Raw genomic sequence first — 72089 nt, forward strand, 5'->3', positions numbered from 1 at the left:
AAGGCGTGTACGATGCGGATCATTTGATTCCGGTGCAAAAATAATTGTGAAAAAGAGGAAGAAGAATGTGGCACGTAAACATTCAGCGTATATCAGCATTCGCGAGCGATAGTAATGCTATCCTCGTCCTATAGCGCGAAAAGCAACAGGCTCGGCTTTGGGGAAGCGTACTTCTGACTTGAATATTCAATATCCTAGCGCTATTACGAAGTCAGATCCAGTGCTGCGCTTTGCAGATAACGTGTTTTTCCGCAAGTGGTAATACCGACCGGATTGCTGACGGCTCTTCTTTCCCGAACGGTTGCGCTTCGGTAAAATTGCCTCAGAACCACCATTTTCGCATTATATAAGCATGCGGGTTGCCCATTAGTGGCCGGTTGTTAGCTATGATGGCGAGCAAGACAGCTGCTTTTTTTAAATGTAAATGCTGTTTCTCGGCTTAAGGGGGAAGAGAATAGAACCCCACCGCTATTGGCGCAAAGGCTCTGAAGCGGACCCAATATGCATTCAGAGCAGCAGTCTTGATAAAAAAAAAGATAATGCAGCACATGTAAAAAAGAATTCGGTGTTACTTTATCATTTATGCGCAGAAGCACTTTCGGGCGAAAGTTTTTTTGCGAGCCAATTTAACTTTCAAGTTATCTTTAATAAAAAAATGTTTACCTCGAGGCTTTTCCCTATTTCGCTTCTCCAATACATTCAAACGCATGTGCAAGGAAGGCCTCTACAATGGCTTGACCAGCGTAACGAAGGATTTCCGTATGTCCAGGGCAATTTCCTACCTATCGTATGTATTGTGAACGCGTCTACCGCGAAGATGACTACAACGAATTTGCCTATACAACGAAATAGGCTTAGGCGCCCCGACGGCTGATGTGCTGCTTTACAACGAACGGCACGTAGGTGTGCCACGACGGCTCTCTGCAGCCGGCACTCAAAATGCACGTTACGCCCTCTTGCGACGCATTCTAGCGCTTTTTAGGCGCACTCGAGGAGCGCACCGTTGGCAGCAAACGTTGCACTGCTGCTGCACTGCTGCTGCACTGCTGCTGCACAGGCTCCAGGCAGCGTTCAGGCTGCAGGCGCCGTTTATTGTGAGTCGCGCTTGAAAACGACGGCCTTGACCGAACTGATGACCTACGACGAAGTTGGGGAGCCATCATGGACAAGGAGGGGGCGAAGGTTGACGAATTCAGGGGTCATTGAGAGCCTGCAAGGCAAATGAAAATTTGACAATGGCACAAATAATGGCATTGAACACTTTCTGCCTTGCGCTGCGCCCAGACTTCGTCGAGGTGCGTGCCCTTCAGCCTAGATGCTGTAGCGTCCGTCGCACCCGCAGTTCTTGTTTCACAAAGTGGGAAGAAGGAAATATTGCTTTATTTCAGGTGGCATGGTGCGCGATCTTTACATCGAAGTAACCTGTGTAGCGAACTATGTTGAAGGTCCCGTGCGCTTCGTTGTAAAGCGTTATACTGTGATTCAGAAACGAAGAAATGCTCCGAGTTTTCATTTGAATTATGGAGTTCACACCATTTCAATTAATGTTCTTGAATTTGTTAGAGAAACCTCAATTCGGCCGAGTCTAAACAGCCAGTATTGCCGTTTAACGTCTGAAGTACTAAGAGAAATGCAGAAAAATTGGTCAGTTTAAAAAAAAAACATGAAGCTGAAGTTTACAAAATCCATACATGTTGAAGAAAAGCCAATGTCGCATTTGTATAAGCTGCATTTTTTTGAAATCGTGAAGCGAACAGATATGGTGTATGATTTCACAACTTGTACCAAATGATTGCAGTCTTTTTCACGGATTTGGAAAAGTCCTATTCACGAAATGTTCATCCTTTAATTATGCTAAATTATGATATATGCACGTCTTGCATAAAAATAAATCAAATAGAAATGACCCACTAGAAAAAAAGTACATTTGTTGCCTACAGTTGTTGCATTTTAACTTTCAGGTATAACTTTCACTTCATAAGATTGAAATCATTGAAACATCCACGTTGGTTCATTGGATGCCAAGCAAAATGATTTTTGATAATTTGTTTATAAGTCTGCGCCCATTAGAAAACGTTTGTCTTATGACGACACTTTTCTTGAGGTATTTTTTTCCTTCTTTTTTAGGGTGATGGTGTAGTGGTTGCATCAAAGTGTAGGATCGCGCAAGAAGACGCTTGTTTGACCTTCCCGCGATGTTTACAACTTACTTTACTGTCCCGAATTCGCGTAGTTTTTGTGCCGTGTCAACTTCGAGGCCGACCCGCTGTGGTTGCTTAGTGGATATATGGTATTGAGCTACTACGCATGAGGTTGCGGGATCGAATCCCGCCCACGGCAGCCTCATTTCGATGGGGCGAAATGAGAAAACACCCGTGTATTTAAATTTAGGAGCACGTTAAAGAAGTGCAGTATGTACAAATTTCCGGAGCCTCCCGCCACGGCGTGCCTCAAAATGATATCGTGGTTCTGGCGCGTAAAACCCCATAATTCAAAAACTTCGAAGCCAGCTTAAATGAGAATATGAATATGGAACGTAATCCGATTGATAACCTTTCTCACTGAGTCTTTTTCATTGTTCTCTTCGTGTTGCGGTTACAAAATTACTACGTTCTTGCTTCTGCAAGAAAATAAACCCTCCAATTTCGATACAATATGCATCACGAACGCTGCAATACTAGTAAGTTTCATTCTATATGTTTTGTGATTTCTTGTGAGGTCATGCTTAGCAGATATTTCCGTAACCGTCGTGATTGTGAGTTTTTCTTACCGACATGTCTAACAGGTTGTTTATGAACGCTATTATTAATTGAAGGGAGAAATAAGAATACTGCGAAATATGGAAGTTTAAAGATGCATCGTTGAAGAACATGTATAAGCTATTTTTTGACAATTACATGTTGGAGGTAGTCAATTTGTGCTACCAAAACAAAGCTTTTTATTTGCGCCATTTGCGCCACCATTCTGACAGCGGCATTTAGGATCCGTGTTATTCGACACAGAAGTAATATTTGTCAAGTAAAGAAGATTAAGTTACTAGTAGAATGCATACGTGCCATTAGCGCTTAATCGCGCATTTATACAAACTCAGTGAAAATTCTCCGCTGCTGGTGGTTTCTCACTAAGTGCTTATTTTTGCTAGCTTTTCTCAAGCTTCTGCTAACTTATCCGTATTTTTTTCCGTCCTGGAGTCGTTTTCATTGGGCGTGATGAAGTAGCTGGCCTGGAGATATGCGTTGCGTCCCCTAATGGTTTTCCGCCAGGCCTGCTAGGACAAAGAGCATGTCTGCGTGAAAATGAAGAATATTAAAGAACCGCGAAACAAATACACTAAAATTGAGCTGTTTTTTAGATTTTACCAAACATTTACAGCGCTAATCGTGAAAGACTTTTAGAAAAAGTAAGTAGGTTACTTAAGAGTGCGAGGGGTCGCATTTATAGTTAATTAATATTGTCTCGGCAACTGCTAGCAGTCGATAGGGAACTTCCTGTGATAACAGTCAGTCAGCGTAGTGTGCTGCAGTAAAGTATTCTTTTCCCAACCGTTCTTTATATTTACATCATTCACACTGCAGTATTTGTCGCAATACGCCGAGACGTTCTGCTAGAAACATATACTCAACGGGAAACGGAAATAAGGGAAAATATCACGCGGACACATGAACAAGACCAGGGTGCTCTCTCGGTTCACGTTGCACTGGGTGGAATCGATTTGTCTGCGCAGTAAATCACGCTAACTAGCTCACAAGGATGTGCTCAGTCCAGTTTTAGTAGACTTAAAGAAATACCCACAAAAAATAAAGAAACACAACCGAGTGACGTGACAGCTGTCTACATCGCTCAATTGGTATAGCGTATCGCACGCATCACGGGAAGGTCGCGGGTTCGTATAAGACAGGGGCGGAAAGCTGTCCTTTCGTTGCACTGCATTTTTCACTTTTCCTTGTGAATTCTGCATTTCCCCTTCACACGCAGTGAACTTCCGTTGTGCTCATACTTCGCGTCACTCTCTCTTCATATGGCTTCAATGGCTTCATATGGTCCTTATATAAGGTCAGGCCACTTCGTTGTGAATATCAACTATGCAGAAATCAACGAGGTGTACGACGAAGTTTTCTGAAATGGAAAAGAAGCTTTTCCGTATAACCTATCGCGGTAGTTCGGTGGCAATGCTGTTCCCCTGCTGAGCACGAAGATTCGCACCCACGTCATTCGCATTCCAGATGGAGCACAATGGAAACGCCCGTAGTGGGCCAACAATTCATTGAACGTTAAAGAACCCCGAACGACCACAATTTATCCGGAGGTCACCACTGGGGCGCCTGTGCGTCGCCGTTGTACATGTTGAGCGCAATACCTCAATTTATGAGTGATAGCTTCTAGAACTCCAGAAGAACTTCAGTTCACTGCATACTGTTCACTGCATATCATATAGACCGCAAATAAAGACGGGGACAGCGGAAGAGAACACAAAAACAACACGGGCGGTAACTTTCAACTGGTTTATTCATGGCAGCCTGTGGGCAAATACCATCTTGTTTTTTGTGTTCTTTCCGCTGTCCTCGTCTTTATTTGCGGTAAATATGTTATGTAGCTTGTAGAGTTGTTCTAGCTGGGTGACTGCGTTTAAACATTAAGCAGCGCCACTTGGCGAGTGAATTTCCAGGACGAAATTCGCCGTAACACGGTCGAGTTGTTCCCACACTGTGCGACTAACCCGGGCTTGGGCAGTGCATTTTCAAACATGGAAAATAGTAGCTGGGAAGTCCGAGTGAAAAAAGAAAAAAGTTCAAGTCATCGAAGCACGTACGGCAGATATGCTGGCAGAGATTTTCTTGTTCCTGATGTAGAGAATATGGAACCCAGGCGCAGAGCTACTGATTGAAGTCGCTACGACAACAAACGTGAGCTAAGAACGTAAATGGCGTGTTTCGAGAGATTCAGACTCGAACCACATGAAAAAAAATAAAGATATTGCGGGGTGATTTCCCGCCATTTTATGCCTTGACGTAGGCTGTGAACATAAAATGCAAAGTGGGAGCATTTTTTAGTATTGTTTTATGCGAGATTGATGTACTATTCAAGTGAATCGGTAAACTGAGTTCAATACAGAAGTCATTCTGTTCACTATTGATTTCTGTCTACTCCCTAGCATTGCTTCAGTACTTATCGATCAGCGCCGCTTAGAAGTTTCAAACTTATTTTTTTTCTTAGCGTGATGTTCACACTGCACGATAATCGACTGAACAAGACGCTACTTTGGCGAGAGATATTCTGAAATAAAAAAGCCAGGCCATCAATATTTGCTTCCTTGTATTTACGCCTTTCTTTTTTACTTACGTTGCTTATCGCTCTTGTTTATTGGTCATCTTCGCCATGGTTTACTTATTTTGTCATTTGGTTTGTAAATCAGACAGGTTTGCTTTATTCGTATTAAGTGCCACAGTGGTTGCAGGGGTTGCCAGCAGAGGAAACCCGAGTGTGTCTCTCTTCTTACCTTTTATTTATTTATTTATTTATTTGTTTATTGTTCATAGTCTCACTTGCACGTGCATTGCACAAGGGAGTCGGGTATACATGCATACAACCATAACAAAATTTTGGTGGTTTATATACTGCTGAGGATCCTTTGCGCTAAACATGTATGGCAAAACTTGATAGTCAAAAGGCAGAAGAAAAAAGACACGAACGAGCGAAAGCGAGAGAAAAAGAATAAGCGTTTTGGTTCGGCCACAAATACAGTGAGTAAAACTTGAAGTCACGTGCTATTGTAACAATTGATAAAATGGAAACTTTGACGAAAAAGTGCGCAGTACCTTAGTGTGAGGGTATAGCTATATAGAACATTGCGAGGCTGTATACAAGGCTGCGAATTTTAAGGCATTGTGTAAGGCCGCCCTTAAGGCATTCTATACGGGCGGCGCAACAGAGGAATGCTCGCTATTCAGTTCTTGTTGAACTTTGAACTAACCACACATGGTTCCCCTCATTTGAAAGATTTCGCACCATGACGAACCTTGGTCGGTACAGCTGCATCTTTACCTATGCTTACCGGCGTCTAACTGTCCAGGTTTTCCAGGTGCATGTTTCCAGCTGCACGTTTACCTGAACCTAAAGATTGGTTTATGCGCATTGCCGTAAGAACTGTTTCGGCTTGTAAGTAATTAACTTTGCACATTCAGCCGTGCTCAAGAGTCACTCGCTTCGTCGCGTGATAGCGCCGAGCATCTACCATGACTAAAAATTGTGTGCTCACTCGATGCGCTTCTACGCCGCAGTCACGTGTTAGGCATTATAGACAGTCCCATCTCCGCGACTGCATGTCGGTCACGTGGGTTCAGCTTCACTGCCGTTGCAATGTGGCGTACTCCATCTTTGAAACGAACAGCTTTCTTCGCGTCTTTCGCGCGTTTTAGTGGCTGTGGAAAGCCGGAGTTACTCAAGCAGCGCTGAGGCGCCAATGCCGAGGTCACGTGCTAAAGCGCAACGTAGCTTCGTAGCGAGTTCGCTACCGAAGTTCACCGCGCAACTCTTACGCGAGAGCTGCCATTTGGTACTGCCGGCGTATCGCAGCTTCACTCAGGCGAACTTCCACGCTGCTTGAGATCTGCATAATTTTAAAGGGAACGGTCGGAGGGAGCATCCAGCCTCCGTGACGAGCATGAGCGAAAAAGAAAGCGCAGGCGCGCAGCCTTTGTCTTCGCCGTCGTCGTCAGGCTGTCTGATTCCAATGGTCATGCCATCTTGATTATGCTGCTATCACTGCCGTGTCGTCATCTTCTGCATCGTCTTCATTTTATCGTCATCGTGCTTCGACGCCGCCGCCCCCAAATTATCACGCTATCGTGCCATCTACCAAGCTAGACGGACGGTAGTTTCTACCGCCGTCATCAAACAGTTAACGTTATCGACGTCAGCAGTAAGCTTCGGAATGAATTCCAAGTGCCTTCATTTACACTCTTCACTTCTGACGATCATAACTGGTGGTTTGTGCAACAACGTTTCTGGCTCTCCTATAAATAAAATTTTATTCCCCGAAGTTTTATGAGAATTTCTGAATTAAAAACTTGTCTATGTTACTAACTATGCCTCCGGGTGATATATCGTATTAAAAGATATACAAGTCTCAGATCCCATCGACTTCGTTAAATCTAGGCTTAGCTGTACCGCAGATGGCTTTACCTTTTCAAGACGGTGCAATGCAGATACAATTCGCTAATGTCGACAATATTGAACTCAGCAGCATAAGAAAAACGCACCGCTGTTCATGCTTTCTTCGTTCTGCTTGGTACCCATAGATTACGCAAACGATCTCGCAAGTCCTGGTACTAACGGAGAACGGTACGCCCTGCTCAGAGCTTCTTATAGTTCTTTTCTTCGTTATACTTAATAAGAACGAGGTCCGTACGTTCAAAGAAGTACTTATCTTAGAACTGTTCGTAATAGCGGATGTGAGCTAATTTCAATATTTAACATAGAATTATCGAAGGGGTTGGCAAGTAGCTAACTCCAGTTTAGAACGAAAAACTTTGTAAATGAAAGCCCTCAAGGGTATATTCCACGCTTCGATATATATGCTCTTGCAAGGGCAGTAAATCTGAGGAATACTCTTTATTTCAGGAGCTGCATTTTGCCCATAAAAAGGAGCGCGCAACAACGCCCCTATTCGTAAACGTAAAGCTGGCGAGGAATGTGCTATTTTTAGGCGCAATATGCTTAAAGTGCACGTAACTCTAACCCCCTGGAAGCAACAGCCACATATGTGCACACGACAAAATTCGTGACACAGAATGCTTTGGCATAACATTAGCCTAATGCATCCACGTCGCATCCTCAACAAGTCATCCACTTTGTTCTTTTCCTTTCAAGGTTGATGTTCTTGAAGAACAAAACCATGACATTGTATTAGCCTCCATTCAGTCCGTGTTTTCTTCAGCTGAACATCAAAGACGTACCATTTTCTTCACAGATTTTAAACAAAGCCTTTTACTGTATTGAGAATCCTTTATTTTACAAAAAAAAAGAGATTTTCGCATTCTGGAAGCAATCACTCTCGTGTGCCGAAAGCAAGTAGTCACTTCCATCGTGCGCGTGGTTATTGTCACAGCGAGGTGTTTTAGGAATCAGCTATTCCCTGCGACTTGATTCCTTCTACGAAAACTATGCGAAAACGCAGACTTGTTGAATAAAACAATACAATTTGATGGGATTTCTTCCCGCTCAGCCAAATTCACCCAAAAAGAAAATACGCAATTTTTCGTAGCGCCTCCCCGCGATGGCTTGTAGTGGGTATTCGGCAAGTAAGCGAAAATCCTGGCCTCTGTCTGCTTGCTGTCGAATAAAAGTACATTTCGAATGGTTACTTGCAACATCTTCCCGGCTTTTCGCAACTGTGAAGCAAGACATAAAGAATAATATTACCATTCACATTATTTTCTAAATAGAAGTAGCGAAACTGCGTCTGAAGTTAGAAACATTGAGCCTTGGGAATGTTAAACAACTACTTTTCACAAGGTTTCTATTAGTTAAAAATGTTGTTGTTGTATTTTTTCATTTTTTTTAGATGGCACAACAAGTGTTGACCTTTTTAGAGCTGTAGGAGGTGTTCAATAGCACTCCGCGCCTACAGATGCCTTTGCTTTTGTGAAACACTGACATAATTCTCAGCAGCGAGGATCTTTCTAGTTAACCTCGCTGGCATCTTCACATTCTCTCTTACGAATGGCCCGCTATGAATATGCATCACTGACCCCCTTGTGAACCGACCGTCACAACTTTCTGAAGCGCCGCAATTTCATTCATGTTTGCTACAGGCAAACATATATAACCACAACTGGTACACGGGCTTCTGTATCCTAAAGTACTTAAGCTTAAAGAAGCTGGAACTTGTTGCGTGCAAAGCAATGACGGGAAAGTTGCCTGTGTGCTGACGCACGGTTTTTATGACAGTAGTATTCACAAGCTCGCGAGTTCGAACACTGTCATTTTTTTCCCCATTGTAGCTACTGGACACGCTAAGTGTAGCACTTGAAAGGGTCACCACTGTCCTGCTAGGTGGCGAGTTGGACGTCACCAGGGACACTGCTGAGCCGAGTATACGTGCCTCGACTAACGTCGCATAAGTAAGGGCACAACCTCCGCAGAAAGTGTTTGTGAGATGGTCAAATGCATGGTATCCGGTCTATGTCCCCTATCGGGAATTCTTTATCGAGGAACTATAATGCTCTTGCTTAAAGATGGCACACGCAGTCGAGATTCGCTCGCGCGGCATTACATTGCGCTCAGCAGGACGTCTCAGTCATTAGGACTGCCCCGCGGTACATGAAGTTATTTCATGACCTGGAGCTACGGAGGGGCTTCACCACCACCAGCCTTCTTTAGCTGCAATCTAGAACAATATGCCTATCTCGGTTATCTCAAGTTACCGCTGTCATATTCCAGCCAACCTCGTGCTGTGTCTTCGAATTTCCTAATCTTATCTTGCTATTTAATACTAAGTGAAGGAAACATGAAAGTGGAGGGCCGGAAATGTAGAATTGCACAAAGCGGCAAAGTAGGAAACTAAATAGGAACTTAAAACATTTAGCACGGACACCACGCGTCTTGGCTGAAACTGAGAGAGAGAAAGAGAAAGAAAGAAAGGAAGCCCAACGAATCTAGAACAACCAAAGAAGTTACGTCTATAGCACAAGGCTAAACTAAAGAGGGCAATGTTCAACTCCACTTTACCCAACCGCTCAGTGCTCTTACAGGTTGGTGGGAGAGCGTGAACTTTATAAATGCGGCCAAGGAAATTAATTTTACAGCCAAGTCAATCCGAGCTCTGCGCTGAACACCGGTAGAAGCGGATTTCTGATGAGCGCTCACGTAAGGCAAAACGGCTCGTGTACGCGTCAACCAACTCGTGTGGATGTTCGCGTTGATAAGCAGAGGTGGTTAGAAATGCGCACCCGCTCACTGTTCCGGTGGGATGTATGCGCTTCCGGGCGGGCAGTACTGACGAGATAGGTCACACTTAAAAACCATTGAAGAGTGCTGTCCGCATTGCTTTCCGTAAATTTTCCGACCGCGAACGTTAATTTTAACTTTGTCGCTGCGTTTAAACGGGCCAATGCATCGCAATCGAGTTTTATACGCAGCAACGAATTTTTATACACAGCTGATATGTGTTGGCTGAAACATCATCGGCCAACAAGACTAAAGACAAATTTCTTGAAACTCGCGGTAAGCGCAGCATTTCCGCCCAATGGGTGTGACTTCCTCGCTGCTCATTTTCAATTCTTCGATTGGAATATGTACACTGTGGTGAAAAGTTAGAAGTTAATTAGGTCAAATTTGGTTTATGGACTAACATCTCGCCGCCATTTGCCATGCCAGTGGCCTGCGCTTCAATAAAGGTAGCCAGGCAGGCACCACATAAGTGGGCGATCAGCGACAAAGAATTTCGTATAGGTCTGCTTAAGCTAAAGAAAGGTCGACTGATAGGTATCGTTGATATCAATGCGTATGCATACACCAGCACGTGCGAACAAAGGGGCTTTGATTAAACCATACTTTGCTGCTATAATTTGTAGCCACTAAAGCAAACAGAAATTGCGACACAGATCGCGAGAAGTTCGCAGGGAAGCAATGAAACGGAAAGTGACGAATGCGTGTGGGATTGCATTTTTAGGAATATATAGTATTTGCTCTAAGTATCTCAAACAAGCAGCATATTTTGCCTGCAAACTCCCCCCTATCGGCAGAGTTCATAGAAGGTGCTATTATCCCAAGGTGCATAACAACAAGAACGTGTACACTTCGATGTGCAAACAAACTTGGCGCAACTCTACCAGCCGATTGTGGGCTTAGAACGCCAACGTTTCGCTGCTTCGTGAAATAAAAGGCATAAATGCTACTTGTCTTCGATAGTCTTTGTTCCTGACGACGGCAACAATGCAAGCCTTTTAACAAGCTCACCTTCTATTGTCTGGCTGGATAGCATTGTATGTGGACTTCGTTTGCAGAGGTGGTGAACGCGGGCGTTCTTCTATATCATTTCTTGCAAAGAAAACGAGCGGAACCACAAACAAATTCTGTCCCTACAGAGATTCGAAATACTGGGAATGGCACCAGGATGACCCGCTGGGGTTGCTTAGTGGCTGTGGTGTTGGGTTGCGAAGCACAATGTCGTGGGACCAAAGCCCGGCCACGGCGGCCGCGTTCGATGGAGGTCAAACGCAAAAACCCCCGTGTACTTAGATTTCGGTGCATGTTAAAAAGCCCCGTGTGGTCCAAATTTCCGGAGTCCCCCACTATGGCGTGCATCACAATTAGATCGCGGTTTTGGCACGTAAAATCCCATAGTCTAGTATCGCACCAGGATGACAATAAGGCATTCTTGAAGAATTTCAAAGGAGTGCTAACAGTCCAACAATGGCACTGAGTAGAGTTCGCGTGAGCCTAAAGCTAATGAGAACTCGGCTTCAGGAACAGAATGCTTCGAACGAGCTTTTTGCACTACAAACAGCACTTCGGAGAAAGAAACAGATGACCGTTATCTCAAGCGATAATTATTATTATTATCACAAGCGATAATAATTATCATTATTGAAACATGAGTCAACGCTTGTAATCAAGGTCACAAATACTATGTTTCACTCCTAGCAGTGATTGAGAGGTATGTGATAATTTTAACAAGAAAATATATAGAACATCTTTCAGATAAGAGCTGCTCTATTTCACTATTCCCCATGAGCGATATCGCTGTTGTCTCTCCGAGAAATAACATTTAGCTGCGTTTTTATGGCGAAAGGCTGGAGACAGAATATTACATAACATTGGGGCTTGTCTCGGGTAATGTTACGCAGCTTTGAGCTCTAGGAATACGTATAGATGGCTCGCTAATATGCATGCTAGCGTGCCGTGAAAAGCACTTTCACAAAACCATCACGGATCGCTATTTGTGCGGCATTCCGCCAAACCTGGCCATACTATCAATGTGCTGTCTTTGCGCGAAGAGTTGGGATATCTGTGCTACTATGTTGCCCGAGCTATTGCGTCCCGGGCAGACTGATTTCACGCATGGCCGAAACGGCCGCCACTTTCGTCATTCCTAGGGATCATCTGGAAACGAGAACCATGAGGTCCTCTCGTCATCGGGGGAGCGTTTGTCGCCAGTCACTAAAGACAGCTTTTGCTTTTGTTGTACCGAGAGCTGCATACAGAACTGATCCTCCATCGAAATTTCGTGGATTTACGGTAGCCTGCTATCATTTTCTTTTACTTCGTGTGGTTGTCCATATATGGTGCGCCAGAACGAGCAGTCAGCCGCGTGGCTTCGACGTTGGCCAACCGTAATAGCAAGTGGGATGATCATGAGTTGGGATGAGCGTCGACGAATGCCACTCTTCCGAGGATCTCGATGCCAGCTCGTTTGAACGCTCCACTAAGCAGGGTGGAAAACCCGACTGTCAGTGAACGTGGTGCGGCAGAGCAATGTGCGCAGGGGCGCTATAACGGGAAGCTATTCTAAACTTTTCTATTCCGATTCTGCAATCATCCCTCCGCCATTGGCCAACAACTTTTTTAACCACCCTCACTTCGCATGTCTGTCAGGTGGCGTCACGAAAACCGCGGTAACTCCCCGTCTGATATGATGTGAACACACTGATTATGCATGACTGCAAAGAACAAAAGAAAAATACTTATTTGTGATTCGACGCCTTTTCGCCATTAGACCTCGGCTATGGGTCAAAAGTTTTCGGGCTGAACCCACTTCACCTGCCTGTCACGCGACGTCACAAACCCGCCAGAACTCACCGCGTCAAAGTGACGTTTACGCGTTGAAGAAGCATTAATATGCGGAACAAAACTGAATGTTTCCCTGTATAGCCGAAGGCTGTCCCGTTCCGAAAGGAATAAAAGATGGCTGCCGCCGATCGCTCAGGCACTGACTACTGGCACCTGCCGAAGAGCATGGTTTTATTTGTGTAAAATAATACTTTTTTGCGTGGCTGTGTAACGTTTTCGAGCACTTTCGGTACGTTTACGCCCTCGCTCAGTCAACTTTACATTGCTGATGATCCTTTTCAGCGGCATTCTTAACCTTCCGTTGCATGCCGCCATGATTTTCGACGAGCCACCCCCAACCTAAGTAAGGGAAAGCGGACCAATCGCAGACGCGGCACCACCCTCTTCATCCGGTTATCGGTTTTCAGTGCACTGGCTCGGCCCCATCGAATCCCTCTCCACTTGAGCCGTGCTCCTCGCCTCGTATCAGCCGATTAGATAAGGCAATATTATTCGTTCTTAAAGCAAACAAAAGTGACCTCCTATAAACGAAAAAAGCATTTGATTGGCCTCTTTAAACAAAATTGCGTGTCACCGCCTGATGCTTGCGTCGGCGGTTACGCAAATTTGACGTCAGGAAATTGGAATAAAACATATTGGAATAGTTTTACGTTATAGGGCCCCAGTTATGTCACCGGAAAGAGCGACACTGAGCCTCCGGGTGTCTACATCGTGGAACGGTTAGTGAAGCCGTGAAAACGAGATAAATACCTATCTGGACTTATCTTGGCACCTGCTCTCACCTTGTTCTCGTTTTGTTCACCATCTCAAATTTTAATCTCCAGCCTTCCCTGTGTTTTCCCTGGATATCTGGGCTTAGGATGCAAACAGTCCTTTTTTAAAATTATAGATAATAGTAAGGAAATAAAAGCGTGCTCATTGCTTCTGCACTTAACACAGTCAGCGTATTTGACTGGTAGGGCTTAGAGCAGTGCTTGCTGTAAAAGACTAGCATAGAAAATGTATTCCATTCAGTTGAATAAGCTAGTCGCTCATACAATCAAAAGCAGGTCGAATAATATACAAGTAACGAAGAAATACTAAATCGCCTGTGCCATATGTAGTACGACCATGCTCCATCAGCTGGCTTACTTCAACAGCTGCACATTATTTGCACGATAAATCAGAACGTACATTTTATTAGTTACCTAGCATGTGGCATTTCACCTTTTAAACTAATCGCGTTACGGCTCATATTGCTACTTGGAGATGGGTCCGACATTTCTGCAAGGCATATCTGCATGCAACGAACTCTGCGAATTACACATGTTTCAAAATATGCGTTCTCAAAATGTACGGCGAAATGAATTAGCATTCCCCATGTTGTTGTTCTTCAATACATAAATAAATTCTGCAATCCTACGTGTCCAAACCATAATATGATTATACGGCGCGCCGTAGTGGGTGAGGGGCGCCAGATTGATTTCGATAATCTTGAGTACTTCAACGTGTACCTAGTCGACGGTACACGGGCGTTTTTGCATTTCGCCCCCATCGAAATGCGGCCAACGCGTTTGGGATTCGATTCCGCATCCTGGGGCAACGCTAAAACCACTATGCCACCGCGGCAGGTTCTTCATTGTATAACAAAAATGCTTTCGTTAAGAGAAGTGGTACAATGAACTTTTCGCGTAAGCTTCACGCAGCTTATATCAAACCTTGCACTAGTTTTGGAATTCCTTCTGTGTGGATGTGCCTAGAAAACTCGCTCCATTGAAATGCTAATGTGCAATATCTGTCCTAAAGTATTAAACTAAAAAACTGAATAGTAATGGTTTGTTGATTTCCAGTTATGCATTTGGATTTCTTCAGCGAAAATTTTTCACCTCATCAAATATTTACAGCTCCATGCGTTGATTCGCGTAATATGCTACAAACACAGAAAAAAAATTAACTGCAAAATATCACTGGCTACACAGGTTAAAAGGCCACTCGCGGACACTGGCGATGGACACATCGACGTACTTCGTAGACCACGAAGCTTATCAACATAGAAGGTAAACCTGGTCACACTGTCTAACTTATTTAGTTGGTACTCTGGCACTTTCGGACGCGCAGGCTAAAGAAAAAAAAAGAGGGAAAGTAAGGTAAGGTCGAAAACAAAGACGATGCACGCTAGTGTCCTGCTTGCACCATCCGAATTATCGTGGTACGCCGCATCACGACAAAAACCACATGCATGGTACCTAAAGAATTTTTTAAGTATAAATCAACGCACGAAACATGGAGAAAATAGCCCATGTCGCCAAATCACAGCCAAGTGGGCCATGTGAACTGTCGAGCGCCCTTGGCATGCCGGGCCGTACGAACATTAAGGTTAGCCAGAATTTTGGCCATCGAACTCCTCCCGAGCAGCCACTCCTTAGCAAAATCACGTCAGCGCCAACAATTTCTTGCTTTGTTTCACAAAAAGCAAAATTGTTTGTTTAAGTATATTTTGTATTTGCTGGATACGCTTCCTTGCTCACATTTCTTTCCCTATGTGCAGTAAACGAACGACTGAATATTTTTCGGGTAATAGACTGACAAGAAAGCCCCGGAACAAGAAAAAGCGAGGGAATGATTATGATTTAGTGAGACTGAAATTGTGAGCAGGCGCAAAAAAAATTGCACTCAAACGTTTGGAGGCTTTAAATATACAACAATAGACCTACACTCAACGTGCTTAAAAGCAAGGTTTGGTGTTTTGAATATATATATATATATATATATATATATATATATATATATATATATATATATATATATATATATATATATATATATATATATATATATATATATATATATATATATCATCATCATCAGCCTAGTTACGCTCACTGCAGGGCAAAGGCCTCTCCCATACTTCTCCAACTACCCCGGTCATGTACTAATTGTGGCCATGTTGTCCCTGCAAACGTCTTAATGTCATCCGCCCACCTAATTTTCTGCCGCCCCCTGCTACGCATCCCTTCCCTTGGAATCCAGTCCGTAACCCTTAGTGACCATCGGTTATCTTCCCTCCTCATTACATGTCCGGCCCATGCCCATTTCTTTTTCTTGATTTCAACTAAGATGTCGTTTACCCGCGTTTGTTGCCTCACGCAATCTGCTCTTTTCTTATCCCTTAACGTCACACCCATCATTCTTCTTTCCATAGCTCGTTGCGTCGTCCTCAATTTCTGCAGAACCCTTTTCGTAAGCCTCCAGGTTTCTGCCCCATATGTGAGTACTGGTAACACACAGCTGTTATACACTTTCCTTTTGAGGGATAGTGGCAACCTGCTGTTCATGATTTGAGAATGCCTGCCAAACGCACCCCAGCCCATTCTTATTCTTCTGGTTATTTCAGTCTCATGATCCGGATCCGTGGTCACTACCTGCCCTAAGTAGATGTATTCCCTTACCACTTCCAGTGCTTCGCTACCTATCGTAAACTGCTGTTCTCTTCCGAGACTGTTAAACAATACTTTAGTTTTCTGCAGATTAATTTTCAGACCCACCCTTCTGATTTGCCTCTCCAGGTCAGTGAGCATGCATTGCGATTGGTCTCCTGAGTCACTAAGCAAGGCAATATCATCAGCGAATCGCAAGTTGCTAAGGTATTCTCCATCAACTTTTATCCCCAATTCTTCCCACTCCAGGCCTCTGAATACCTCCTGTAAACATGCTGTGAATAGCATTGGAGCTATCGTATCTCCCTGTCTGACGCCTTTCTTTATAGGGATTTTGTTGCTTTCTTCGTGGAGGACTACGGTGGCTGTGGAGCCGCTATAGATATCTTCCAGTATCTTTACATATGGCTCATCTACACCCTGATTCCGTAATGCCTCCATGACTGCTCAGGTTTCGACTGAGTCGAACGCTTACTCGTAATCAATGAAAGCTATATATAAGGGTTGGTTATATTCGGCACATTTCTCTATCACTTGATTGATAGTGTGAATATGGTCTGTTGTTGAGTAGCCTTTACGGAATCCTGCCTGGTCCTTTGGTTGACAGAAGTCTAAGGTGTTCCTGATTCTATTTGCGATTACCTTAGTAAATACTTTGTAGGCAACGGACAGTAAGCTGATCGGTCTATAATTTTTCAAGTCTTTGGCGTCCCCTTTCTTATGGATTAGGATTATGTTAGCGTTCTTCCAAGATTGCGGTACGCTCGAGGTTATGAGGCAGTGCGTATACAGGGTGGCCAGTTTCTCTAGAACAATCTGACCACCATCCTTCAACAAATCTGCTGTTACCTGATCCTCCCCAGCTGCCTTCCCCCTTTGCATAGCTCCTAAGGCTTTTTTTTACTTCTTCTGGCGTTACCTGTGGGATTTCGAATTCCTGTAGGCTATTCTCTCTTCCACTATCGTCGTGGGTGCCACTGGTACTGTATAAATCTCTATAGAACTCCTCAGCCACTTGAACTATCTCATCCATATTAGTAACGATATTGCCGGCTTTGTCTCTTAACGCACACATCTGATTCTTGCCTATTCCTAGTTTCTTCTTCACTGTTTTTAGGCTTCCTCCGTTCCTGAGAGCCTGTTCAATTCTATCCATATTATAGTTCCCGATGTCCGCAGTCTTACGCTTGTTGATTAACTTAGAAAGTTCTGCCAGTTCTATTTTAGCTGTAGGGTTAGAGGCCTTCATACATTGGCGTTTCTTGATCAGATCTTTCGTCTCCTGCGATAGCTTACTGGTTTCCTGTCTAACGGCGTTACCACCGACTTCTATTGCGCACTCCTTAATGATGCCCATGAGATAGTCGTTCATTGCTTCAACACTAAGGTCCTCTTCCTGAGTTAAAGCCGAATACCTGTTCTGTAGCTTGATCCGGAATTCCTCTAGTTTCCCTCTTACCGCTAACTCATTGACTGGCTTCTTGTGTACCAGTTTCTTCCGTTCTCTCCTCAAGTCTAGGCTAATTCGAGTTCTTACCATCCTATGGTCACTGCAGCGTACCTTGCCGAGCACGTCTACATCTTGTATGATGCCAGGGTTCGCGCAGAGTATGAAGTCGATTTCATTTCTAGTCTCACCATTCGGGCTCCTCCACGTCCACTTTCGACTAACCCGCTTGCGGGAAAAGGTGTTCATTATCCGCATATTATTCTGTTCTGCAAACTCTACTAATAATTCTCCTCTGCTATTCCTAGAGCCTATGCCATATTCCCCCACTGACTAGTCTCCAGCCTGCTTCTTGCCTACCCTGGCATTGAAGTCGCCCATCAGTATGGTGTATTTTGTTTTGACTTTACCCATCGCCGATTCCACGTCTTCATAAAAGCTTTCGACTTCCTGGTCATCATGACTGCATGTAGGGGCATAGACTTGTACCACCTTCAATTTGTACCTCTTATTAAGTTTCACAACAAGACCTGCCACCCTCTCGTTAATGCTGTAGAATTCCTGTATGTTACCAGCTATTTCCTTGTTAATCAGGAATCCGACTCCTAGTTCTCGTCTCTCCGCTAAGCCCCGGTAACACAGTACATGCCCGCTTTTTAGCACTGTATATGCTTCTTTTGTCCTCCTAACCTCACTGAGCCCTATTATATCCCATTTAGTACCCTCTAATTCCTCCAATAACACTGCTAGACTCGCCTCACTAGATAGCGTTCTAACGTTAAACGTTGCCAGGTTCAGATTCCAGTGGCGGCCTGTCCGGAGCCAGGTATTCTTAGCACCCTCTGCAGCGTCACAGATCCGACCACCGCCGTGGTCAGTTGCTTCGCGGCTGCTGGGGACTGAGGGCCGGGGTTTGATTGTTGTATTCATATAGGAGGTTGTGGCCAAGTACTGCACCAGGGTGGCCAATCCTGCTCTGGGGAGAGAGTGCGTTACCGGTTCTGGTCACCGGGATCAGGCCGCACTCCAGGCCTGTTTCTGCAATTTTCTCCACACACGGTTTTTTTTTGTATTTTCCGGTGGAGAATTGCGCGGCACCGGGATTTGAATCACGGTCCTCTTGCACTGGAGACGGATACTCTACCGTCCCCGCAGGAGTTAAATTAAAAATTGAATTATGGGGTTTTGCGTGACAAAACCACTTTCTGATCATGCACGACGTAGTGGAGGACTCCGAAAATTTCGACCACCTGGGGTTCTTTAACGTGCACCTAATTCTAAGTACACGGGTGTTTTCGCATTTCGCCCCCATCGAAATGCGGCCGCCGTGGCCGGGGTCCGATCCCGCGACCTCGTGCTCAGCAGTCTAACACCATAACCACTGAGCAACCACGGCGGGTCCCGCAGGAGTTGTACGCCTCATTTAACCTACAGTGGTGCCCTATTTGATCAGTCAAGCTGGACCAATCTGAGCTCGGTTATAGCGCATGGATGGCACTCGGCTAGAGAACCTGGTATTTATGACCTGCACATGTGTGGCCGCACATAATTGAGGATATATAATTTTTTTTTTAGGAGGGTTTCCGTACAGTGATAAAATGACGGAAAATACACTAAAAAAAGAAAAAAAAGGAGGGAAAAAGGAACATATCATGTGATTTGAACTCGTGATCCTTCAATGTTGCCCGGAAAGCTAGCTCAGTCGGTTGGTTCGTCAAGCCAACGGTTACTTTAAAGCGCCATAGCTCCTGCTCCGAGCATCATACTTATGTGGAAAGTTACTGATATTGTCCGCGACAGTCGAGTTTTGGAAGGCATAATTTCCGCGACAGTCTGAGTGGTTGGAAGGCATAATTTCTTGGAAAAATGGCCGCCAGAGGAGCAGCGTGAACTCGAGCGGCTTTTGAGACTAGGAAAACTGCCTTACAATATTTAGACTTGAGGGGAAGCTTCGTTAACAAACTATAACACGGCAATCAGCACTCGAATATAATTATAACCCTAATAATAATTGTAAATATTCATCTCATCTATTAGGATCTACATATATATATATATATATATATATATATATATATATATATATATATATATATATATATATATATATTGTCGTGCTGAACACGTAGCCATGCTCATTATTCTACGCGATTTTTTTTTTCTACGCGGCTAGGAGACTCCAATAGACGAATTGTGATTGTAGCGCCCGGGTTGTCTGATCCTCTGTTTATTTCTGTTTCCTTTTTCATTGCGCTACAGTGTATTCACCAAGTACCAATGAACTCGCCCCAGAACAAGGTAGCTTTACCCCGCAACAAGATTAAAAGACGACACTTCATTTTATGTCCCCGTGTTGGACAACAGTAAGCTAAACGAATACCCAAAATACCAAAAAGAAATAACACCAGAGTGACATATTTTGCTAGCCTTGGGACCGCAGTAGGTTGGTTTCCTCAACCATTATTTCTTCCTATTACTTCTGAGTTCTAACCATGTGGTCAGCACATTTAGGGCACATTTCCAACAACCTAACCTTATTATGTCTTAAGGTCTCCCACTCCGTAGGGCTACGGCCACACTAATCCGAAGCTGTATCGCTTTCCTGCTGAGTCATAATCCACAGTAGCCGCTCAAAGCAACCGAATCTATAAAAGTGGCGATGGCAATAAACCTCTGACCTGGAGGTTAACATCGCGCAGGATTACAAGAGAGAACCAAGCCAAAATAGAACAAGGATGACCTACAATCTTGCACACCATAACCTAGGCTTAACGCGGAGGTGCTCAAGTGTTCATTTGCTTTGTTGTGTTTTTTCTTCGCACGCGAGTTGTTTGTGGACGCCTATGTGGCTTGACCCCATTAAGTGCACGTCGTGATTTCCAGACGACGCTAGCGTAGAAGCATGGCTAGGCTCTAGTTTACGATGAATTCCAGCACGGAATGGTCGCACGACCACATTTTAGTGTCTTATTCTGCAACTTCTGTAGTTAGGACGTAGTTAAGAAAATAAATAGGCGCTAAATAGCATAGATATCACATTAATTGTCTTGTAATGGCTGGCGAACCAAAACGATCGGTGCCCCAGATTTACGCACGGAAGTGTTTTCGTCGCGGATGTTTACAGTAACAACACGATCCCATTGAAGGCTAAAGGCATCGTCAAGCCTGGGTCCGGGCGGAAACGTGCGCATCCTATGAGGTCAGTCCAGCCGGAAATTAATCATCCGCATAAAGGTCACGGGAGGGACATCCTAAACAAACAAAAGAGCTTTCCTTCACTAGCGCATGAACGTGACGTAGATAAGTAAAAGGGACCACGTGATCAGTGCTGGGAAGAAAAACAAACGGAAGACTACATTCAGTATGGTAAGCAAAGAAAAATGTGAAGGTAGATTACGCGATACAGATGAAACTGGACCATTCTACAAAATGCAAAATTTAGATAAAGGGGACACAATGTTATACGAGGTCATAAAAAACGTTGATGCATGGAAGTTATTCTAATTTCTATGGTCCTTCATTTACACAATAATGTGAAATAATAAACGGTGTAACCTCCATGAGCGTTACCAGAGCCATTTGATATTTGTGATATTAGTGAAGCTTGATGTAAAATCATGTGCTAGTTATCGAGGGACAATACATTGTTCTTCAGAGTGTTAACGTATCAGGGTTCAATTAGCTCATATCAGAAACCGTCACGGACGCACGACGAGGTCACTGGCATGGACATTGCAGTCTGCACAGGCAAAAGTACGTCAGTGTGCAAGGAAAATACTTCTTGGTGATCCGATGGAATGTTGTCAGACGCCGGTCGTCGTAAATTGCTACCGAGCGAAATTTCACCAGTCCTGCAGTCTAACGTTGTTCCATGCTCCCGTAAAAATTAAATACCAAAAACTATGTCATGCGTGGCGTGCGCAGTGGAACTTCGGTTCGAAACGCCTTTCCGCCAACCGTTGTCGCAGCGGAATGTACTCCCACAGGAAATAACGTTTCACCTCCAACTCCGCGAAACGCGATGTTGCCGTCCCGAGCAAACGTCAATTTCGGTCCTAAACGATTCTTGAAGGAAAGACACATCACACACTGAGGCACCGGTACCTACCTAAAGCCAGCGCATTTACACCACCGACACAAACACACACTTTCTTCTTTAACATGGTGACCCGCGGATGTATTTGCAAAAGTGATCGTCCCGCGACCGCACCTCCATCGGTCGCGCCGACAGGTTTCCTGTTAGGGTGGCGTTAGCTGAGTGGTGACGCGGAGGTGGCGACCGGCGTATCCGAGGCTGCGACGGAGTCAGGCAGCGGTCAGACACGGGGGACTCTTTCCTTCGTACGTACGTGTATTATCGAAGGTGGCTGGCAAAAAGTTACAAATGCTTTCCAGGGCGCAGCTTGTTGAATGCGAGGCCGATGTGCGCGATCTCACTGAACACGTTGCCGGCGGCGGCGACAATAACTCGCGATGTGTCCCTGTGCCCTGCAGGTGTAGAACACAGGTGGGCTGCGATTCTCGTTGAACTTGGGCGCAGATATCCAAGACACACTGTAGACAGGAGACCCGCGCCATGCTTGTCGGCCCTGTCGATGTTCCAAACTCTTAGATTCTGGCTGAATTGTGGCACCCAGGACATGGGTGCCGTCGCAAACGGGGTGGTCGCTGTAAGCAGGTCGTGGTCAGGCTGCGGCTGTCTCCCCGCAACGTTCATCAACGGGACATTGGTGGCACACGCGGTTGGCATCTGCCCCTCGAAAATGAGCCAGTTCATCTCTGCTAACTCTCCGCACTAAAACGGCAAGGATGTTAGAGGCAGATACGTGCACGCTTGCTATAGTAGAGACGTTGTCCAGTCTACTGAACTTCGGAAGAATGCGACGACCGACCATTTGCTGTGTCGAAGAGAGGTAGAGCTCTGTCGACCAGTATGACGTACTCCACTGCCTGCCCCAAAATTGTAACGGATGGAATGGGTTTATTTACAACATGAACCGGTTAGCAGCATGGTTAGAGCAGCGCTAGGTACAGGACGCTTATGTAAAGTTTGGTACAGGACGCTTATGTAAGCTCCTCGTGCCCTCCACTACGTCATCTAACTTTGGCTCCGCCGTGCAGCCTGCAAACTTATTGAAAGGAATCATACGTGAGGTACAGTCACAATGCGAAACATTACCTGCAAATAAGAGATCTAATGAGCCCCGTCTTCTCAATATTAAGAGAATGGTTCTTTTGTTTGGATGTAGTTCTTTAGCTCCAATACAGAGAAGCAACTTTGAATTTATTAAGGACATACAACAGCTCTAACATAATTAATTCCATGTGTAGCGTAGTTTTTTGTAGTGTAACCTTAGTATAGGAGTTCTCATCGTGACGTAAAAAAAGTTATTGTATGTTCCGGGATAAATAACTCTGTCAATGCTCTGACGTGTTGTTGTCAACACAAAGCCTCTTGTTTCGACACGAACTGCCATCCCGGCAAACCATTGCCTAGTTTTGCTTAAACAGCCATATGCCGTGTTCAACAAATTTACAGATTCATGTGAGACGCTATGGTGTTTTCGACGCGGTGGTAACGCTAGGACACTGCACCGACATCCATAAGGGAGAGAGGGAAAGTGAAAGAGAGATCAAACTTTATTCGAGAAAAGTGTACCTGCTCTTTTGTAAGCTGCTAAGTGGCTTGGACGTTTGAGTGGCGACTTTTTGCACAGTCTTTTGAGGGCATTGCGTCGTAAGGGGGAGCGGGACGACGCGGCATCGTGCGTTTCGCTTGCTTTCTTTTCTCGCTTTACGTTTCCACATGATTTACACTGAACGTCAAGCTAAATTTTATGTTTCTTAGACAGTTCTGAAAGGACGCGCCCAGACAGAGCTAGTGCCAACATGCATCGCAATGCTATATATCAGCCTCCAGCAAAAAAAAATTCTTCTACTTTTCTGCGCGATCGCATTTAATAGCGACGTGACCATATTGCGCATTCTTCGTAACTGGCCAACTTCGGAATAGATTATCTCCTGGATTGGTCCACATTGATGTTGCACTATACCCTAAGCATTGAGCCCCCACTTTACTCGACCAGAAACCAATCGAGCAGACAAGCTAAGCGCAGGGAAGGAAAGCATAGGATGCTTCACTTCGTTGAAGAAGTATTGCTCTTGGAATCTTGTATTTATGAATGTAGGCTATTAAGGTACCGCTTGTTTTATTGCATGGAAGTCAGTCAGAGTAGTGATAGTACAGATAGGGTGTCATATATGCAGATTCGTTGTATGCGTGCTATGCATATTATATGTGCGTTACGTTGAAAGGCAGCAGCAGCAACAGTCAGAGAAATTCTTAATGGTTCACAAAGACCCTTCGCTTGGAAAAAAAGTTTTGCGCAGCCGATATCTTCCACAAAAGCCGGAATGCTGTTCTCATTAACCTGCATACATCTGCTTATTCTCGCTTCCATTGGTGTCATAAAGAAAACGTTCTGACATTTCTCGTATTCTGTAATATTGTCATTCGTCTTTTCAAAATGCAGTGGAGTTTTCAAAAACTAGTGGAGCTAGAGCACTGTGGGGTTCAGCTGAATGAAAACTAATAAAAACATTGTAATTGTGTGAGGACAAAGTATTGGCAGGAGAAAGTGACGTTGGTTAAAGGTCGCCCGCAGTCTTGTTTCCAGATTTTCCTCCGTACGTTAAGAAATATACTAGTTCATTTATTCAAGGAGTAGAGGTGTACAAAGAAGGGAAAACACAGCTGGTCATGGCAGGTACACTCGAGAATTAAAGAAACGCCTAATTTCAGCAATCCACCAATGAGGTGATAAACGAGGGCTGTCTGTAGAGGTAAATGATGAGGCAAAAATCCACGCGAAAGGCAACAGGAAAAGGGCGGTCAGACGCACACAGCCGATGAGATGACCTAGGGAAGATCAAAGAAGCTGGGATCTTCACTTGAAAAATGGGGAGCAACGGAAGCAATAACGGCGGGAAAGAGCCCAGGCGTTGCCACAAAAGGGCGGCCAAAATCGGGAGTCTGATATAGGCGGCACACACAATAATCACAGCGTATAGAGAAGGCGTGCATTCAAGTAGGGAAGATGAACGATCAATGCTGGCCATAAATGATGGGAATGGAGAGAAAGATTGATCGAAAACTCTGTGAGATAGTAAGCAACGGGATTCCTATAGTTAAGCTGGAGAATCTTGTGCTGTGTCCAGAGATAAAGAGGCCTCAAGAAAGAGAACCAAGTCGGGATGAAATTGTGTGAGCTGCGTTCTCGGGCTTGAATTGCAAGGTCCTCTTCTGGCCTGTGAGTGGAAAGCAGCTGGTTTACCGAGGCTAGAATAAATAAAGGCGAGGAGAAAGCGTGCGGACGTGATTCGTTTCTTCCACCGGTGTAAGCTATTCACCACCTTTCTTTCGGGTTATCCTCGAGACGCCGAGCTGTCAAGTTCGCTAACCTGGGATGCGGGGAAAAAATACGCATTTATCGTGTTCACGACTGCACGCTAACATGCCATTTTTGCAAAGTGACACAATTAAACTTACCTTGAATATTTTTATAGAACATTTGCGAATTTCTTTATACCGTTAATAGCAGTAAATATATTGCTATGGCACAGTTATGTCATTTACCAGCTGAGCAGGCCTATCGTGGTGGAATGGACGATGAGGACGACGGTATAATCCGGCATGGACTGTTCGTTCTTGGCAGGGCTACGAGCATATGCGCTCGTAAATGCTCGTGCGTGTGTATAATCATTCCCCTGCATCTTTATACGCAACATATTCGGTGGAGTTTCGCGGTCCCTGTCCTCACCACGGAGCTCCGCAGCGGACGCTCACTCGAGGTTATCACCATGGCATCCGGTCAATCGACCTCGACCACACCGGCTTCCCTACGTGTACCCCGTACGCCCCGTGATGCCATCACGCGTAGCGACCGCGCCTGTAAGTTTGCCCACGCTCGGCTTCCGGCATCACAAACCAGCCGGACACGTCGCTGCGATGCTTCGCACCGCGAAGTGACTGTCTCTCCTGGTGCGCTTGTGCTTCTCTGGTCTCTTTCCCGCCGTGCGGGCACCTCCGAAAAGCTTGTTTCCTTATATACACGGGATCATGCCGTGTTCGGCGCCAGCTGACACCTGTTACCTACGGGATGAATCCTGTTATTTCCAATTCGTCATCTCGCCTTCCGTCCAGTGGCATCGTTCTCGTATCAAGGCTCAAGATTGACCACTGTGGTTCCGACGACTCCATTTAGAGCTCCCGGAAGGGGGCTCTGCCGCCGGGGCTAATTTTATGGAACAGTTATGTCATTTACCAATGGAGCAGGCCTATGATGATTGATGGGACAATGAGAACAACGACGATGTAGGCTGGCACGGACTATTAGTTCTTGCCAAGGCTACCTACACATGCGGCCGTAAATATATCTGTAGATATTGAGCACGTGCTGCTGGCCGAGTCGATTATGCATGTTTACAGCGAAAGCGCCAAATAGAATAACGGACGATAGAAGACGACACGGGACAACCACGTAGGCATTTACGTTGTAGTCCCGTGTCGTATTTCTTCGTCCGTTATATTATTTGGCGCCTTTGTTGTAAACTTGGGAATAATCATTCCCGTGCGTCTTTATAGGTAGCATAGGGCGCTATAACGTAAAACTATTCCGAACTTTTCTATTCCAATTCTGCAATCAGCCCACCATGATTGGTCAGAACTTTTTGCACCATCCCCACTTAACCTGTCCGTCACGCGACGTCACGAAAACCGTGACAGTTCACCATCTGATATGACGTATGCACACTGATTATGCATGATTTGATCGAAAAAGAAAAGGAAAATAGCTATTTCTGATTCGATCCCTTTTCGCCATTAGCCCTTGGGTACTGGCCAAAGTTTTGTGGCTGCACCCACTTCACCGACCTCTCACGCGACGTAAAAAAACTGCAGAAGCTCACCGCGTTGAAGGGCTGTGGCAGGGGTAGGTTTTTTAACATAAGTGATTACAAGTCAATAAGGCACAGAAATACAAACATTACAGTAGCTTTCTTACAAATACGCCCAAAATGTTCCTCTTTGTTAAGATGGTTGCTATTGTAAATTAGGTAGATGAATGCGGGCAAGTTGCTGATTTAAATAAAATGATGTGGATGATGTGATACTGTACGGTAAAGTGTTCCGCAGTTTCGTGGAAATGTAAGAAAATGAATGTAATCCATAATTAATCTTTATGTAGGTCGTGCATAATCGAACAGTTCAGGTAGAAAGTAGTGATTATGTGTGTTTCTGATATGTTCACGTTATTGACGGGTATAGAACAACGTTATGTAAATGTTTGTAAGCAAGGAGTAAAACAGGATAATTGATACACTGTTTTGGGAGTTTACGTTTAGTAATCCATAAGAAACTCATATCAGTTGAACCATTTGTAGCATGCTGACTGCACGTAATAATCGGTGCCTTCACCATCATTCAAGAAATTTCTCTCGCGCATGCCATAAAGTGACCAAACATTCACTGTAGAACTTAGCAGGACTCTGGTGCGAGTTAGTGGGTCCATGATCTTGAAGCAAACTTTTAACAGCGCAATGAAATGGTGACGAAGGACAAGGAGCACGAAGAGACAGATGAAAACGCTCGTCTGTGTCTGTTCGTGTTCCTTGTCCTTCGTCTGGTTTCCTTCGCGCTCGTAAAAATCGTCTCGAGATTCACCGTATAGTGCCTGATAAATCACCGATGTGGTACAGAAAATTAGGCCAGTTGAATGGAAAGGAAGTGTAGTCAGATATGGCAGGTAACTATAGCTACTGTGAAAAAAAAAGAGGAAATCTGTAGGCATAGGATAGGGTCCGCTGTAACGATACCACATAAATAAATGGAGTTCGATGGGAGAGACCTCTGTCCTGTTGTGGACAGACGCATACTACTCCTACTACTTCTATTTTTACTACTAGTACTATTACTGCTACTTCTACTACTGCTACTTCTGCTACTACTACTGCTACTACTACTACTACTACTACTACTACTACTACTACTACTACTACTACTACTACTACTACTACTACTACTACTACCACTACCACTACTACTACCACAACCACAACTACCACAACTTCTTATGGTGATGGCGGCTGTGATCGAGCAGTCAGCGCATAATGGAGCAGGGAATTTCGTTCCTGCAGACCATCACACAGTACTGCGAGGACAGTTAAATGATACAAACTTACGATGCCCGGCCCATTCCTTAATTGCCGTGGTATTATTTTAAACTGGTCCGCAAGATTGCGGCGCAAACATGCCCAAGCGCTAACTCCGTCAAACGAATACGGATACCACCGGCTAAGGTCTAAACGAATAGATTTGTGGCGAATTTACGAAGGTGTCCTCGCCTTGCTCAAGTCCGAAACACGGACTCAGCGACACGATTTGCCTGTCGCGTGCGCATTGCTGGAAACTAATCTTCTGCTAATAAGTTTCTGTCACCGCGCGACCCAAGAGACTCCGTCCTTGGAAGTTAACCTCCTACTGCCGTCACTAAATCAAGCGGCTAACAATGCAGGCTGCTCGCGCGCGCCGCATGGCAACGGCACTCCTCTTATGGTTGTCGTCTGGACGCTGTGCGTTAACTTCCGCTATGTCCCAGAGACCTCGGAGAATCTCTCCAGACGACTGCTGCAATATCAGCGCACGTTTGGCTGCTACAATAACTCAGGGTACAGTAGATGTCCTAGTCGAGCAATCAGCATCGGAGTGTCTCCCAGTAGTCGCATTACTCGGCTTGTAAAATGATTCAGAACGCTCATTGCTTGAGCAATATTGAGTGCACTTTTGATGGCTCAAAAAGCCAGATGGGAGCAGGGAGGCTGCAACGCGCTCGCTTACTAAATAGAAACGCGAGAGGTCACAGCTTACTTCAAAGTCTATTGGCGTAATCGTGGTCCAGCCGAAGTCTTCCCTTTCCTGAACGCCTCTTTCGAGGATGTCAAGGAAGCTGTTCTTATGTGCTACATTTTTTTTTTCTTAAAGGTGTATAGTACCTACCATCAGGGCTGGTGGGCGTGAGTAATGCACAACCTTTTCTGCGTTGAAGTCTGAACTTGATTTCCTTCCTGAGTAGTCCTTCTCATTGGCTGTTTCTTGAAAGGCTAATCTGCATCTGCAATTCCTTTCTGCATGTGGTTTCCATCAATTTATTTGAGTTAGTGGTTGCCGAAACTTAAGCCCTAATTTTCTCATTCGTTCAACTGTGGCATAAAAGACGGCATTAACGAAGATGCGTTTGTCACCACAAGTCGCTGCACTTCCCTTGATGTAAATGATGATGTAAATAATGATCAGTGATGGGTCATCTTAACATACTGTGATTGTAAAAAAAAACTCGAAACGCATATTATCAAAAGTAAAATACCGACGACGCCTGATATATATATGCCCTGCGTAAACATGCGTGTCTGGAAAGTCGGTTCGACATTTCGTCGTTTCGATTACGTGATTGTATTTCAAATATGTTACTGCAATAACAGCAATATCATTTATGCATTATGCATGCACATTTTAAAAGGAACATCAAGTTTTTTTTAAACTTGAAAGTCTAACACTTCAACGATAAGTTTAATGCTTTGTGTACAACTATGATCACGTTGCCGACACACATACTAGTTTAGCGTTTTTCTTCGTTATCTATCAACGGTTATTTCTTTCACATTCATTTCTCGATAACCGCCCTTGCACTTTCCTTCGAGAACAAGCAGGCTATGCGAATCGCTCGCCGATGCTCAGAACGATGAGGCTGGTTGCTGTAAATACATTGCAGTCTACGGGCGAATGAGATTGGCGCTGTTTGTAATGGCTTAAAGCGGGCAGCACTTGTGATACAGGTGGCGGTAATGGCCGATTGTAATGCGATTGCAAATATCGGAATGCAGTATATCGCTGATCGTATGAGAACGTCCGTGATGGTGGTATGTTTTTCAGCATTTGTTTTTCCATTGAGCTTCGAGCTGATTGTTAACTGCAATCCTAATCCCCCATTTCATATCGCGAAGTATCTCCCAATCTTCAGAAGCTTTTCACGGTGAACGCGTTGTCTGGGCCGTCAAATGTTCATTAAATTCTTTTTGCCGTAGTCTGTACGTATGGCGAATACAGGTTTGCATACAGCCGATGAAAGAGACGTTCACAGGGCAAAAGTAACCTGAGATGCACACTAAATATCCTGAATCTGCAATAGTGCAAGTGATTGTGCCCTGCTATGCCAGCATATACGATAACAAGAGCACAATGTCTCGTTACTGTTTGGCTAAATGGTAATAAACATGCTCACAACACCCTCATGGAAGTATAACTGCATACGCGCAAATTGTATTTATATAGTTCTGGTCTAGCATGCACGGTTTATCTAGCATAATATTTTGCAAACCCATAGAGTCTCGAAGTACACGTTTTCCGGTGCGTGAAAGTTTCGCAAGACGAAACAAAATCGTCATCTATTCTGGTATTGAGACGAAAAGCCTGCAGAAAGCGTGAGCTCCCAACACTCATGTACCCCCCAAACCACGTTAGTTAACTAACTCATGAAAATGTGGGATTATTTATAATTTTCCATGTACGGCCACCACCCATGTAGGATTAGTGCCCAGAATTTAATGCTTTGTGAACAACTATAATCACTTTGCCGACACACACACTGGTTTTAGCGTTTTTCTTCGTTATCTCTCAACGGTTATTTGTTTCACATTTCTATAAGGAGTCATGTAACTTATCTTTGCTTTGGTAGGGGTGTAACCGTTTCCACCTTTTGACAGCTTTAGTCGAGGCGAAACTATTTTTCTTTTCCATTGCGCCGGTGGCAATTTAACGTTTTCACCGAGCTATGCAAGAGCCAATGGCAGAGACGTACACTACGCGCAAAACGTTCTAACACAGTCTCTGCAAGGAGCCCACTGCCGCCTCGATAGGCCATTCTATAATGCACAAGCGCGTTAGGCCTAACATATGATAGCAGAAATACGGGTGCAAATGTTCCCAAACTCCCGCATCACCACTTCGGAACTTCGCGCGTGTGCAGTTCTCACCAGCAGCGCAGAGAGGTCATCGCTGCAGAGTTGCCGAGGCAAAAAACCGCAAGCGAGCAACCGTGGATAATCTACGGAGACTTGGGTTTCCAATCCTGGTTGTTATGCAAGCCTCAGTCTAGGATATCTGGAGGGCGCAACCCGCAACTTTCCTCTCCTAGTCCCTCTTTGCGCACACATCTGGCTTGACCGATCGGCAAGACTTGGCTCGTGTTGGCCATTTCTTCGCGTCTCGCACCCGGTTTCATCATCCCCGATTTTTTTGTTCTCTATCAGAACTTTATTTTGCGCTTCAGCGCACGCCTCTCTGCGAGTCTCCACCTCATGGGAGATGATGAGAATGAAACTAAGCATCGAGACGCAGAGGTGCGGCTACATTGGCCGCCTTGCCTCTCTCACAGTTCGGTGCGACGACCCGGGAGCTCCTGCGGTGGTCAGTGGAATTGGAATGCCACGCGCCTAACTCGACATTGCAAGGACGGGGGGAGGGGGGGAGGGGGTTTCTCTTTGCGATTATATCGGTCCATTGGCGAGAGTTATACCACACGTCGGCAGAAGCGGGTAGTTTCGTAATCTATAACGATCCCTCGAATAACTTTTGTTTTCCTTTAGAGCAGTGATTCTTTCGTGCGGAATCGAGCCAGGCGCAAGTGAAGGAGCATGAAAGAATACTATTCGAAGTTGGAAATTAAGGCTTTGAAATAACGACAGCCCGTCTCGCGTTAGGACTTCTGTAACTAATACTAAGAAAGAGCAAATTTTTTTTACGGCCAGGTGGTTTTCAAAGCGAGGCTTTCTTTGCCTGCGCTCCTGGGTTTGGCGGGGCTGTCGAGTCGGCCGGTATGTTGGTGGTTGCGCTTTTGCATATGTATACGAAGATTGGATGTGTTCCGAATGCAGGAACAACCAAAGGGCCTTTCATGATACTAAAATAAATGACTGACTGGTTTATTGATTGATTGATTGATTGATTGATTGATTGATTGATTGATTGATTGATTGATTGATTGATTGATTGATATTTTATACTCTAACCGATAATGTAGAGGCAGTGCACGCACCAGCCGCCATCGGGGAAAGACAGAAAAATCCCGAGTAAAACAGCAGCACATATTGTCGGCTCACAGGCATCTCCAAAACACACCCACCTGCTGATGTAAAAGCGCAATACGCTACTCGGATTCTTTGAGTTACTTGATTTTTTTTCGCACCTTAGCCATTCAGCCCAGTGCCACTGCGTGGATGCCCAATGTTGGCCGGTACTCGAAACTGCGTACGTGTCACGCTGTGACAAAAGAAATAGAGAATGAATAAACTTGACTGCATTCCTGTGTATTCACCACGAGAACCACACAAGCTAACCTAAGTATTTTTGATTTAGTCACCAGTGGCTCTGTATGGATACGGGTGTGCATGTGTATACGCGAGTATGTGGGTTCATGAGAGGATATATATATATATATATATATATATATATATATATATATATATATATATATATATATATATATATATATATATGTGTGTGTGTGTGTGTGTGTGTGGTTGTGTGTGTGTGTGTGTGTGTGTTTGCATGTATGCTGTTGCCGAAAATTCTGTAGGGGGGGGCTGCGGGGCCTCGTTAAGCTGCATCTACTGGAGCCGCTTTTACTTGCAGGCTCCTCCATCAAGTAGATGGAAACAAAGCTATGCTATTCTATATATTCGCACTTCTGTCTGCGCATACCCGTAGTCGCCGTTGGTCCTTCGACTGTAACCAGCCGTATTACTCTCGTCCACGTGACCTTACCGCATTGACATCGGGCATTGCGCGTCCTCCTTGCTTGGTGGTTTCATTTCGGCCTATCTGGTGAGTGGTGCGGCGCATAAACATTAAAAATGACATGATAATAAGCATAGTCCTTTGTGTTAAATGAACTCAAACAAGGCGTCAGATTGCAGGTTGTGTGGAATGAAAGAAAATAAAGTTATAGGCATTGCCACTACATGTTAAGCATTTAATTACGCACTGCACTAATGCGTGACTTCACCAAAATGCTTACAAGCTCGTCGAATATGCATATTTTTAATCTTCTTGTTTCCTTTCAATATTTGCAATACATTGTTCTTTCTTCTTTTTTTCATTTTGAATACTCAGCATATAGCGTCTTCATACTTCACCGAATGAGTGGGAGGCACTGTAATCGAAAGCTCGCCCCGAGATTCTTATAACGCTGCTCAGAGCAGGTAAGCCTGTTTATTTTTTGTTTTCTTGCTGTATTTAGGTAATCCACAAGGACTGCCACTTGCGTGAGAGAGACTGAACAAATGCTTATTCGGCAGCTCGGAGAGAGAGCCCGAGGTCCATGGTATTGTTGCCACAGCGAATAAAAACAACAAAAAAACATTACCTGCAATTCATGTGTGTATGTTGTAATCTGCATATAACAAGCATCGTTTTGGAAGCTGCATATCGTACCTCTATCATGGCAGACCAAAAAAATTGGGTCTTGAAACCAACGAAACAGGGGACCAAGTTATTCCTAGTAATATACATGGCAAGCGTCTCTGCTCAGGGACATCGTTAGCGCTAATAGCAACCCACAAACACGCACACAAGCGATCTCAGTGAGTGACCTTAAAAAAAAAAGACTTGTTCCCTCTTTTCTAAACTTCGACAAACTATACCATGAGTTACAGCTTGCCCGATTCACCGGAGATCTTTGTTTACGGTTTGGGGTGCTCACTACAGTTGTGCGGAGCAAGGGCAACAAAATAATTTTAGGCTGTCAATCTTAAACAAACGATTAGTCAATAAGCTTCGTGTATCTAATATATGGGGATACATAATTTTGTACTAAGTGCTACCTAAGGAAGGTGACGTGGCCCGTAAATTTTTATATGGCAGTATTAAAGGATATGGTTACTAACATTATACAGCCATATATAAAAGGTACTCAAACATTTAGAGATAAAAATTAACCTCTCCCCTGCGTCCCTCCGCTTACCGACCTGTTAACCACAACCACCGCCATCTCCTGAGCTTTCTTTTTGAAGAGTTGCAACACTTGCGGAAGGAAGACGACGACGTTTCCACGCAGACGTGGTTTCCTTGTGTTCCTTGGAAATTGCTCGACAGCAAAGAAAATCTCGCCCTTATCCGGATACGAAGCTCATCGGAAGCCTATGGGGACCTGTGGACTCTGGTGAGGACTCTTCTTTGCCTTGTCCTACTGATCCTTCTCGTCTGACAGACTCTAAACAAGCACGGCTGGCGCTTAGGCTTAGTGCGGCCGAGCCACCGCGCTCGCCCGACGAAGAAGAAGTGTTTGTGCCAGATGTGAGCTCCTCATCTGTACCTTCCACTGGACTGCTGCGCGTGACAACATCCATGACAACTATGCAGCCGAAGTGTGCAACCGATAGCTCCAATACGCAAGATGCAACACCGAAGGACAGTCCTCTTCGTGATGTGAATGTGAACCTATCCGCAGTCGGGCCGACGGACCCTGGTGACCCTATGGACGTGCAGCCGTCTGGCGGTTCGACGAATGCAGCCAAGCGAGGTGCCCCTATCAACGTGCTTCAACAAGACGCCTTCGCTTCGGAGCAACCGGCAAAAAAGGTAAGGGCCACCCCAGACAATTCCTCCACGGCCTCCCCTACGCCCGCTCCCTCTCAGTCTTACCCAACGCCCACCCCTCCTCAATCATATCGAGTTCATATACGACCCCTTTCATGCTACGACATAACTTCAGTAGCCACAAAATATGTCCAAAGGGTCATCGACCAATCTCTTGAAACCACCGGATACAAAGGGTTCGCAGCATATAAATCTACCAACTCGATCACTGTGCACTTGGCATCTCTCAGTGATGTGCAGAAAATGTGCACTTTAACATCTATCCCGCTGTCAGAAGATCAACACCTGCCTGTGCAGTGCTACTTTGCATCGGGCCCTAATATACAGAGGTGTGTTGTCTATGGCATTGACCCAGAAGACACCCCTGAGATAATATGTCGTGAATTGACCTCCACGACACACAGGGTGCTCGCAGCTAGATTCATGGGCAAGAGCCGTACATGCTTAGTGACGGTACAGGGCCCTCAATGTATCCCAGAACGGTTTTATTACTATGGTTGCATATTGCGACCTAAACCCTACCTTCCTCGAGCAATATTCTGCTACCGCTGCTTTCAACGTGGACACATGCAGGCATTTTGCCCACAGCGTACTATTGATCCAGAAAAGCTCACACCAGAAGGCCAACCACGATATCGATGTGGCTTATGTAAATCTGATGAGCACGATATGACAAGCACAAATTGTCCGACTAAACAGAAGGCCACACTACGGATACGAAAAGCTATACCAAAAACGACTATAGTAACAACACACAATCTTATGAGGTTCTTGCAGAAGAGCCAGAGATGCTCTTGGCAGAAGAAGAAAAAGCCCCAGAAACACAACTGTATTCTTCTGTTCTTAAACGTGGCAAGCAGTCGCAGACAAAGAAACAGAAATTACCGGAACCTCTGCATCAGTCAGATGATGACCATGATGACATTGACGCTCGGATAGACGCACTGGCCAGAGAGATTGAGCGACTACGCAAACATAAAGAATTGGTAATTCTGCGTCGTCAGAAAATAGGACCGACACGTGACGCATCAACCACTGCGAATGCCACCGTTATGCCTGGATCCCGTCCGGCACCACAGGTCAACCAAGCTGTTTGGACAGCAGTTTTAGATCAACTTGCACAACTAACGTTGCTCATTCAGAATTGCCTGCATCATGGCTAATTCTCTGCAGCAGCTGTCACAGGATGGAATTCTACAGTGGAATTGTCGGGGCCTCAACTCCAAGTTAGGAGAAATTAAAACCAAGCTTCAATACAATAAGCTACATGTATGGGCACTGCTTATTCAAGAGCATAATAAGCTATGCTCCCTATCCAATTTTAATGGGTATCATAACCCATCTATTAGAGATAGACGTGCTACTACAATGGCTTCAGCTCCGGGAAAAGCTGCAGTTTATATATCATCGCGTATTGCTCACACAGTGCTTGACCTGGAGCCATGGTGTAGTGGTAATCAAGAAGTTGTCGGGGTCCTGACACGACCAGTGAAGACTCCTGTCATTCTAGTGTCATTCTACGCCAGACCGCAGCGCACACGTTTGAACTTAGGGTGGATAGCCCATCTCCGGTCTACGTACCCGGGAATTCCTATTCTCGTGGGTGGAGACTTCAATGCCCCACATACAGAATGGGGGTACAAGTACAACTCCCGAAGAGGATGCCAAGTTAAAAACATCATGAGCGATGCCACTTTTACACTACTGAACCATCACGATGTGGCTACCTGTGCTGTACCCGCAGTATCTAGAACAAACGCTCCAGACCTCACGTGGTGGTTGGGTCCTGGAATGCCGCAGTGGCGGGTGGAACCAGATACATGGGGCAGTGATCATATGCCCATAATGATTGGTTTGCACAGAACGTGCATAAAGAAAATTCGACGACGAGTAACAGTTACGCATTGGGATAAGTTTCGGGAGTCATCGATTGATAAAGTACCCTCAGAGCCCTCAGAAATTCTTCCCGCTTTGCAAGAACTGCTACGGAGGAACACCACTCTAACCACAGTTGACGAGGAACAACCTCAACCGGACCTCACCCTTTTGCAACTTTGGGCAAAGCGACGTCAGGCAGAATTGTATGCGTCGAGGAATCCCGATGCACCAGGTAGCCGTGCACGTGCTAACCATGTAGCGGCGAAGGCGCGTCAGCACGAAAAGCAACTTTCTCGACGACGATGGTATGAGTGGTGCGAGAATCTTGGATCGGGCATTGGAAACAGAGCACTTTGGCGTACGTTCCGGTCAATGGAACGCGGTCATAAGCAACCTGACCCTGCAGCGAGCGTTAGGTTAGCGATGCAGAGTTCGCCACATCAATTTGCAGAACACGCTGCTAGAGCGTTTTTCCCGAAATACGATCAAGCGTCACCTATAAACTGCCCCGAAATTGATGAGTCCAAATCCGAAATATCCAGCCCTTTCAGCATGGCCGAACTAATAGCGGCGATTGAAACTTCGAAGCAACGAACAACACCTGGTCCCGATGGTATTCCTTATGAGGTTTTCAAGAACATGGAAGGAGCAGCTCTCGACGCACTTCTTCAGGCTATTAATAAAGTATGGGAGACTGGAAACGTTCCACCTGATTGGAAGCATTCAATTGTTGTTGCGATTCCGAAACCAGGAAAGTCTCCAAATAGCCTGCAGTCTTTACGCCCAATTTCACTAACCTCCACTGTCTGCAAACGCGCTGAAAAGATGCTTGCCACACGAGTTTCCTGGTGGCTTGAACGCCACGATAAATATCATCCTGCTCAAATTGGATTCCGTTCTTACTTGGGAACTGAAGACGGACTTTCTATATTATCAGACGATGTTTTACAGGTTTCTCCACACAGTCACGCTGTACGCACGGTAGTAGCAACAGACATAACGAAAGCTTATGACAATATAGACCATGAAATCATTATATCCAACCTCATCGACCTGGGACTTCCACCGCGGGTGATAAGATTCATCTACTCATTCCTTCAGAATCGCACATTTGCGATTAGAGTAGATGGAAGGCAAGAAGGATACTTCACATCGAACAGAGGAGTCCCGCAAGGTTCGGTTCTGGCTCCTCTTCTCTTCAACGTTGCTCTAATACCTCTAGCCTGGCAACTACATCGGATTCCAGATGTGAGGTTCTTAATCTATGCGGATGACGTCACTTTGTGGTCCGTGCATAAAGATATCTCTAGACAAGCTCAACAGCTTCAAGAAGCCCTTGATGTGCTGAACAACTACGCTCGGAAAGCAGGATTGGACATTTCCGCCCAAAAATCAAGCCATGTTGTGGTGGCCAACAAGAAAGGACGCACAAGAATCACGCAGCAACCCTTTACATTTAGACTCGGCGCAGTGACAATCCCTGAGGCTTCTGAGGTCCGCATACTGGGTCTCGATATTCACCAATCCGGCAGTGGTGCACACTGGCTCCGTAAAACCAGACAGAGTTCGTCAAAAACACTTCACCTTATTCGTCGCATTGCAGCAAAAGCAGCTGCAGCTCGTACTGACGTAGCTCGACGGTTGGTGCGTGCAGTCTTGCAGCCACGGATTTTATATCAAGCTCAATTTCAACGGCTGACTTTGGCACAGCTGGCACAGTTGGAGACGATTAATCGTGATGCTATGCGCACAATCACAGCACTGCCCCGCATCACTCCGATACCAACCTTACAGGAACATGCCCAGCTCAACACAATTGCAGAGCTCATTTTGCAACGTGAAAAAGCACGTGAAATAAAAAAGCAACTTATTCCGGCTGTCGCTGCGTTGCATGCTCATTTTCACCGCGGCTCTCGGATTGACAATCAGCCCTATCCAATGCCTCCCTGGGAATTCACCAGCATCACAACTAATAAGCCAACGAGGTTACGACGCCGCGATACAACAGGTATTATTGACGAACACAACATCGTCGGTGCATCATGCGTTAACACCTGCCAAGTCTATACGGATGCTGCCATTCTCCCAGACGGCGGAAGGACATCATTCCTGAGTACTACGCATAATTTCATCAGCGGCCACCAGCGCTATTTATCTACAGAAGCCAGCGCTCTAGTAATGGAACTTCAAGCCATCCACGACGCTGTGCAAGATGCGACATCTAAGCTGCCTACCATCAAGCAACTAGATATCTTCACTGATTCTTTAGCGGCTATCCAGGAACTCAAGAAGGTTGATAAGGCGATGGAAATCTGCGAGACAATACACACTATGAATAGTAAGACATCTACTTGCGTCAAGGTACACTGGATTCAAGGCCATTCAACGAACCCTCACAACATTGCTGCTGACCAGCAGGCACACTGCCCTCCTAATCCTGATCCTCCACCTATTCCCCTCCCACCCCAACCCCGTAACTCGCTGCGAGCCCGTAAAAATGTTCTCCGGCAGGACACACGCGCTCTTATCCCACCGTGTGTCTGCTCCCTCCCCCTTCACCTTACTAGGGCGGAGGAAGTTGTGCTTAGGAGGCTTCGGGCCGGGGTGGCCCTTACACCGGCTGTTGTCTCAAGGTGGAACTGGTCGCATTTACCACTGGGTGCTACGTGTCCATACTGCTCCGTTCCTGTGGTGGAATCAGATGCATACCACCTAATGTGGACATGTACGGGTTTACAATCGGAACGCTCGCGTCTCCTACTGGAAGCCGGCCTCCGCTACAGTGTGACAACCAGCTATGACCGCTGGATACATGACAACAGATTCCACAAAACAATGCTCCAATTCATACACAACACAGGCCTCACAGCACACATATAATACACATATACAGTCCAAGAATTATGCCTTAAGGGCAAGCCTTATCGCAATAAAAAAAAAAAGAAACACTTGCAACGCTTCACAGAAATGGCAAGAAGAAGCGGCTGCAACACAAAGAAAGTAAGCCGTCTTGCTTTTTATGCAAACAAAATGCTAAATTCTGCAAAGAGAAATGAAGTCACGACTAAACTAGGTATGGATGAGCCGAAAAACAGCATTGAACTTTTTTTCTTTTGTTGGAGTTATAATTGTTTCGCTCCGAACGCAATCATCTTCGCAACAATGGCGTTACTAAATCGGGGTGAACAGGATGTGGCAGAACAATGGGTAACGAATGAAGGCGCAGAGAAAGCAAAGTGAGGAAGAAAGAGAAAGGATCGTTCAATGAGGAAAACCTTTCCCTAACCTCAACTTTTGTGAAACGCGCACGTTCGCGGACTTCGAAACGCGGACATTTATTTTGTTTCGTAATTTACATGAGCACGTTGTCCGGTGCACTTATCGAAAGTTTCACTTTGATCCAGGCTGCTGCCTCCTTGTCAAGTTCATCGAGCAAGTGGGCAACAAAATCAGTAAAGAGGGGCTGGAAGCTGGTAGCGTAGATAACGTATTTAATTGAAATGCTTGAATCACAAAGAAAGGGAGCGTTGAGTTCTGGGACCGCGTAGTAATTTGCTTATCAAGAACGGAAACAATGTGAGAAATGGAGCGCAGCAGAAAACAAGAGACCGACCATAAGTTTCCATGGCTGTATTCTGGCAGCAACGAACGCGTTCAAAACTTGAAAACAATACTGAACAGGAAGGATAAAGAGTCACTGTCAGTGAATGCGCCACAAAGACACGAATAAAACTTGACAATAATAGCTACAGCTAAGGTGAAAATTTCTTATGTAATTTGTTTTCTGCTCGTTGTTCAAGGAATGATATATATTAAAGTGAATTCAGTATTGTCACAAATATACGTGTTCAAAATATCAGTCAGCAAAATGGAGAAGAAAGAAATGCCTAGGAACAATTGCGGATGCTCGAAATAACTAAAAAAATGTAAGCATCGGCACTTTCTGTAATGACCTCACAGTGGTACTTTAGGTGTTTTCGCATTTGGTACTCGGCTGAGATCTCTGACACTTCCGCATCGCTGTTTACGTTTCCATATATATATATATATATATATATATATATATATATATATATATATATATTCTCGTACTGCGGGAAAGCTTTCCGGCGTTATTTCTTGTAAGCTTCCTGTGCAACAACTCTACGGGAATAGCTTCCTTTAAGAGAACACCATAAGACCAGGAAAAGTTATATTTCTCACTTTGCGCTGCGGAAGTCAACTGTCCCTGTAGTCCGGAAGCCAGCAGGACACCGTGGATTGTCTGCCAGGTCTCTTGCAGGAACTGATATTGCAGCCCGGTTGAGAATCTTGCCCCACCGCCTGCCTCTGTACTATAGTTCGCTCCGGCCTAAGTACATATTCTGTCCCCTGAATATCGATGGCTTAGTATCTTCAACACCGACAATGCAGTCGACCAACCATGACCTTGCCCAGCTTCTTTTTTGGCTGTTCGTCAAGTTGCTCGCTTCGAGTTTGGTCAGAACAAACAACCTTGGCCTTCCGTTCCGGTTCGGGAATCGTTCACTTCCTGCCTTGAAACATCGCAATGGGGGAAGTTATCCTTCACGATTGATCCAAACAATCCTTTCGGTATCAACCGTTAATGTGAGGCAGTTTGTGTTGTATAAATGGCAGAAAGAACCGTTTTTAGGGCGCGGAAGGAATTGGACTAAATGCGCTGAGCCTTCAAAGTTAGCAGTTTGTGCTCAGGAGCAAATGCACCGCACTTTAGGTAGTCTGGCAACACAGGACCCTTAGTCGTGCCTGCGGCACCACCTGATGACGTTGCCGCAAGCTAGAGCACAAAAATACATTTCAAACGAAAATGGTCCTATTGCAGTGGTTAGTGCTAAGGAACTGGCAAGGACAATCATAAACATGACTGCGAGAAAGGTAGCAATATGGCAGTACTAGCGTCGTTGCTCCCGTGTCTCAGTTTTTCGCAAAATGTATTACCTCTAAGTCCGAGCTATAAATCTCCATAAGATGGTCGCGCAGGTTGTCACTTGAGAACGCGAAATTAGCTTCACTGAGTGACAGATTTCGGGAAGAATACGTGGCAAAACGGGCCTTAGAGGGAAATCTAGTAATAACTTGCAATTGTTGAATGTAGATCTGCAGCCTCTACTAGAAAGCAAGTGGTATAGTTAGAAAAGGTTAGTTCTTGACATCATTACTCGCCATGGTTTTTTATACTCACTGTCCACCGCAAAGGTGCATAGACCACCTTTGGCCTTGAGCTTAAGTGCATGGGTTCTTGTCGCGTAACTGTAATATGTAAACAGTTGTCAGTATTGCTCGTCCTATAGATCTATTGCCTAAGCCAACGTTCTTTGTCCACATAACACTGCTCAATCATGCCCTATACCGACCCCAATTCAGCTGGTCCTGCTCAAGTATGGCCTCCAGTCATTTTGCGTGGTGTGGTGCTCATATCTAGTCATTCTCAATGCCCTCCGCGATTGCTTGCCCACTCTTCGCTTTGTTGCAAACGATTCAGTGACGTCCACTTTGTTCCGTATCTTAAAAAAAACACCTTGTGCATTGTCCCTTGAGGTTAAAGCATTGAAAGTTGAGCTACTCGGCGTGAATTGACTGCGGCTGAGCATCGCAAGGAAAGCACGGGCACTCTAAACAAGAGACCAGACAAAGTGCAAACATTTGATTAAAGTCACTTTGACAGGAACACAAATCTACGGGCATGATAGCGCCATAATCACACAAGAACATTAGAGACAAGAAGGAGAAAGAATAAAATGAAAAGTTATGACGCACCTAGCGATGCCAGCTGCCTTTTGTGACAGCATGATGGAAGGCTGGTTTGCGAACTCATCACCCACTTTTAGAAGTAGTCCATGTAGTTCCCCAGGCCGTTGTCTCTTGCATGCTGTGCATGCCTCTGTGTTTCTTCAATTAGTCAGCGCTTGTTTCGTTCACTCTCTTCGCGTGACTATTCTATAATTTTCGCACTGTCTTGTTTTTCCACCACCTAAAGCACACGTTTGCCCGTTTTGCCTTGTATCTCTTCTCAACGTAAACGCTTCTTTCCTTTTTTTCGCTATGCTCTGCTTGCGCGGAGTAGCCCATGTTAAATGTGACTTTCGTCGGACAGGTACAGAGAACGTAGTGTTTTTCCAACGGCCTTCAGAAAAGTATAATCGCGTTACTTGCTGTTCTACTTCTAAGCCTTGGCTGGGTCGCCTTTGCCTCCAGTTGCTCATTGCCGGCGAATATAACTTCAGAATCAGAATTTCCCAACCCGAAATAATCGGGAAACCAGTGCCCGCTGCTTGAACAAAGAGCCGCTTGTAAATAAAGCCAATTCCTGCATTTATTTTTATATTTTTATTCCGCGGGGCACAGGATCGTCATTACGTGCAGCGCACTTTCGGACAAACTTATCTCGAACTAATCTGTGCACATAAAAAATCAGACGGCACTGATGCACATTTTGGTTCAGGTCGACGAAACTACCCGATGCAGACGGGAACGCTGAAAGCCGTTATTTTGTCTTCTGATATCTCGACAGGGAACGGAACGTAAATACAAAGGCTTAGGGGGAGTGATTGTCACCCATGCGTTTTTGGAACCCGTCTGAGTGCGCGTTTCGCTTTTGTTCTCTTCGTCTTACGCTCAACATTAGCTGGTGCTGATCCTTACGCTAAAGGTCATGCAAAGACCAGCTCGGGCTGAAGAAGGTCATGTTGAAGGTAATGCTGAGCATGAAGTGGTGTAGGATTTGGCCAAGCATGCGGAGACACAGGACATGGGGCCATGAGATATCAAGTGCAACCCTCAACTGCCATTATTTACTTAATTGCAGAAATATATAAGTAGCGGTAATTTGACTCTTGTTGATGGCCAGTCTAAGAAACTGTTCCGCTCGCATCGTCGAATGTTTACTCCAACAGACCTGACCTGTTGCCGGACCCCATGCACCACAACTGATCTATGACGCAACACAGAGTTGAAAGAATTTGAATGAAAGCCATGGTAAGGAAGCACGTAATGGGGAAGCATAAAAAGAAGCCGTGTTTCTTTACTTGTTTACCACCAACGAGCGCCACCCTACCAGAACGGGAGAGGTGGATTAGAGTCGACGCTGAAGAAAGTATTTTTTTAACTCCATAGCAGGTTGCTTGCGCACGTCCGCGAATTTTTACAACAGCTGATACTAGACAAAACAGTGCGTAATGAAGTGCGCAATATTGTATCAGCTATCATGTGGCTGCTTCACCTTAAGGCCGAAACTGCGATTTTCGCAGTGTTCCAAGCTAGATATGCGTTCTTTTCGATAAGGATTTTATTCCGCCAATGAGGAAGCATGAGCTACGTCATGTGTAGGAAGAAGCTTTTGAACCACATGCCTAATTATTACTGAACATCATTCATAATCTGCTTATTTAACATATTAATGAATGGCGAATCCACTAAATTAGATAATATTTCCTTGCTTAACATACAAAACACTAGCACTGATTTTCTATATTTTAGCGCCTGCTGTATCGTTAGGCCTTGTCTTCACGTCAGAGAAAAATACTTTTGCTGTTGACTATGAAAACACATAGTTATGCGTCCCAGCACTTCGCAGGATCACATGATCAGAAGCTGGAGAAAAACGCAATCAATATTTGCCCGGATCCTATCACTACGCGTTAATGCCTTGTTCTGCCCTATAGCATGGATGCTCGACTTTCATTAGTGCCGAAAACGTCTTCGCATAAATTGCATCACAATATCACAAGAGTGCCTCACTCCCTCTGCCTTTTTCACACCTTTGAAATCGTACACCTAAAAAAATTGACTATATCGAACCCTCGTCACCTGCTTATGACACGTCGAAACCCATGTCAATCTGTCCTTCGCCTGGAGTGTTTGGGAAGACACAGCCGGCGTACCGATACTTAGAGAGAGCTGCTTAGACGTCTCATTAGGAGTCCTGGCCATGCCGCCAATTTTCTTTTCGTGCAGCTAATCAACATCGACTTCAGTGCAATCATTATGCGCAAAGTTGTCGCACGCGTCTTCAGCCCGGAATCAAAACATAGTGCTTCGCATTTTCCTTCCCGTCAATATTTGCTGGCAAGGATATGAAGAAGCACTCGTGTCCTTGTACCTGCCAGGCTAAACGAGATATGGAGCAAGTAAATGAAGCGTGCCGTCGTCTTCGTCGTGCCACTAGCTGGATCGATGTCTCGTTTCATTTTCTTTTCTTCGTTTATACAAGCTGCAGCGCGTTGCCTTACGAGATTATACCCAGCTGCCCAATTCGTCTACACGCGAGAAGGAAATAGAGAACCTGAGATTCTGTGAGCTTTTTATTATGGCAAGCTAGATGAGATGACCAACTCGCTAAATTTTCCTGGCAGAGATGATAGTTCAGCTTTGCCAACATCTTAAAAAAATAGGTAGTGTCAACAAATTCCCCTTCTCTTAGTGCATGCTCAATAGCATCTTGTTTTAAAACATGCTGCTTATATATAGGCTTGCTGAACATGTGGAAATATCTCCCACCTCCGCGTGTAACAGCAGTGGTATGTTATAGTAGATTGAACGGCAGATTGTGCATTTTTGCATCCTATGTATGAAAAGTACTACTTATAGTTTGTAACAGTCTTGTATGCATTTCAATATGGCTTTTCACATGTAATGCAAGTGCCTGAAACGCATTTAGACTACTCACATCTTAGTTCCCTCTTCTTTTATATATGTAACTTTTTGCTTCTTTCGATTTTTTCCCAAGCTAAATTGCTCGTCACTGATATTAAAGTTCCTCAAACCCTTATTTGCCTTTACGTTAATCCTTTTGAGAAGTGTGCATTTGTCATGAAAATGAACGAGAATTCTGGCGTCAGTGCGAAGTTATTGATTTCGACACCAAAATGAAATCATGTATTCTGTGGTAGGTATAAGATTTTGAAACATTTGAATTCTGCGGTGCACTAAGTGTTTTCTTGGTGTTCTTGTGTAGGTAGGGTTCCTGCCCATCGCTTTATTTTTTACCTAATAACATTAAATAGTCTGTTAGACTACGTCAGCGCCAGCTCTAGCGCAAAGTTGCGCTGTTAAGTGCTGTGCTTGCGAGCTAAAGAGGAAGTGTCAGAGCTTTGCTTACTTCCTGTATTCACTGCGACAATACTGTAACACGCTTACTTTGTTCTTTTCACCCGGCCATCGTTTTCCTTCGCGCTGCACTGTGATCCGAGTAGAGAGTCACGAAACGTGGCCTTGTCTGGCATCTGCGTTTTGTTATCTGTTTAGTATCGGGCTTTGTGTACCGAAAATATTTGTGAGAACTTCCTGGAAGCACAGAGCCAGTTGTTGCTTAGCCTGGGCTTTAGTTAAGCTCCCAATCATCAGTTCACTTGTTCGACGCTGAGCTTAGGGAAGGAAGTTAAAGAAGTGCTTCGGTATCTACTGCAATAAAAAATTGACACGTTCATTTCTTCCGCGACGTTAAACCAAAGTAATGCACCAAATCAGTGTGGATCCTTAAGGTTGATATATAATTGGATGTTGAGCTCTTTCTCTTATGCGGGAACAAGCAGTATCTTACTGCAGCTGTAATGCTTTTCTGATATTCGCGAGCACCACTACTCAGTCAATAAATCTTGAAACAGAGCTCTGAATCACTGGCAAATTCTGGAACATCATCCCGAGGGAGTACACACTGTGACGTACTTACAGCTGCATTTCTCTAGTCCCCGATTTTCGTATCTGCGTTTCTCGGTTTGATCTAGCTGCGATTCTATTGAATCACGCATCCAAATATGGCGTGCACGTCTTGTCGTGTTCGAGTTTCACATCTTGCAGCTGTCTACTTACCCGAGCAGGCAGGCGCAAAACTAAATTCAATGTCACGTTGCGGACCTTGTTAGCAGTGCTAAACGATGCGATTTGATACTTGGTGACGCGTATGTTTCCCTAAAGCTTCGAAGTCGACGTAATGCTGCAGTCGTTCACGTCGTCAGAAGTTACTGCAGTGCTGGCACCACTTAACGACCTCCACGCGCGACCTAAGCTGTTTCTGCAGCCGCAACGATTATAAAGAGTGCGATACACGTGACGGTCGTTTCCAAGCGAAGAAGTGTCCTTTTACGAGCCTTGCTAATGATGTCCATAAAAAACGTTGCCTGGTGTAATGAATCCACGTGTTGTGTATTGTTATGGCTCCAATGTTACCACCAAAACACGGATTCGAACGAGGTCACACTGTGTGCTCTGTGAGTAGGGCACGCGAAGAGAAAACAAAAGCAAAACGTGCGACGTATTCTGGGCCAGTAAAAGTAGCGCCAAGCGGGCGAGAAGCGATCCTTAAGACGCCTCTCGTGAAATACCGTTTATTGCAGTCCATTGCCGCTCTGACCTGCATAGAAAACATTATTGCGGTCACGTGCAGTCAAGCACAAAATTTTGCACAACACGAAATCTGAGAAAAAGAAAAGCTGAACATCTGCGCAGCCTCACAACGCAGCCTAAGGTATTTGTATTTATAACAGCCTCTACCAGTGTATGTGAACGACATTGTGATGTTCCATTTAACTGACTACTGTTACAGCCTGCTAGGAAATCGAAGGGGTTTAGGATATTCCGCCGCTCGTAAACTTTTGTGTTTGAGTGTACATACTCGCGTAAATTGAAATGTGTTCTTAAATGTCCACGTAGAACCTGTTTTAGTGAATGGCGTACGCATGTACGTGGAAACGAACTTATTAGGAGGGAACGCTGTAAGGTCTTCAAAGAATACGTTTTCTTTTCACGAATCAGGGTTCCTATTCACAAGAGTATTTTACATTAGAAAGGGTTCGGAAGAGCAGGCGCTAGACAATAGTTACAGTGGAGGCATAAGAGCAATTTGGTATGTTTTTCGGTGACTAACAAAGTGCTGCCTTCCAAAGGAAGTCCTTGTACACTCTAACACACTTATTTGGTATCACCGCTGTTGCAGTATTCTTAGAGGGCTTAATAAGACCCTGTATCGTACTTTCATCTAAAATGTGTCGATTAATTTGCTCGCCATGGATTTTAGTCATGATAGCATTGTAAGTCAAGATACAGAATGCTAACATTGGTGTTAGCGGACATCGCACATTCTCGCATAGCATAGGTCTCGTGCTGATAACATTTTATATAAAAGGATAGGCGCTGGGGAACTGTCCAGTGTCTCTAATGCCCCAGTTCTGCTCATTTCTGCTGTATTTTGTGCAAGCTGCTTTCCCGACAAAAAGAACAGCCCATAGAAAAGAGGAAGAAACACTTCTCAAAGGCTGCTATTTACTAAGAGTGGTTTTACCAATAAAATGCTTCCCTGGCTCCATTTTCCCCTGTTTTGCGCAAAATGAATTGATCAAAAAAGAATTGCAGAGAAAGATAACGCTTTTCTCGGATTTGTGCCACCTATAGATCAAAATATATGGTTTATAAAGCTGCTGTCTAGCCTTTTCTTGGACGAGGGACAACTTGCTGACAAAACTGTGTAAAAATATACCATTCAAGACAAATATTATGAAAAGAAACGTTATATTATGATCCGGCTCTGAGTGCTAAATGAATCTTCAAGGTGATGTTTTTCATTGTTCGTAGCGTTAAACAACGCCCTTCTGTTGGCGCACATTAGGTACGCTAAGATTGCCAGTTGCGTCATTCAAAGCATTCGCTTGTATGATGAGTCCAAGAGTCATTCGCGGAATGTGATTGTGCGGTTGCGTTATTGAACACTCTGTGTATTGCAACTTTAAAATAAGCAATACGTAAATATTTGAACTGGCGTGTTTCGCGAGAAGATCATAAGACCTTTTGAAAAATTTGTCGGTGTCGGGGGCATTTACACGAAGCACACCTTCCTCCACTCTATCCAGTGGCACATCACACATCGAGTGTCTCTCGAAAAAGCTGGGAAATCATTTTCTTTACGGGAACTGCTCAGTGCCCCAGGGAATTAGTGAACTATTCCTCGGTCGTCAATAAATAGACGAGCAAAACCAATTCAGGATCAAACGCGTTCTGCACTAAATTCAACAACAAACAAGAAATGCTTACAGAGAGCTAACACCTTCACACGGGCAGGTCAACGCAAACAGCTGATGGTGCGTTGACCTAGCAAAAGTAACAGCAAAGTGGTTGGTCTAGCATCCTTATCGCCGTGTGTCATTACCACTGCTGTGCGGTCGTCGGCGTCACCTGCGTTCTATACCGCCATCCCTGGCCGAGCTTATTTGTCGAGGCAAGATGCAAGCCAAGTGCACTGCTCTCTCCCAAAGCCCGTAGCGATTGAGTGCCGGAGGGAAATCAGTTGGTCTCACTTGTTGTGGATAAACACATCCTGCCTGTCTTGCTTACGTTTTTCTTAGGTCTGTACTGATGCACAAACGTGTACTTTCACATTTCTGTAAAGAGAGAACTTAGTGCTGTCGAACCTGATTTCGAAACAATACTTGCAAGATTTCTTGTGCTTTTTGCGAGGCGGACGTTCCAGAACACTGGTTTCCTCGTGCGGTAAGAATAAAAAGCTAATGCTTCAAAGTGAAGATACTGTGCCTCACGGCGTCAATAGACCAAAGCGACAGCACAAGGTTTACTGTGTGGGAGCTCGTTGTAATGCAGTCATAAAGACCTCTGGCTCTTACCCCAATCAAACCGTTGATCTCAGCACACTCCTTTAAGAAAGCCGGGCATCTTTTTTGGTGGAAACAAATGGGACTTCGAGCAGCTTGGGAGGAAGAACAATAGATGTCATGCAGGTGGGGAAGAATGTGGTAGTAGAGTGTATCTAGCACTCACCGTCTGAGAAACGGGTATCCGTTGTGCCCTGAATATAGTAGAATAGGATATAAATGAACCGGCATAAGTGGGGAAAAGCAAATGGAAAGGAAAAGTTGGCCTTGTCAACTGCGTAGTTTGAAGGAATCTCCAAAGGTGCGACTTACATTTAGGGATTCGTTGCTTTGGGGTGAGTCATTGGTTTTCGCCCTCGGTCCGGAGGTGACCTCAGGGACTTTCTTTCGTGTGTCTGGGCGCGAAGTGCGCTCTGAAGCACCATTTCCGCCAAGGACGCAGAAGGCTGTGAAGAGGATATCACGAAAAAAAAATATTCAGGCATGGTCGAATTGCCTGGCAGACATGTAGATTTGGGTGCCCTGTGTATACTCATGAGAATTTTGAAAACTTTTCTCAGAAGCACAGGCGTGTAGATATAAAGACATGCTCATCAACTTATCTAAAGAACAATATTGGGTATCTAGGTGAAGGCAAGCTAATGTTAGGCGAGAATAGCGAAGTGTGTTAGCAAACAAGAAAATAACGCAACATACAAGCAAGTAAGGCCTAGACAGCGTTGCTAAATGAGTACGTTGGAAAATCTGTTTTCTTTATCCTATAACATCCTCCTGGAGAAGATTATAAGCATGCCAGCATCTTCTCTGGCATGCTTTGGCGATGATTAGAGTAATTTTTGTCAATATAGCTGTGATTCTGTCTAACTTTCTAACTTAATCACATTTTATTTTATCATACATCCGATTAGCACCAATGAGCTCGTCTGTGAGAGGAAACGAACAAGTTAAAAATTTGTCAGAGCCTCCTATCAAACTACTGGGATTTTCATTACCGGCACCAGTCTTATCTGTAGGCTTTCATGTGATCAGTAGTACAATGTTATGAGACATGTAGTATCAAGGTTAACATAAGGCGGGCTATATCAATAGGAAAATGTTTTCTTTTTTCTTAAGGGTGTCATCGCTTACGATCCACTTAGTGAGATGCGCAAGTAATGGAAGCACAGTTGTATATAACTACAAATAACTAGCCAAGAAAAGCTGTTCTTTATTGAGCTTTCTTTATAAAGTGATCGGTAGCGTCAAAAAAAAAGAAAAGAAGAAAGCTGCAGCCGAAATACTGTACTTAGAACACACTAAGGCAAAAATCAACCTACTGAATGCCCTCTACCGTCTTGTGTGCTCTTTGAAGCGGCCGGACTCATCCACTGATGCGCCAACTGGAATGAAATGAACCGGTGATAAAGGTTCTGTACAAGCTGTCAGGAATGAGTAGACATGTGAAGTTTGTGTTTTAACTTCACGAAGAAGAGAGCCACATCCAGAAGCCTAATTTGCCTTTGCGCCTTTTCAAGCACGAGAGTCGATAAAGTGTAGTAAGATAGATCGGTGGATGGCGTTGTAACATGGTTCAAACAAAAGCCTCAAACATCAGGTAGCATCGATCGCCGAGGCCATGGTTCAACCGTACAATTATCACGGTATTAACTAGAGGCAACTCGGGTGGTGCCTACCGCAGCTGTGAATGGGGTCTTTAAGCTAGAATGGTAGCGATAAGTTGTAAAGCGACGTGTGCCTTCCAATAAACAAAGAAAAGTGTCGCCTTTCTGGTGATTTGTGTTTACTCTAATTTTGCAGCAGCATTGCATTTGTTTGGTTCTCATTGTTCAATACAACAGCTCAGACTATTACTTGCCTGGCTTTTCAAGAAAAACAAGCGAAGGCTTCTTCATCTGCTCACCTTGTAGTGAGCCAAGTTCTAAACATGGCGGCTATGATGTTAAACCCTAGCTTACGTCATTTACCATTCGGTGAAGCAGAGCCTCTGAGACTTGTTTTCATTGGTCACCAAGGATCGTGACGTGGGTACCGAGAGGGGTGCAGGCGAAGGTTGCTGAGTGGCTACGACAAAGACTGCTAAGCTTTACTCGCCCACTTGCAATCTTTCTTTTGAATTTTGAAAAGAAATATTGCAACGAAATTTTGGCGCCGTCAGCTTTATAATTAGTAAGATTGTTGATTATAACGTTCAATCAATATTATATTATGACAACGTAAGAAAAGTGTCCAGGCGTCTTTGGGAGGTTGCTAGCAGCATACAGTTCATCTCGCTCACCCAGGCTTAAGTGCTTCTTTAAAATCATAGTTCACGTTAGCTGCAACTTTTGCTACGCTATTCGTTGTTTCTGCTAAAGAAAAAAAACGCCGTGATTGTTCAGTGGCTAAGGTGTTGAGCTGCTGAGCACGAGGTCGCGGGATCGAATCCCGGTCACGGCGGCCGCATTTCGATGGGGTCGAAATGCGAAAACACTTCTGTACTTAGATTTAGGTGCACGTTAAGGATCCCCAGGTGGTCTAAATTTCCGGAGTCCTTCACTACGGCGTGCCTCATAATCAGAAAGTGGTTTTGGCATGGAAACCCCCAAAATGAAATTGAAAAAGAAGACAGGTCTACGTGTCGAAAAGTTCGTCAGCCGATCTGCCGCAGTTCACCTGATTTTATTATTTTTAACTTCCACTTCACTTCTCTCTGTAACGATTTAGCTCTCAGAAAAAGAAGTAAACAAATAGATATTGACACCAGGACCTTGCCTCCGTTTCCACATCACTCGGCGTCAATAATTGTCGGTGGCTTGTTTCTATAGTTCGCTGTCGCGCTCGTGTGGATTCACAAAACTGAGCCGAAAAAATTCCAGCTTAGACGTGTCGGTACCTATAGGACGCACCCGTCAACAAGCACACTCGTTCTTTCTATGCAGGACGCTGCACTTTCAGGTACCTTGAACCTTGCATGTCAACGAGCTCGCTCGAATCTGCCGCCACATTTTTGTTGCTATTTATTCTCTCGTCCTCGTACCCGTGCCGTTAACTTACGAGAGTTGTTCGCGACCTCCGCCGTCTATGGATAACGACACTTCAACGACATCTCCGTTTAACGAAGCCGTGTGTGGCACGGAACGAGAGTGTGGGTTCTCCGGTCGACACGTGCGGTGAAATGCAGCTATGGCAAGAACGCCGGACGTTTTTTTTTTCTTCTTCTTTCTCTTTGCCATCTTCTCTTCGAAGATTGAGAGCGCCAACGCAAATGGGTCGGAACAGCGTTGGCTTTGTTGACATGGAGCGAAGTGATATAGAGGGTGGGATAACGTACGCGGCTTGATGCCTAAATAAATTGTAACACAAGAGAGAGAGAGAGAGAGAGAGAGGGAGAGGGAGAGAGAGAAGTCTCAAAGGAAAGGCAGGGTTTAACCAGGCGGAGTCCGGTAGGCTACCCTGCAGTGGTGAAGGACAAAATGGGATTGAAAGAGGAGAAGGAAGAAAGAAGTTCACAGTTTGCGCTCTTGCACACACAAGCGTTCATCGCCGAGTCAGTCAGAGGGGGTCGTACAAGCTGGTGCGTTTCAACAGAGAATGTTCCTTATTCCGGTTGCACCCACGTGCGTTTTGCGAGTATGATTTGTCGCCGACATTGTTGAGGTTGTGTATAGGGCGTCGCCGGAAAGTGGACAAGAAAGGTGCTCGCTGTTGCCTTTCGTCGTCCTTATCAGAGATGCACTTGAGCACTTATGAAACGACTCTGCAAAGAGAGTGGAATACCGATCTCTCCAATCTGCTGCTCTTTTCTATGCAACCAATGTCGCTCACCAAAGAGTAGGAAAATAGAAACAGGAAAAGCCTAGCATTGATATGTCTTCGATGCCCGGAGTGTAACATTTCTTTTAACGCGTTTAGACTATCTCGTGTCAACCCTTACGCGACGCTGTCTTTTAGTCTCTTGGTTCATTTATGTTTTTTCTTAATTAATCTACACTGTGTGCTTCGCCATACCACAAGAAAGACCATAGTTTTTAATATGAATAGCTGCAATATTTTGACGTAATACCACCCGCAGCGCATGTTTTTGAACAATATGTGAGGGGGCTACGTGTACGGCCGTGTAAGATCAAAATTTTGCTTGAGGAGCTCAAAAAAACAAAGACCTGTCATGCAAATAAATTGACAAATCTAAATTGGTGGTCCTTATCCGCCTTTCTAATTTCGCAGACGCTTCACCGCTTTTCCTTTCGACTTCCCCTTGAGAACGAATACCGCAAAGTCACGCTTCTCTGTGAGGCTCACGCGAACTTCCGATAACTGGCAGGATAACAGCCGGAATAACGCCTATATATGCAATTCTGGCAGGCTGGCACTGAGGAGCATGTACACGTGCAAGAAAAGGACGTTTTACATGCCTATACTAATATCCAGGCATTCCTACTGGCTGCGCCGCGAATAAACCTCACATGGATTTAGAATTAAACAGATTATATATGTATATCTGACACTTACGGCTGGGATGAAGTAATCACATATTTTCTTGGTATCTATGCACGCTATAAATTGAGCTGAAATGCAGGTGGCTGTGTGCGGCGTTAAAATTACGTGATAGCAGGCCACTGCCAAATAAGAAATGAAAGGATAGTCACCACCACGGACCAGCGTGTGCGGACCTGCGAGATATGCTCTGATAGAAACGTGTGCCGTCCCAGAACTGTTTGCTCAGATTGCAGCATCGCTACTAATGTTTCAACCGTCCAATCTCTTTAAATTTATTTTCTCTTTGCTACGGGTAGGATGGCAAACCGTACTGTTATCTCGTCAAGCTCCCTGCGTTTTCTTTGTTTTTTGTTCTCGCTGCGCGCTATTGTACGATGCGAATAAAATGGGCGAAGTTTTGTAACAGATGGTACCCAACTACGAACACAGTCTTTGCTACGTCATACAAATTGAAGCAATTGAGTTTTAACGTGAACAGGGAACAAACAAGTACAGGGGAAGGCAGATAGAGAATACGCACACGCAGCGGTACTAGCAATAAGAGTCTTTATATTCAAAACCAAACCATACTACTTAGCTCTCGGGCAATGCGATACAGATCGTGTGGAAGCAACAAGTTCTATAGAAATGGAAAAGAAATACCTAGCCGGAAAATAGCGTTACCAAACACTCTTATTCTTGCTCGTTACTTACTTCATTACATTAGTTAACCTTCTGTCCGAGTGTTCTCTGTCCGCGCTACAACTCACTCCTTGCATGATGAACAACCAACAAGCCCAGATTCACCACTTTCACTGACGCCATACCGGTGTAAAACACAAGAAGAACCACTTTCCCTTAGGGTCATTTTACAATGACCCTCCGTTATCTACAAACCTCAACTCAACTAAATCTCTCTTCCTATACAAGACCGCAATCCCAGTGACTTACGCCGTATGACAAAGTGCTCGTGAACAAGGAGCGAAACAGCTCACGCATTCTCCCGTGAACACGCCACTGAAAGGGAACCGTGCCTTGTTACGCTGGAATTTGCCTGGGAGCCGATCTCATCTAATCCCACGTCGCGAGTGTTCCTAGGGAAAGTGGCAGGATAGATGCATTGAAGAAAATGAAATTATGGTCGTGCGTGAATGAGGAGCGCTAGAACAATGGGCGGTCCTGAACTCTTTGTTTTGAACCCGAACGCGCTACTTCTGCTCAGCTTGCGCCGACATTTGGAACAACTTTGAAGAAACGTTACACCATCGCATTAAAAGTAAATAAGAGATATTTTGAGAGAGCAGTGTAATCTGATGCATCTTCCCGGAAAATGGTGCATGAAAATGTACTCTCGAACAACGAGCGATAGCTAATGCATATATATTCCCTCATGAAAACTCCACTGAAAGGAAACCGCACCTCACTTCGTTTGCATTCGCATGGGAATTGTTCTCCCCTAAACAGATGTTGCGAGTGTCTCTAGGGAAAGTGGCAGGTGAGACTGCCTTGAAGCAAATGAAATTATGGTTTTATATGAAAAGGAGCTCAAGAATGATAGTCGTTCCCGAGCTCATTGTTTTCAAACCGAATTAACATGCGGAACCAGCCTTGCGCCAACATCTAGAGCACCTTCAAACAAAGTTTGGGCCCACGCACAAAAACCGCTAAATAAGAAAAAAAGATTTCGAGAAAGCAGCGTAATCTGACGCATTTTCCCGAAATTATGTATTATTGTAGTTATTACCGAATTTGCAAGCGACATTCTGATAATCACATGCCCTTTGCATCTTGCGTTAGATTCTTGTACCTCTTGATCTATCCTCGTATGCGGGACTCGTATATCAGTGCCTGTTTTATTTTAAGTCCTGCCCATCTGCCTGTAGTATGTTGCTTTATATTTCTAAGCAGCAATCGTTGCTTTGTATCTCGACACTGTCATACATGAGTCCAGAAAACTTGCATTTGTTTGAAGGCTCGAGTTTGTGCATGGGGAAAAATTTCGATTATCACGACGTAAGTTGAAAAGATTGATCTAAGACGTAGTACAGGCACTCACCTAATTTGCTGCAACAATAAATATGCCTTAGGAAGAAAATACAAAAACAAATTTGTACGCATGCGCCGACTATATTCTCAAGAGTTGCCGCGTTAACTATGAACCAGCCGTATCTGGTGCTACGAACTTTATTAAAGAATGACCAATGTAATCAATGAAATATTATGATAGCTATTCTGTCAGAATTGACTTAGGAAACAATGATATCACTCATGCAAAGCAGCACATGCTTTGCCTTATCTATTCTAGGAAATGTTTGTTCTGTTTCGACCGGTCTTTGAAGGACAGCTTGAAAAGATCACTGAAAGTACGAGAATCTACGGCTCGTTATTGCGTCGATAATAGTTCTTATCAGTTTGACACGTCGTTTGGCAACCTGGGACGCCAGGGGTGCTGCGTCCTTGGTTTTCAAGCCCTCAGGCGAACTGTAATTGTCAAACAAATGTCGAAACAAAATATCTTCGCCAACACTGCCCAACAAACTAGTTTTACGTGCTTTATAATAATCAATAACAATCACGAATGCCATTATTGCTCATGCCTAAGAATGTGAACAAACGTTGCTTTTTCTTTTAATCAACGCGCGCTTTCACAGAGGATTTTAATAGCGCCCGCTATGCGTTGATAAACAGCGGAGGGCTTGCAAACTTGACAAATCTGTTGCTGTTATTCAAGCGTTCCATGGCAGATTTCTCAAGGATTCATTGGTACAACGTTGGACTGCAGTGGGGCCGGGCAGCTCCGCGAGGCAGCGCTCAGAAACGTTTTTTTTTTGACCGAACATACTGTTCAGCCCACTGTCCGATCGCGTCGGACAGTAGGTATACCGTTCAAGTGATAAAAATTTTATGTGCTTACTCTATGAGTAGTTTTTGGGAGCAAAAATAATTATTCTTTTTTTCAGGCGAGCGATTCCAGTTAAATGAAGCACTGCCCGTTCCCTGATGCTAAGTATGTTCGCTTCGTAAGCTGCCCTTGGATTTTCTGCTAAGCGTACAATGCAGCAGAAAACGCAAGGGACCGTTCCCGCTTCTCGGGGGTTGTATTTACCCGTTAGTTCTTTGCGCGTTCGAGGGACTATTTATACGAAGCTCGCAAATGGTTCTGCTCAGACGGGCATGGTAGAAAAGAAAGCGGAGAAACTAACTGCAAAATGCTATGCTAATTATTACAGTAACAAGCATGAAGCTGTCCACAGCTTGTGTCCTGCGGCGCTCATTATGGCTCTTCTAGAATTAAAAAGCGAGCTAAAATCTTCCGCCTGGGCTGTGTACTCATTAAAATTCCTGTTTGGCCTTGTGCGTGTGCGCGTGTGCGTGCGTGCGCGCGCACGTGCATGATTGAGTACGTATTTCAGGTCGGAAAAGTTTCTAAAACCTTCTGAAAATTTGGATGACCCTCCTGAGCTCACTAACGATATGCAGCCTTCGAGTTTACATTTAAGCAGAATGCTTCGCCTAGCTGGTGTCAAACAAAGCAGTGGCACCCGAACTAACTTTGCCACTTTCCATTTAAAGAAGGGTTCCGGTTAAGATAACTCCTCTCGAATCAACCCAGTACTATTTGCCGTCTGCGTAAGATTAAACCCATCCGCTTTTGCTTCGGCCGTGGGTGGAGTTAGTTGCTAGGGGTGTGCGAAGGGAGAATTCGCTTTGCACAATTTTAGGAACCATTTCTCCTTCTCGGCCTCTAACTTTGGCATTTCAAGGAACCGAAAACTTTAGATGTCGTGAACTTTGTATTTCTCTTTGGGGAGTATAGGCGTTGCGATCTTGCACGAAATAATCTTGGCGTCCTCAGATTTCTTTCAGCCACACCATCCAACATGAGTTTCCATTACTCGTCTTCACCCTGCGTGTGCTGCACGAATATACATGTTCGCAAGGTGGAGAGGATTTGAAGCGATCAGGAATGGTTCGACAATACATATTTCAAGCAGGAGCCAGCGTTTTGATGTGGGGACTTGTTCTCACCCGGACAAAGACAAATTCCCAAGTTAAAACCTTGGCTCTTGCGGGACACAAGCCTTGTCCGAACACTTTTTATCGTTGTATGGGATGTTGTGTGAGGTACTGTGTGTTCCTCTCTTCTGTGTCATTACTTCTTTCTTCTTCTTCAAGTTTGGATATGTGTAGTATGCCTACCAGCTGACAACGGCGAGCTAGCTGCTATTTCTCAATTTCACTCTCATTGCGTGTCATTATGTGATAGCAAGAAGACATTGCCTTAGCACCCACGTTTCTTTTTTAACCATCGTAACGAAAGAATTTTTCTGAATAATAAACCGTCTCGCTTAGCCAAAATGCTTCGCGTCCATAAATTTTCGCCGTTGAATAAACATAAATATAAAAAAATTTATATATTAGCGCGAGATATTTTTGTGCCCCAGAACGTTCTCGTCTCCATGCTTGTTACACAGGAGGGGCAAGAAAAAAACAAGAAAAAAGAACAGAAACAATGATGACATATGAAGCAGCAGTGCCAACGGCCTCGTAATAGGGAGCCCTGAGAACCAGATTTATTCATGGCGCTGTCCACAGGCGCTTAGCTTGCAACAACCGTATCCGATACGGGGCGCATGTCTAGAGAAATTTGACGTGCCAGGGCTGAGAAAAAAAAAGAAGCATTGAGAGGTTCGAAATAGCTGCTGACGCAGCCGCAAGTAGTACTTTGTAGAAAACAAAGTTGAGAAAGTAACTACGAGATGTTATGCTAGTTATTACTGTAACTAGCATGAAACCATGCTCATTATCGCTCTTCTAGAATCCCACAGTGAGTTAAAAGCTGCCGCCTGTGTTGTGCACTCATTAAAATTCGTATTTGGCGTTTTGTGTATAGGTGAACGTGCGTGCTTGAGTACCCTGTATATAGAAGCGAAGTAAAATTGCGACGCGCTCTACAGACGCCATCAGTTAACCAACTGCATGTCACCGTACATGCAAAACTTTACACAATACTTTACACGCGCACTTGCACTTGTTTCAGTGTTAGGCGCACACTCAAACAAGCCCGTACCTCTTAACTGATAATAGATTGTACACTAAGGGCAGGAAATTCTATGTACATGTTGAAGGTCGTCGGTGGTCCTTACGTTATTGAACATATACTTAAACTCTGGCTAAAGTCAGCTGGGACATCCTGTATACTGGGACCCATATTATTGACCGAGTGTGTGTCTGTGTGTTTTTCTCAAGTGCAACTTGAAGCAAAGTACGTTGAAGCTGTTCTCTGTGTGTCGAATGCGTCCTACTATGAGCTGTGCATTAGAAGGTAAGCGTACTTAAGTACCTGCCGACAAAACGCCAGTTTTTTAGCAAAGCTTTCTTAGCCTCTTCCTGCCCTTTCGAAGTATATGAAATGTATATGGCGCAGGTTCACAGTGACGTCAAAATATTACGCTCTAACAGCTCGTGGACATTTCACACCACGTATAACATAAGTCTTGCTTGGGATTATATACTGGGTAACTCGGGCCACAAAACTTGGACCCTTTCGGCACCCTTAGCTCTCATGAATAACCGGGACGACAGAATTGTCGGACTAAAGCTTGGACATTAACATGTCTGTTTACTTCACTCGGGTTAGCTATGACGCACGCACATAGTACGAAGCGGTTTCAACGCGCGATACTCGCCAGAACGAAGTCTCTAGGTGATATCAAGAGCACTTGTGTTTCGGAAATAACCGGACAAAAGTTCGCTGAAGGTCCTACAAATGAGAAAGAGCCCATCATAATTATCAGACCTAAAGAAAGAAAGCTCACCATTGAGGCCCTGCGAAAGTCGATGTCCAGCGAAGCTGTTGTAAACCACCACTACAACTGCCGAGGGGGGTATGCAACGCTTTATGGCTTTAGAGTAATGGTAGGAATGGGGAGTAATGGTAACTTTGACAGCCATGCCATCGTCCATAGCGTTGCTGCAACAACATCGGAATTAGTTGCTAGGCTGGTTATCGTATACACGAAAGGCTAAGAATGTCACTCCGCACGTCGCAAGCCGCCGTCGCCTTGCGCAACAGTAACTTTAAGCGGGAAACGCGTGTGGAGAGCGCTACGTGCTTCGCATTGTTATCACGAGCGGCTTATCATCAATTATGTGGTTCGGGTGCTTGTTTTCAGTTTGTTCCTTATAGAAACGTAGGCTGTTCTCTATGTTGTATGCGTGATTCCGAAAAATGCATGCACTCTTTGCTTCACATCGCTGAGTGCCTGTCAGTGAGTGAAAGAACTTAATTTCGGTCCGGAGGAGACCCAGGGGACACCCCGCGCCACACGGCTTGTCCCACCTAGGAACCGCCAAGCCGCTCTTGACACCCGATCACGGGCACTATGGACGGCCAGGCTTTGGTCGGTGAATACGGGGCTGCCCAAGAGCGCAGCCCACCTCTCGTCGCCTGTGCCTGTAGCCTCTGCCTTATGTGGGTATGAGTGCTGAGTGCCTACGGGGGTATGAGCCACTGATAATGATAGTTTCCTGTCGAAGGACGCGAAAGAATCCCGAGATCCTAGCTATATACAGCTTCACTGTAAGCCCAGTATTTCGCATAATTATCTTATGGAATAACATCACATGGCATGGAGAAAAAGAGATATTATATGTTTTGTTCCATTTAGTTGTATTGTTGAACATCGTTTGCCGAATTTTCAAATCGTTTTCCATTGGTGCAGAATTGTAATCTTGACAGTATCGTTTTCTTTTATATTCTGTAAATTTTGGTAATTCTTACTATACCATTGACGGCATAAATCGAATATTTGCTTCAAGCACTCAATATATTTGAAAATTTTTCTTTTATAGGCAACAAATTTCATCAATTTTGATGTAGTGGTTGCCGAGAAAAACGATTTCTCCTTTCCCATGTATTTAGACAGCAGTTCCCGCGGTAAACCTTCCTTTTAAGTAGGCGCATAGCGCTTTACTTACTTTCTAGACTCGAGAGCTCTTCACCCATAGTGCCACTATCTTTCGCTCGGACCACAGCCTGTCAGCTTTACTTATTTGGCGCCTCCCTAAATACATGCAAATGGAGAGATCACGACGTTCTTACTCACCTGAACCAATTTTGTTTTGCTCATTGTATATTTAAAAAGAAAGGATAACGGAACTCTATACAGTTGTGTGCAAATCACCTTACACGCCAGCATTTGGTTTTCACAAGTACTGCGTAAATATGCAAAAAAATGCAAAATGTTGAATTAATCCTACTGCTTCATAATGTATCAATACAAAGATATTGCAGCTACCTAGAAGGATCTATTGGGGGAATGAAACCAAACAAATTTGAATAACTGTGCACGTGTGTGATTTCATAAATAGTACAAATTTGTAATTGAATAACTACAAGTAACGTGTAAACTAATACATCACGTTTGTACGCTTTCGTCATTAAAAGGAAGATATTCACTGGTGATCACAATACTCCCCAATGCGAAATTTGGGTGCATCTCTATACGGTGTTTTGATTTCACGATATATTGGCAGGCGCGAACAGTCTGTCTCGTGCCGCACGTTGCAAATGGAGCGAAGCGTGGCGCGAATGCCTCGCTAATTGGGAGATCGCGAGAGATAGCGCATGGCTGACGCGTCGGTGCGACGCGGACGCGTCAGCCAGTGGTTGCAACGCAAGAGCATTTCTGGGTTTCGCATGCATTTCAATAACGAAATTTTGGTTGGACCCGAGCTCAAACGCACAAAGCACTCTACTTCGTGCACTTTGGCGTCCTAACTCGTAAGAATTTGGCCGCTGCGACAATGAAGCGAACTCTGGACATTATGCTCAGTTCTGCCGAAAGCCATTGCCACTAGCTGGGTCCAATCACCAGAATTATCCCCTCTTCCATTTGTATTTCATTGCAGATATTCTTTATCATTGTGGCTTCTTCCCACTTAGCAATAGCTGTCTTGCCGAGTAAGTAAAGCCTGGGCCACTCCACATACGTGCAACTGTGTTAATACCCGGCGTGTTGCTGGCTGCTCTTTTGCTGTGTAGACAATAACTTGCGTCATGGGACATGTGTAAATAAATATGTGGCAATTCTTTGACCCCGACCTCAGAAGGGTGAAGTACCCTTGAAACGCAAAGGGCTTCAGATGCCTTAAATTTATTTACGTAATTCTCTGTTTATAAACTCTCGTCAACATTCTTGTCTCTACAAACATGATACATGGCTTTCTTGCCAGTGACACAGAGAGATAACAGCTTCTAGGGACGAGACTGTGCTAGCGTCTTCCTCTACGTACTGCTACTTCCTTAAGTTATGCAACCTTCGCGGAATATAGTTTCTGTAATTTCGATCAATCTACATGTTTTTTTTTACTAGAACTCATGCGACCATATCAATGTGGTCGTACTCTTCAAATTTCATAAAGGCGACGTTCAGCTAGCAACAGAAGTTTACTTGATAGCGGTTATGAGAAAATTGTTAAGGCCTTAAGGCCAGCGCTTCAACAAAGATGGGTCAGTGCGTATGCCCAAAAATCTGCAGCATACATTGAAAATTTGTATTCGAGGCTCCCTGCTCAAGTTTCGCGGTGATTCTTCTTATTAGCAAACACCGCATCTCGCAAACGTTTGGGGCCTACTGTGCAATTTTAGGTTATGTATTCGGATAACTTCATGGCATTCTTTCGGATATCGAAACTTTATAAATAGCAGCGCTCTCGAGAAATCTCTTTCGTAAACCGTTCTCAGAGACCTAAACAAAGTGTTCACACCAAGTTTCGCCGACAGCGACTCTCTCTAGTCTTGAAGGAAATGAAATATTGTAGCTTAAAGGATTCTCTTCCTTTCTGATGGCGCAAGAGCCCGGCTCATTGCGAAAGCAATAAGTCGGCCAACGATCCGTCATATGATGAAACGAGGGCGGTAAATAACCTTGTCTAAAGAATCGCGTCGACGCTATCGTGTAACTGAAACACTCAACTCGGCTATTGTATTGGTCCGAACTTAAAAAGTATGGCTCTATAAAGGTTGACCAGTATTGCGTCATTTCGATTAACTTTGCGACGACGGCTTCGGCTGCAATCAATACCTAGTAACGTTCAGGGACGAGTGGCTCTGTGGTGTGAGGAAACCTCGCTGAACTCTCGAGAAGACTTCTAATACAAGTAGCATGGAAGACGCAGATATCAAATCGTGCCGACGTTTTCGACATTGGTGGATCATATTGAAAGAGAAAAATTGCGGATACGATCGCAATGACGTGATACGCGGGTGAATCAGAAGGTTTTTGCCCCTATTCTTTATTACCCAAAATAAAGTACGTAAAGGTAATCACATATACGTACTATTGTACGTACATTACATCATTTTCGCCCATCGTCCCCACACCGGTTGAGACATTTGTCTCATCGCAGCACTAAGTTTGAGATGCCCCTGTGGCAGAATTCGTCCGGCTAACTGTGGAACCAGTGTCGCTCTTCACGGCCCTTTTGCTCACTCACAAAACCACCACCTCAGACTTCTCAAAGTGAAACGTCGTTCCCCATACGAGGGCTGCATTTTCTTGTGGATTTTGATGGCGCGTTCGGCCCTTGCTCCATAGAAAACGAATCACACTTTGTTGCTCGCACGCCCTAGGCGTGTGGAGCACAACCGCCATCTTCAACAACTGAAAGCAGCGCCGCGCCGCGGAGCAACCGGCAGGTAAGGCCGGGCCGGTCCAAGAAAGACCCACCGCTGGGAATGGATATGTTGAGTTCGCGTTTACAGCCGTAATATGACTAAAGATAGCCATGCAGGCTTTGTGATTCGCCGGCGTACATTGGGAAAATATGGAGATAATGAGGGATAGTGATGCCTCTAAAATATTTTGTTGTGCAAACATGCATGATGATAGAAACTAGCTTTTGGACAGCTGTATCGTCCTGCTTCGATTCATAAGCGCACAGCCAGTGTTTCACGATATCCCAGCGACTAGGTATGGCTGAGGTAACCGACAGCGAGAAGCGAACGAAGCTTACAAATAACTGTATTCTGGAAAAAGATTCATGGAGGCTTTACGTTGTGCTTGACTACCTTCACTCAATGAAAGAAAATGCAGTGCATTGGCGTTCTCGTTTTACCAGGGGCTTATGTGGAAAACTGCTATGACGAGAAAGTGGCAGTGTTGTCTTGACTTAAGTAAGAGACTTTATTTTCCTGAGACACTTATTCTTAGCTTCGAATTTTGTAGTGATCACAGACGTCTCCGCGTTGAAATGCTGACGAGGCATCCGTGCTTTCTTTACTTTTGTAAGGATTCTGAGATGCGGAAGACTTTGTAGAAAATTCCAAGTTTATCTGCGAAAAAAAAAGACATATTATGTCTACTTCTTTGTGCTGGGCGCCGACACCAATAAAGGAGGGGCTGCTGGTGTGGTTAAGGGGTAACTCTGTAAGGTCTGCAATTTCGGTGTTGAAGAAATAGCCATTCCGTGGACGCCGTGTTTAAGACAACGACTAAGGAAAGGAAGAGCGCACCATCGCTGAACGTGAAAGGTTGTCGCATCCTAGGGCCCGGAGAATATCTTTTTTTGCTTTGTGTTCTGAGTACTCAAGCTGGAGGCTGAAAAGCTTGTTGCTTTAGAGACAGTCATTCAGAAGGTAATGGGCTATGAATGAGTGAAAAACAGTTATAAGCTGGCTTTTCAAAACAAACTGTTCACTTCCTCTCTCAACTTTCTGCACGAAAATTCATAAATGCGTTCACTATCTCCCGCGCCCCCCATAAATTGCAGTATTCTCTGCAAGGTATAACGAGAAACAAAAATGGGGGCAATGTGAGCAGCTCTGGCTTCCGCAAGAATTCTTGTAGTCCTTACTAAATACTTCAAGGACTTGTGCCATATCGCCCTGGTGCGCAATTTTCATTTAGTGTTTTGCACTTCTACCATTTCCTGAATCAACGATTTTGAAACTATACGAGACCCTAGACACGCAGTAGCTTATGGCGTTCACCTGCTGAGCGAAAAGTAGTAAGTGCGACATGTCGCCTAAACGTGAGGTCCAGGAATGTTCGTGTGCAGAGCTTTTCGTTCGCGCTAAAAAATTCCAAGCAGTCAAAATTAATCAATAGTCTTCCAGTACAGCGCGTGAAGCTGCTGTGCTGCTCCAGGAAATTAACCCCCGTATTAAGAAATGCATCTTAATTTGAAGCCCATGCTTGACTTATATAAACGACGCCTGGTGCGAACTCGCCCAAGATGCTCATTGCGTTTTCTTTTGTGCGTTCACCACAAGCGTCATTTAAATGGAGAAGTGAAGCGTGGGCTTCAAGCTAAGATGAATTTCTCAATACGGGGGTAAAGCTCATCATTCAATAAAGTACTGCGCTCATCGTCACTACAGTTCATTGTATCGCCGTGTTGAAGTAATATTAGCAATTCGGGATTTTCTACTACGTAATCAACTAGTTCGTTCTTTGAGATGGTATTTAGCGCAACGCGAGTGTGTTCATGTTACCTCTGTACTCTCCGGCGTGCAACTTTAGTTTTTCTTAAAGATCAAGTTCTCTAGTAGCATACAAAGATTATACTTGCTTGTAACGTGATAATATACAAGGCAACATAAGCTCATTGTTTTTCTGGTAGAATTGCAAAATCATTTCAACCAGCAATTCCGACACTTTCCAAAGCAAGTTCACATGGGCTGTGACAACGAATTTACTGATTGAGTGATTGAAATAGTGATTAATAAATAATGAATAAATCATCCAAATAAATAATTAATTATGCGATTGATTGATTGATTGATTGATTGATTGATTGATTGATTGATTGATTGATTGATTGATTGATTGATTGATTGATTGATTGATTGATTGATTGATTGATTGTGTATAGGCACCCGCCACAGGATAAGTTCGGACTGGTGGCGCCTTCATGCGGCGGGGCCACGAATATAAGGACATGTGACGGCTGGGCCGTGCTCAGCAGGCGCGGCTGCCAGCTGCGTTGATTTAATACGTTCCGTCGCCTTTGGGTTTCGCGTTGCCGAAATAAAATACCAAGTGACACCGAATCTGATCACACACGCTCCGCTTTCTGGTGCACAAACAGTTACTGAAACAAGACTGAAGTTGGTTAGGCCATTCACTTCAATCGTTTTTCATTGCGGCCTCATCAGATGCAACAGCCGAAAGACATGGCACGCGTGGTCTGTAGGCAACAGTGCGGGCAGGGCTCAGCAGTCGAATCGAGATACACGAAGGGCATGGTCGCTGGCGCTTTCTGCACTGACTGTAGGCGCTGGGGGCAGCGAGGTTATGAATTGTGGCATACAGTAAAAGTGAGAACCTTTGTGATGCATTGTGACTGCATTTGGTCCCACGGCAATCACCTAGTGCTCACCTGTGGCGCAAAAAAAAAAGAATGGTGCTGGCAGCGCGCTTCCAGTATTGCGTTTCAAGCGCTAAGCACTGTACATTTCTGATGCTCCTTTGGAGTGGTCTAGTAGTCCTAACATTATTAAGAAGTCGTTCACACGCAAGAGCTTCGTGCCCCATAGGAATTGCATGTCTGCGCCTACGCAGCTGTAACGGCGCCGAAGCTTGGGCTACGAAGGTAAAAACTCGGATTTGTACTCGCCATTTTGCCTTCTTATCAGTGCATCAGTCTTCCTTTTAGGAAACATCTTCCTTCCCCGCGGTTCACAACTCTGCGTCTGCCACATGACTGTTTGCTGTGCGTCGACAGCGAACGCAAACGCATCGGCGTGTTTCCACCACCGACGGCTCTCGTCGCGCTAAGCTGGGTGAAATGACCATGACCCAAGTTTGGGCTAGTTCCTAAGACATTAGGAATGACGAAGCATTGCAAATATGAGAATCATAATAACACACGGAAAACGGGAACTTGCCGACACATGTGCGATCGGCGAAGCAGGTCAAAAAACAGAAAAAGGGAGACATACGTCTCATATTCTTGGCCACAACTTTAGTGCATAGCTGTTAGGCGCCCGTTCCTCGTTTGAGAGTCGGCGTAGAGGCAATCGGGCGAACGAGAACAGCGAAGTATCAAATAGTGAATGCCAATTGCAGGGGCGATAGCGAAGAGAGAGCGAGGAGGAAAGCCGAGAAGTGGGTAGCGGCACCATGAGGCGGAAAGCGGAGGAAAATGGTATGACGAAAGCCTGAGAAGAAAAGCGTAGTGCCGTGCAAGGCGGGCTCTGCGGTGGCGGCCACTACGAGACGGCGCCAAAGTAGCGCACTGTCGTCTGTTCACCGATGGCATGCGGAGAGCGCGTCCACCGATACCATATTGAAAAACAAAGCGCTGCATGAGCGGAAGTCTGTCTGCGGCGGCGGCTGTGCACCGCGCCCACGCATGACCCCCACGCTGCCTCTCGCGATCTCCCGATTAGCGAGGCAGTCGCGCTACACTTCGCTCTGTTTGCAATTTGGCGCATCAGACAGATTGTCCGCACCCGTCAGTAGAGATACCAGCCGTCGTAGAGGCATTGCGTCATCGAGGAGTGCAGGACGCTTACGTAAATATCTTGTAAAGTATATACAGATATTCCACAGCTTCCTTATTTCTCCACCAGACAAGTAGGAAGATACCAATAAAGAAAGGGGTCAGACAAGGAGACACAACTTCGCCAATGCTATTCACTGCGTGCTTGGAAGAAGTATTAAAGCTATTAAACTTGGAAGGCTTAGGAGTAAGGATCGACGGCAAGTATCTCAGAAACCTTCTGTTTGCAGATGACATTGCTCTATTCAGCAACACTGCAGATTAGTTACAACAAATGATTGAAGACTTTAGCAGGGAGAGTCTAAAAGTGGGGCTAAAGATTATAATCCAGAAGACAAAGATGATCATGAATAGCCGGGCAAGGAAACAAGAGTTCAGGATCGCCAGTCAGCCTATAGAGTGTGTGAAGGATTCCGTTTACCTAGGACAATTACCCACAGGGGACCCTGATCATGAGAAGGAAACTTACAGAAGAATAAAAATGGGTAGGAGCGCACTCGGCAGCCATTGTCAGATCATGACTGGAAGCTTACCATTACAATCCAGAAGAAAGCTGTACAATCACTGCATTCTACCGGTGCTGACATGTGGGGCACAAACTTGAAGACTGAAAAAGAAGCTTGAAAACAAGTTAAGGACCGCGCAAAGAGCGATGGAACGAAGAACGCTAGGCGTAATGTTAAGAGAGAGGCAGAGAGCGGTGTGCCTCAGAGAGTAAACAGGGATATCTGATATTTTAATTGTCATTGAGAGAAAGAAATGGAGCTGGGCAGGTTATGTAATGCGTAGGTTAGATAATCGGTGGACCACTAGGGTTACAGGATGGGTGCCAAGAGAAGGGAAGCGCAGTCGAGGACGGCAGAAGACAAGGTTAGATGATGAAATTCAAAAAATTCGCACGCGCTAGCTGGAATCAGATGGCGCAGGGCAGTGGTACTTGAATATCGCAGGGAGAGGCTTTTGTCCTGCAGTGGACATTAAATAGGTGGATGATGATGATGATGATTGATGAAGATGATGACACGTATAGATTTCGCATGAGGGAGTACCTTAGTCATCAGTCATTTTTTTACGTCTTAAAGAAACGGTAAATCCTGATCCCAACCCGAAGGCGCACGTGCAGCTCAACAATGCGTCCCTAAGCGTTGGCAGCCACGAAACGAAAATGAGACAAACTGATACGCTCCCGCCGATGATGCGAAGAAGAAAGTCATTAGTTCTGTCTAGTGGCAGAACTGAAGCTAGAGCGCACACAAGTGTTTCGTTATGCAGGTCATTCCGTTCCGGAGGCCTTCCTCGTGAAGGTAAGGGTTCGACCGCAGTTGGTGGCGGCATGAGCGAAGCCTTCGTACGGTTCGAACATCGCGCAACTGTGCCCGCGGCGTCAGGGTTGTATCCAACCGTTTACTCTATGGCCTGCTGCGGGTTCTACCGCTTTTGGAGCCGAATGCCACCCGCACTAGGCAATATGTTATCGGGCACAACCACAGCAGCGTTCTCGAAATCTGTGCAGTTTTCCGACAAATACTTCGCCACTGTGTGACTAACTAGAAAATGAGAACACTTTTCACGTACCTGCTTCGGTAGCAGCAAAAGTCTCTTAGCTCAATATCTGCCTTGCGGAGCGCTTAAAGAATACAAAGGCGATAAGGAAGGTCATATTTGGCATGAACGCGCTTCTTGAGAGCAGAAAAAAAAAACGCAATGTCGACGCGGAGCCTCATTTGTAAGAATAATCGCATGACGTGAGTGTCAACGAGTGGGTGTGATATTGTTGTTGTACTTTATTTTTAATGGGAGGGTTAATGCTTCAGGCCCTACAGGCGTGTGAGATGCGGTTAAATAAGGATGAATAAATGAATGAAAAAAGATTTGCGGATCTGAGAAAGTGCAGGAGGGATAGATAATGTGGTTCCTGCGTCCACGCAGTTGAGTGGCTACGATTATGCGGCGACAGTCCCGCTGCTGCGAGGTGCCGGAGCCTCGTCGGTTTCAATGCAGGGCAAACCCACAACAGGTGGGGCATGACGGCTTCAGCACTTCGCGGCTTGCAGACTGGACACCCAGGGCGAGGATATAACTGGCGAAAGTGCGGCCTCTTCCTAGTCACGGCAGGAGTCGGAAGTGGCCGCACTTCCGATCCGGATCCTTCGAAGCTCAACCTCCTCTGCACGAGCAAGACCGCGAGGGAGGGTTACCGCACACGGAGGTAGGAGAGCAGGTGTGCTGCACCGAAAGTGTTCCCTTCTTTTTAAAAGGGGGGTGGCATCATCTAGGTGAAGGAGCTGAGGCAGTGAAGATGTAGAGGTCGCCAGACGGGTCGCAGAATCTGTATGGCATTGGAAGCTCAGAAGGTCGCGTGGAATCCACTCGATAAATATTCGCTGCCGGATGCGTGCCGCTAGAAGATGGATCGGAGGACATTGCGATACTTGCAGTGACGCAACCTTACCTTGAAGAAAGGTTTATTGAAGAGCGATAGATGCCAGTTGGCCCCTGGGGCACAAACCCAGTGGCAAAAACCCAGCGGCAGAAAGGATACACACCCAGTGCAGTGTGTTTTATACATTTCTATCCATGGTCGGGGAAAATTTTCTTCTGCTGTTGCCCTATTTACATGAATAACTACGTGACAACGTTACCGTGTACAGCAAAATAACATCTGGAATATGAACGCCGGTGCTGCACGTCTTAGCTTACCGCGGTGAGCTCTGTTGGAGAGGTGCATTTGCATCGCAATTGGCACTAATTTTCTGCGTTATATGTTACGTGGGGCCACGAATGTGGCCTGCCTCGTACAAGTGGTGGCCTTTTTACAAAGGCAGACACACGAAAATGCGCTTTCCGGTGCGTCAAGCCTTGAAGCCCGCAGTGCAAGATCACTGGAAGCAACCGTGGGTGCCTTGGTCCCGTCGTCTGCTTCAAATGTTAGTGCTCCGACTTCTGTCGTTCGCGGCGCTGTTCGCCAGAACTTCGCTGACGCACCGCTGACGCCTTACGATGGCCGCCCAGTGACTATTGGAAGTGCTGGAAACAAGCGCGATATGTACCCGGCCTCTGAACAATGTTATCTCGATAATGGAATGAAGGGTGATAAATTTTCACGTAAATGGTGACCTTGCGCACAGCGCTATGTCCTTGTCTTATGAATTATCAGCACCTGTGAGCTGTTATGCAGCATCCGTCAGTAATACCGTCAAATACAATATCAGTGCAGCGGCATTTATTTGATGCTTGTTTAAGGGTCACTGTAAATCAAAGGAGCATTCAGTAGTGTGCGCTAGTAGACACTGTTAGCGAAAAATAGTAACAATTCGGAATTTATTTACCGGTAAATGTGACAGAAATGCGTTAGGATTACGTCGCGCCTCTTGGACGCCATAGATCCATGATTTAAACCGCACTGTACATATTGGAAAGTGTTGCGCTATATATATATATATATATATATATATATATATATATATATATATATATATATATATATATATATATATATATATATATAGTGGAATTGTAACATTTGGCGCAGGCAACCTTTCAGGATTTTTGAACTTGTTCGCTGGAATATCCTGTATATAAACGTGCTCTTTTTACCTTTCTCCTACACCTTGTCTACTTCAGCACTTGATCACCAAGGTGCAGCCAAGTTAACAAAATAACACTGCGACAGCGCCCGAAACGAGCACTGTGTCGTGAGAACAGGCACGTACACTAATGGTATTAAACTACAAATTAAAGGCACAAATTACAAAACGAAAATTTCTTGGAAATATTGAAATATCGCCGTAAGAGTGGATATTTACCATGATGAATCGTTTCTGAAATGTACGTAGATCAGGCCGTGCATTATATAATTAAAGCCCTTATTTGGCTACAAATGCAATGATTCATGAGTTAAGACCAGGTTTCGTTGCTATAAGTAAAAAAAAATAGTAATATAATATGCGGGAAAAAAACCTTCATCATCAGCATAAAAGTAACTTTATGAGCAGACAGTCTTGTCATGGTCGTTACGCCTGCGTGCGCAAGTTTCACGTTCGTTTTGTTTTTTTGAAAGAGTGCTGGCACGTGAAGGTCAGCGCGTCTTTCTGGCATGCACCATTTCTGTACGTTCCTTTATTTGAATCGCTTCCAAACGCACCCAGCCATCCATTCCGCCGGACATGTCTCTCGGCATCACCGACACCACATTTCAAGCTGTTCTCGTCCTGACCGAATGTCTCGCGACACAAGAACCTCAATGAATTTTTTTCTTTTACATTGTCATCTTTTTTCGCATTGCCAGGTCTTCCGCACATAACACAATCTTTCTTCTCATACGTGTCAGCGTAAACGGGAGGATTTTCAATTTGCGCCTGTCCGCATTTCTGGCACTTGCGGTATACTTTTCACAATGTAAGAAGGAACGCTCCTTGCTCAGAGCGCATTCCATGATGCTTTTTCGCGTAGTATTGGGCCCCACGGAAATGAATAGTCGGGAAAGAAAGAACAACGACGTCAGCGAGAACTCGACGCTCGCTAAGGTATTTAGCATAAAATTAATTTTTCGTGTGCCTTGTGCCGGAATAAAATGTAGGACATTCCGCCCTGTTAAACGTCGTCTGCTCGTCGCCTGCCGATTTGCTTTTCTGTTCTCACCGCACATGGAGAGGGTTTGTTTTACTCTCGGCAAACAGACGATCCGTGTCGGAGTCGGAAGCTTAGCTTTGCACGCGTGATGCATAGCAGTACAGTTGAGGGAAGCAAAAAAGAAAGGACAATGTTGCGGCTTCTTACGGGACTGGAAATAAGAAAACGCGAGGATATATAGCGAGTGCTCGCACACACGAGCTTTCGCTGGTGTGGAAGCGGAACAAGCACGTGGAGAGGATTTCCACGTCTTTTGGTATACGTGTATATGGTTGCATGAGCGCGACAACGGAAGTTACAAAGTGTGCCAGTGGTTTTCCTGCTGCAATGTAAGTAAGCTGACAACGAAGCGGCAGTTTCCGAATCAATGCTTTTTCGGATGCGAATAAAAGAGCGCATTCTTCGAATCTTCTATTAGACGGAGCGAAATATAAAAGAGAAGGAGAGTAGCCGCGGTGGAGCAGGAGGAGGAAAAAACTTTGTTCGGGTCCTGTACAGGATGTTGGACCTGCCTGGCTAATTTCATGTTGGGACCGGGAGGTCCAGCCTCCTAGCCCTGTCACGGGCGTAACTGGGCACCCAGGACTTCAGGGATATGATCGTGGTATTTAATCATTCCGGAAAAACCAATT

This window comes from Dermacentor variabilis, chromosome 8 (assembly GCF_050947875.1).
Source record: "Dermacentor variabilis isolate Ectoservices chromosome 8, ASM5094787v1, whole genome shotgun sequence".
NCBI classification, from domain to species: Eukaryota; Metazoa; Arthropoda; class Arachnida; order Ixodida; family Ixodidae; genus Dermacentor; species Dermacentor variabilis.